The sequence below is a fragment of the Oryctolagus cuniculus genome, chromosome 21, assembly GCF_964237555.1.
Source record: "Oryctolagus cuniculus chromosome 21, mOryCun1.1, whole genome shotgun sequence".
Lineage (NCBI taxonomy): Eukaryota > Metazoa > Chordata > Mammalia > Lagomorpha > Leporidae > Oryctolagus > Oryctolagus cuniculus.
Window position 1 is genome coordinate 7,588,146 of NC_091452.1, and position 56,756 is coordinate 7,644,901.

Consider the following 56,756-nt stretch of genomic DNA (forward strand, 5'->3'; position numbering starts at 1 on the left):
ACATTCATTATCAACAGTGTAATAAACAAAGTGTTCAGATAGTTATTTCTCCAAAACTGGTTCTTGGTACCTCTTTGCCAAATGCATTTTCTGTCTATATATTTTTGAAGGGCGGGAGTTTGGTCTAGCAGTTAAGACTTGAATCCACATCGGAGCATCTGGGTTCAATTCCTCACTCTAGTTCCTGACTCAAGCTTCTTGCTAGGCAGATCCTGGAAGGCAGAAGTGGTAACTCAGTAATTGGTTTCCTACCACCCATGTGGGAGACCAGCAGAGAACTGGATCAGGAGTGGAGCAGGCAGGACTTGAACCAGCAGCCATATGGGACGCCAACACTGCAGCAGGGGCAGCTTTACCCACTATGCCACAGCGCTGGCCACCCTTGTGGTTTTTTTTGGGGGGGGGGACATTCTGGGGCAGCAGTTAAGCCACCCTTGCAGTGCTGGCATCCCATATGAGCTCCAGTTTGAGACCTGGCTGCTTCACTTTTGTTCATTTGTTTGTTTTAAAGATTTATTTATTTGTTTGAAAGTCTGAGTTACACAGAGATAGGAGAGGCAGAGAGAGAGAGAGAGAGAGAGAGAGAGAGAGAGGTCTTCCATCCGATGGTTCACTCCCCAGTTGGCTGCAACGGCCGGAACTGCACTGATCCAGGAGCTTCTTCCACGTCTCCCTTGCGGGTGCAGGGGCCCAAGAACTTGGGCCATCTTCTACTGCTTTCCCAGGCCACAGCAGAGAGCTGGATAGGAAGTGGAGCCCATATGGTATGCCGGCGCTTCAGGCCAGGGCTTTAACCCTTGTGCCACAGCGCCGGCCCCTGCTTCACTTCTGATCCAGCTCCCTGCTAATGTACCTGAGAAAGCAGTGGGAAATGGCCAAGTGCTTCCACCTACATGGGAGATCTCAATGGAGTTTCTCCATCTCTGTCAACAACAACAAAAAATAGTAGACTGCCGGGCTGGGCATCTAGCCTATGGATAAGGTGGTTTTTTTTTTTTTTTTTTTTTTTTTTTTTTTTTTTTTTTTTTTTTTGTGGACAGGCAGAGTGGACAGTGAGAGAGAGAGACAGAGAGAAAGGTCTTCCTTTGCCGTTGGTTCACCCTCCAATGGCCGCCGCGGCTGGCGCGCTGCGGCCGGCGCACCGCACTGATCCGAAGCCAGGAGCCAGGTGCTTCTCCTGGTCTCCCATGGGGTGCAGGGCCCAAGCACTTGGGCCATCCTCCACTGCACTCCCTGGCCACAGCAGAAAGCTGGCCTGGAAGAGGGGCAACTGGGACAGAATCTGGCACCCCGACCGGGACTAGAACCCGGTGTGCCAGCGCCGCTAGGCAGAGGATTAGCCTAGTGAGCCGCGGCGCCGGCCGGATAAGATGCTATGAGCCTGTGATTCAGGGGCTGGCGCTGTGGCGTAGCGGGTAAAACCGCTGTCTGCAGTGTTGACATCCTATATGGACACTGGTTTGAGTCCCAGCTGCTCTGCTTCTGATCTGGCTCTCTGCTATGGCCTGGGAAAGCAGTGGAAGATGGTCCAAGTGCTCGGATGCTCTGCACCTGTGTGGGAGACCTGGAATAAGCTCCTGGCTCCTGGCTCCTGGCTCCTGGCTCTGGATTGGCACAGCTCTGGTCTTTGCAGCCAATTGGAGAGTGAACCAGCGGATGGAAGACCTCTCTCTCTCTCTCTCTCTCTCTCTCTCTCTCTCTCTCTCTGCCTCTCCTTCTCTGTGTGTGTGTAACTCTTTCAAACAAATAAAAATAAATAAATCTTTAAAAAAGAGCCTGTGGTTCATATTAGGGTACTTGGGTTCAGTTGTAGCTCTGCTCCTGACTCTAGCTTCCAGCTAATGCAGATCTGAGAGGCTGCTGTGTTGATTTAAATAACTGAACTTCTGCCAGCCACATGGGAGACCTGGACTGATTTCCCAAGTCCTGACTGTGGATGAGACCTCTCTCTGTTTCTCTCTCTCTCAAATAAACAAATACACAAGCAAATAAATAGACAAACAGGCTACAGAATAGGGTTTTGGAGATTCTTAACCTTTCCCTGGATCCAGACTTTTTACTACATGACTTCTGCCATTCTTCTAGCTAAAAACGCAAAGTCTATTTCCCAATCCATGAACCTAGGCTGGCCTTTTGCTCCAGCAAATGGAATGTGGCAGAAGTATTGATGTGCGCTACCCCTAAGCTTAGGACCAGAGAGTTGGGTGTTTCTCCTTGGTCCCTTGCACCTCCACTTTTACCATGACAGTATTCTCTAGGGAGGCCTGGTAGAGGAAAACAGACACAGAAGGAGCCATCCTTGCCCTTGCGGTTCAGGTGATTCATTGTAGGTTAGCCGACCAGCCCTCAGATTGTGTCCAGCCCCCTCGGCAAGATCAGCAGCACTCCCTAGCCAGCCGCTCTAATGTGTGAGCACACATGCTCATTATTACACCTCTGAGGGTTCCTGGTTGTGACACAGCCTTATCATTGGCAGCGGAGCTCTGTTAGCAACATGCTGTGTTGCTACTGTTTGACCCTAAGCATTTGTCAAATTTCAGAAGTCCAGAAACTCTTTTAAATGGAAATATCTGCAATTTTTAACACACCAAGGAATTAACATCCAGCAAAGAAGGAAAAGCAATAAGCAAATATAATTTTTATTTCTATTACTGAGAGTAGCCATTTGTACTACAGACTGCCAGGAAGCCAATATTGAGAATAAGTCAGGTTGCCTACACAGAAGTAAAAAAGATGATTGCAAAATGCACTGTTATATTTCTGAAAATTACATTCCATATATTATCTCTCACTGATTAGCACTAAGCAAAATGGGAAGTGGGTTCAACCAAGCAAACGATGAAATTTGGCAATAGAAATGTAAACTCAACTCTGATTAATTAATTTGTCTGTTGATCCTTGCAGCTGCAGATGATGATGTCTATATTGGAAGAAATAGGAGCTCCAGAGACATTGAAGAGAGTTCCCTTCCCCAGGGAGCAAGGTCAGCTCAAGTGGTGAGCTTTGAGAGGCTGAAATGTTACCTTGGGTCTGGAAATACTTAGCGATGCTTGTTAGGCTACCGATTAAATTTCCCCAGCAGCTCAGAACTTTTGGTATTGATTGAGCTGTGAGATGCTTCATGACTCTATCAAAGTCAGGGCTCATTTTACTCAACAGAAGATATTTTCTTCCCTCACAGCTGGATTTGCTTGGATTATGACAAGAGGATGCTTAAGCACACACACTGGAGAAAACTGGTCCCCACATACGTTTTCCTTGTTCAGAGGAGTCAGAGCAATTAACCATTTCCTGTAACATGAGGTCTATCCTTTTCACAGGCTCTAGTCCTGATCAGCAGCAGGCGAAGTAGGCATTCGGTGACACTGCTTGGTGTTCCCATCTGCAGCGGGAGCTGCAGAGGACATGTCAGCGTGGAGCTGCTGGAGGGCTACTGCCTAACGAGCATTGGGGAAAATCGGCTTTCCTTGGCTCGGTTCTCCTTGGAGTGGACATTGCTCAGAGATCCATAGAATCAGGAATACACTCATCCATCCACTACTCAGAATAGTTTAAAAATCTTTGGTAAGTACTCAGTTCTTTCATTGCTGAACATGATTCATGATTAAACAGCAATCTGCATTCCTCTTCTGCATTAAAAATGTAGAGCCCACCTCATTCGATGCTAGTGGGAATGTGAAATGGTGTAGCCACTTTGGAAAACAGTCTGACAGTTCACAAAAAAGTTAAACGTACAACTACCATACGGTCCAAAAAGCCCGTTCTTAGGTTTATAACCAAGAGTTGAAAACATGTGTTCACACAAAAATATATGTACCACTGTGCGCAGCAGCACTATTCACAATTGCCAAAAGGTGGAAACAACCTACACGCCCACCAGCAGATAACAGAACAACAACAACAAATATGGTCCACCCATGGATGAGAATGGTGCTGAGGCATGAAAAGAACGGAGCGCTGGTTCATGCTCCAACTTGGATGAACTTCAGAAACATGATGTTACAGGCTGGCACTGTGGCTCACTGGGCTAGTCCTCCACCTGTGGCGCCGGCACACCGGGTTCTAGTCCCGGTTGGGGCGCTGGATTCTGTCCCAGTTGCCCCTCTTCCAGGCCAGCTCTCTGCTGTGGCCTGGGAAGGCAGTGGAGGATGGCCCAAGTGCTTGGGCCCTGCACCTGCATAGGAGACCAGGAGGAAGCACCTGACTCCTGGCTTCGGATCGGCACAGTGTGCCAGCTATAGTGGCCATTTGGGGGGTGAACCAACGGAAGGAAGACCTTTCTCTCTCTGTCTTTCTCTCTCTCTCTGTGTCTAACTCTGCCTGTCAAAAAAAAAAAAAAAAAAAAAAAAAAAAGGCAGCATGATGTTACAGGAAAGGAGCTGGACACCAGAGAGCTTGATTCCATTTACATGAGATGTTCCGAACAGCCAATCCACAGAGATAGAATACAGAATAGTGCCTGCAGGGGCTGGGTGTGGTGTGGTGAGGAGAGAGGGGGGCTGGGGTTTCTTTTGGGGGTGATGAGAATGTTCTGGAATTAGTAGTGATGGTTGCAGGCTTTCTTTCCCTGGTTGGCAGGTTGGACTAATGGGAGACTCGAGGGGGCTTGGAAGGTGGGAGAATGGGTGAAGCTCTGGCACCTGCCCTCTCTGTGTCAGACAACAGCCTCCAGCAGCGTTTGTATCTTACCCGGAAGCCCCAGCTCCTATTGGTGGCTCTGGCAACCAACCACCTCTTTTCTTTGTCCATTCCATCCTAGGAGTGGCGTCAAATTCTTGTGATGGCTGATCCCTAGCCCCTGCTTGGCTTCCTAGATCTTTTGTAACCCGTGAAGTAAATTCTCTGCCCTAATTTTCCTATTTGAAACATCCTGAGTGCCTTCTATTTCCTCTGGATGCTGCTGGATAAACTCTTCTAAGGGCCATTGGCATTCCTTTTGGTAGTGTGCAAAACTGCCAGTTTCCTTGAAACTTTATGAATGTTGTATGTTATCATTGTTGGAGATATCATGTCCCCTACCCCATCTCATGTGTTGGAGTCCTTTCTCTTGTACCTCACAACATGGTTCGTATTTCAAAATAGGGTTTTTGCAGATATATATAGTTAAAAAATAGGTTTATATTGATATAGGTGGGTGCCTCACTCAACATGACTGATGTGCAGTCCTGGCTACTCGGTTTCTTTCTTTCTTTTTAATATTTATTTATGTATTTCAAAGTCAGAGTTACACAGAGGAGAGGGAGAGAGAGAGAGAGGTTTTCCATCCAATGGTTCACTCTCCAATTGGCCACAACAGCTGGAGCTGCACCAATCTGAAGCCAGGAGCTTCTTCCAGGTCTCCCACGTGGGTGCAGGGCCCAAGGCCTTGGGCCATCTTCTACTGCTTTCCCAGGCCATAGCAGAGAGCTGGATTGGAAGTGGAACAGTTGGATCTTGAACCAGCGCCCATATGGGATGCCGGCACTTCAGGTCAGGACGTTAACCTGCTGCGCCACAGCGCCAGCCCCAGTTATTCGGTTTCTGAACCAGCTTCCTGCTAATGCGCTCTCTGGGAGGTAGCAGGTAACAGCTATTCTAGTTTTTGGGCCCCTGCCTCCCAAATAGAAGACCTAGATTGAGTTCCCAGCTCCTGGCCTTGGCCTGGTCCAGCCTTGGCTGTTGCAGGAATTTGGGGAGGGAACAAGTGAACAAATTCGGGAGATTTCTTTTTCTGTGTCTCTCCATCTCTCTCCCTTTAAATAAAATGAAAGTGAATAAATACAAATTTTACAAAGGAATGAAGTACTGATATTTGCTTTAACTTGGATAAAGCTCAGAAACAACATACTACATAAAAGAAGGCACCACAAGGGGCCACATACAAGTCTGTATATGTGAAATATTCCATGTAGGGCAAATCCCTGAAGACAAAGAACTGCTTAGTGGTTGCCGGGGGACGGGAAGGGGAGAACAGGGAGTGACTGCCAGTGTGTATGGGTTAGTGTATACAGATTTTCTTTTTGGGGTGATGAAAATGTCTGGTGCTAGATAATAGTGAACACTGCTCTGAATGTTCCTTTTTTTTTATTCAGGGGAGAGCATGAACACAGTCTTCCACTACCACAAATTATGCAGTCGAGTTTCCCACATTTGGGGAAATTGCAGGGGTCAGCACATCCGGAATGCAATGGATGAGCCTCGCTCTGGGAAAACCACCTTCATGATCATGGTATCTCCCCTGCCAGGTAAGTCTGTGAATGTTCTTTTTAAGATTTATTTATTTTATTTGAAAGGTAGAGCTATAGAGAGAGGAAGACACACACACACACACACACACACACACTCACACACACACAGATCTTCTATCCACTGGTTTAATCTTCAAATGGCTGCAAAGGCTGGGGCTGGGCCAGGCTGAAGCCATGAGCCAGGAGCTTCATCTGGGTCTCCCACATGGGTACAGGGGCCCAAGGACTTGGGCCATCTTCTGCTGTTTTCCCAGGTGCATTAGCAGGGAGCTGGATTGGAAGTGGAGTAGCCAGGACTGAACCAGAACCCCTATGGGATGCTGGCATTGCAGGCAGCAGCTTAACCCCCTATGCCACAATGCAGAGCCCTCTGTGAATGTTCTAAATGGCACTGAGTTGTACATTTTAGACAGTTAAAATGGTCAATTTTGTTATGTGCATGTTACAACAATAAAAATTCTTTAATAAAAATGAAAAGTAACAAGTCACAGAATGTTAGCTCTGCAGAGGTGGGTGTTTGGTACAGTGGTTAAGATACCACTTGGAAACCCACATCCAAACCAGAGAGCCTGGGTTCCAAGTCCTGGCTATTCTGTTTCTGCGCCAGCTTCCTGCTAATGTGCACCCTTGGAGGCAGCAATTAATGGCTCAAGTACTTGGATCCCTGCCATCCATGTGGGAGACCTGGGTTGAGATAACAAAAACTAAGCACTAAGCATAGTGTGTGTTGCCAAAGTTGAATTGGTTTTCCTTTCAAGGGATGTAAAAACAAGAACTGACAAATCATTAATAACAACACTTTATGGGGCCAGCACTGTGGCTTAGTGGGTAAAGCTGCTGCCTGCAGTGCCAGCATCCATGTGGGTGCCAGTTTGAGTCCCGGCTGCTCCTCTTCCGATCCAGCTCTCTGCTGTGGCCTGGGAAAGCAGTAGAAGATGGCCCAAGTCCTTGGGCCCTGCACTGATGTGGGAGACCCGGAAGAAGCTCCTGGCTCCTGGCTTTAGTTCAGCCCAGCTCATGATGTTGCAACCATTTGGGGAGTGAACCAGTGGTAGAAGACCTCTCTCTCTCTGCCTCTACCTCTCGGTAACTCTGCCTTTCAAATAAATAATAAATAAATCTTAAACACACACACACACACACACACACACACACTTTAGAGAATCAAGTGTCTTGGGAGATGTAGAGATGAAAGGAAGGGGAACTGTGAAAAACCAAACTAAAAACAAACAAACAAAAACAGAAAAAAAAAAAAAACCCAGAGACACCATGCTGAAAATATTGGCTGAGAATTGATTTTAGAGGACTTTGAATGACAGACTGTTAGGAAAAGAGTTGCAGATTGGTGCCTCCTTACACAGGGCACCAAAATGTTAGGAAAAGAGTCATAGAATAGAGAGGAGGCAGTGCACGAATTTACAAATTTACAGCCAGACCAAATTTATTCAGAGAAAATAAATCTGCAGAGGTGGGTGACCAACTGCCTGTGTGTACATGATGGAGCATGTGGCACAAGGCGACTCCCAGGGGCCGGGCCTTTTTAAGGAGGGCTAGGGGGTGGGAGGGAAGTCATTGTGGGGGGGGAGCCAATGTAATCCATAAGCTGTACTTTGGAAATCTATATTCATTAAATAAAAGTTAAAAAAAAAAAAAGGAGGGCTAGGACTGGGGATGGGGGTAGGTGGCAATGGGGGAAGGGGGAAGGGGAATTCCAGGAACTGGCGGCGGGGCCAGGGGGGAGCAGGGGGGACTCGGGAACCTGGAAAAGAAGGCAGGGTGGGGTATGAAGGCAATAGGGTGTGAGACCCAATTTAAGTTTCAAGGGCAAGGAATACACAGACCTTGTGATTTATTCTGCAAGAAACTGAGTCACCACAAGGAGCTTATACTTTTTGTCCTCAGTTTCACATTAGCATACACGGCCAGTTGGAACCTGACCTGGCTAGCATGTACATTTGTGAAATGCCAAAGGAAAAAAAAATGTTGATTCTTGTCTTAAAGAGTTAGATGAAGCTTCCAAGATTTTAAGTTTAAATATTTATAAACTGACTATATAATTTAAAGGTGCAAGTTTAATCGCATGGCATGGTTTTTAAGCACAATAATTCTACGATTTTTTTTTCAAATTAAGTGAATAAACGTGCATTCCTTTAGACCCTTTGACTCTGGACTCCAAGCCTGGCTTCTTCCGTTCACCCGGTCAGGGCCACATCGCTCGGGAACCTGCTCTCCTTTGGCCAGAGTTTCCGTAGGGAACCGGTTTTCTAATACACCGTCTTTGCCCCACCCATCATCGCATTCTTGGGCACTACCATTGGCTGTGGCCATCCCATGTGCTCCAAAGGGGTTCTCTGATTGGCCAACGGCATGCTGGGTAGCGCGAGGGTGCCAGTTTCCTGGGCTACATGGTGGTGGACGGAGTCTTAGGGCCGCTTGCAAGATGTTCTGAGTCGGGGGCTGGACGCTGCGCGTGGCGGTTTCCCGAGACGTAGTCTCGGGACCGCCATGGCCAGCGTCCACGAAAGCCTCTACTTCAATCCAATGATGACCAACGGGGTGGTGCACGCGAACGTGTTCGGCATCAAGGACTGGGTGACGCCATATAAGATCGCCGTGCTGGTGCTGTTGAACGAGATGGGGCGCACGGGCGAGGGCGCCGTGAGCCTCATGGAGCGGCGGAGGCTCAACCAGCTGCTCCTGCCGCTGCTGCAGGTGAGGGGCGACCTCCTGCTCGGTTAGCAAACTCGTGCTGGTCAGCGCCCCGGGTCTGGGGACGCGGGGTGCATCCCAAGCTCTTCCCGCCTTGGAGGAGAGTGAGGAAAATAAGCAGTCAATACCGCCAGCTAACGCTTGCCGGGCGCTTCCGATGGGCTGGGCGCTTTACGTGCATTTTTCTTTTTCGCAGGTTCGTGTCTGGCTCCGGTATTTATTAGTTGAGTGACTGGGCTAGCGTTGGAGACGCAGAGTTGGATCATGCGCGCTCCTAGGCTGGAGAGGCTTAATCAGTAGTGATAACGATGCGAAACTAACCTCGAGCCTTGGTGTGTGCTAAGCGCCTTTTTTTTTTTTTTTTTTTTTTTTTACTGCATTTTGCGTCTCAGGTCACAGCTCCATTACTTACCAAATGCCAGTTGCGCAAATTCCTTAATCTTAAATTGAGGTCTCAACTTTCTATGTAAAATGAGACCAGTGACTTTGTGTCGTCAGCACGTGGTCAATAATTAGTGTTAACGAGTTCGTTGATTTCAGTGTATTCTAGTTGGGTCTGTATGAACCGTCACCTGTGTCAGATGTGGTTTTCGTTTCTTTGTGTGTTGATGTGATTGACAGCTTCTCCTCCATGAGACTGTCACTCGCATGAGGAGAGATGTCTTGCCCTGTGTTCGTGCACCTTGCGTCTGCAAAACCCAGGCCAGCACCTGGGTAGGAATGAGATGCGGTCTGGCCTGGTGGAGGTGGGTGCGTGTTCTCAGTGTGAAGTTGGATCTTGAAGGCTGGGCGGTTATCTGTTGAGGAACGCTGGTGGCAGAAACCGAGATCCCCAAACTGTGGGATCTTAACAGGTCAAACAGTTAGTACCAGTGGGAGCGTGGCTTCCACTCAGTCTAGTGTGTAGTGGGTTTTTCAGTTCATCGCCTGTATTTGGGGGAGGGGAAAGAGGGAGCAGGAGGAGTTAAAGGGAAGCGGGGAAGTGACTTACCCAGTTCAGTACAAGGAGGGTGGCTCTGTAGCTTGCAGCTCCCACAGCTCCAGTGTGCCCTGTCCACATTACTACTACTGTAAATGCATTCCCCCGTTTTTCAAATGAAAGGCATAATACTAAAAGTTTGGTAAATCGAAACAAGAAATAGTATTCCTGGTGTCTTTTTTTTTTTTTTTTTTTAAGATTTATTTATTTGAAAGGCAGAGAGAGAGAAAGGTTGTCTTTATCCTCTGGTTCACTCCCCAAAAGGTCCCAACAGCTGGAGCTGAGTGGATCCGAAGCCAGGAGCCTGGAGCTTCTTTTAGGTTTCCCACGTGGGTGCAGGGGCCCAAGGACTTGGGCCGTCCTCCACTGCTTTCCCAGGTGCATTAGCAGGGCGCTGGATCAGAAGTGGACCAGCTGGGACGAACTGGTGCCCATATGGGATGCTGGTGCTGCAGGTAGATGCTTAACCTATTATGCCGCAGTGCTGGCCCCTCATTTTTTTTTAAAGATTTATTTATTTGAAAGAGCAACAGAGAGAGAGAGAGAGAGAGAAGGATAGAGATCTTTCATCTGTGGGTTCACCCCCCTAATGACTGCAGTATCCAAGTCTGGGACAGGCCGAAGCCAGGCAGCCAGCAACTCCATCCTGGCCTCCCAACATGGGTGGGAGAGGCCCAACCAACTGGGACATCTTTCCTTGCTTTCCCAGGCCCATTAGTAGGAAGCTGGATTGGAAACAGCAGATGGGACTTGAGGTGGCCCCCTAATATTGGATGCTGACATTGCAAGCAGTGGCTTTACTTGCTGTACCACAGTGCCAACCCCAATCCTGATGTCTTTATTTATTTGAGAGGTAGAATTGTAGACAGAGCGGGAGAGACAGAACTTATGTCTGCTGGTTCACTCCTCAAATGGCTGCAGAACCTGGAGCTGAGTGGAACTGAAGCCAGGAGCTTCTTCCAGGTCTCCCAGGCAGGTGCAAGGGCCTAAGCACTTGGGCCGTCCTCCACTGCTTTCTAGGTGCATTAACAGGGAGCTGAATTGGAAGTGGAGCAGCCAGGACTCAAACCAGTGCCCGTATGGGATGCCAGAGCTGCAGGCTGGGGCTTTAACCCATTGCACCACAGCGCTGACCTCAAAATTAGTAAATTTTCAACCATTCAGAAACAGTTTCCTTGTAAAAATTTGAAATTATGCAAAAATTGATAAGGTGAAAGGTTATTGTTATGCATGCTCTCCAATCCTGTTCCCTCTCAGAGATGATCATTATCAATATTAATTCATTGAACTATTGAGTACCAATGTTGGAATGATCTTTCTAGGTGCATATGGTTATTTCTCTGTGTATATGTATTCTTTATGTAAATGCTATTGCTACTCTACAGCTTACTCCTCTCACTTAACAAGTCTTTTTTTTTAATCCCCAGAGTCAAAGTATTTTTGCCTTTTCTGCAATTGTTTCCTTAAGAAATCTGAACCTCCAGGCTTTTGTCCTAGATGAGGATACCTTGCCTTTTTTTTTTTTTTTTTTAAGATTTATTTATTTATTTGAAAGTCAGAGTTACACAGAGGTCTTCCATCTGCTGGTTCACACCCCAGTTGTCTGCAACGGCCAGAACTGTGCTGATCTGAGCTCAGGAGCCAGGAGCCCCTTCCAGGTCTCCCACACAGGTGCAGGGGCCCAAGGACTTGGGCCATCTTCTGTTGCTTTCCCAGGCCGTAGCAGAGAGCTGGATCGGAAGCGCCAACAGCTGGGTCTCGAACCAGTGCCCATCTGGCACTGCAGGCAGCGGCCTTACCTGCTTACACTGACGCTATAGGGCTGGCTCCACTTTTTTTTTTTTTTTTTTTGATTTATTTTATTTTATTTGAAAGAGTTACAGAGAGAGAGGTAGAGCTGGGGGGTGGGGAGGGAGGGAGAGGGAGAGGGAGAGAGAGAGAGAGGTGTCTTCCATTCCACTGGTTCACTCCCCAAATGACCACAACAGCTAGAGCTGAGCTGATCAGGAGCCAGGAGCTTCCTCCAGGTCTCCAACATGGGTGTAGGGACCAAGGACTTGGGTCATCCTCCACTGCTTTCCCAGGCCACAGCAGAGAGCTGGATCAGAAGAGGAGCAGCCGGGACTTGAACCGGCGCCCATATGGGATGCTGGCACTGCAGGCTAGGGCTTTAACCTGACTCCAACAAGTCTTGAGATCATTTCATGCCAACATATTTGAATATTTTTTTAACATCTGCATTGTATTCCACAAGAAAGGCAACATAATTTAATTCTTTATTATAAATTACAAGTTATGCCATTATTGGACTTAACAGGTTCTTTTCAGTTTCTCTTCATTTCAAACAAGGAATGCCAAATATAACTTCCCCAAAAGTGGAATTGCTGGGTTATCTGCATCTAGAGTTGGCGTACATGCTGTAACTGGCTTTCCAAAGCAGACTCAGCGGGTGGTTTAAATTGAGTTGGTCTGATTTGTTGGAGAGACAGATAGGTGAGACAGAGTTCCCATCTGCCCCCCAGATGCTCCAGGTCTCCCACGTGGATGGCAAGAACCCAATTGCTGTGGGAGTCTTAACCGTTAGGCCAGATGACCTCCCCGTCAGTGTTCAGTTCTAAACCTCAGTGACATTGACATCTTCCTGATGGCTGAAGTAGTAGACTGTCCCCTAATGATACTTTTTGTAAGCTGCAGTAAATCATATGCCTGCCTACCTTCCAAGGTTTGGGGAAAGATCAACTGAAATTGTATTTGTGAAAAAGAGACACTTGTGTGTGTATAATATTCTCCGGTTTACAGAGCACTTTATATTGTCTTAATCCTTGCCACAGACAAGGGTGTTGTTTATCATTCTCTCTTGATAATACTCTTACTGGTAAAGGAGACCAGGGCTCAGAGAGGTTGAACTTTTGCCATGGTTACAAAACTAAGAAGGAAGGAATGGTGTGCCCTTGGACTGTGAAATGATCCTGTATTATTATAACTTCTAAAAGATTTATTGGGGCCGGTGCTGTGTTGTAGTGGGTAAAGCCGCCACCTGCAGAGCCAGCATCCCATATGGATGCCGGTTTGAGTCCTGGCTGCTCCACTTCCGATCCAGCTCTCTGTTATGGCCTGGGAAAGCAGTAGATGATGGCCCAAGGCCTTGGGCCCCTGCACCCACATGTGAGACATGGAAGAAGCTCCTGGCTCCTGCAGCTCTGGCCATTGTGGCCAACGGGGGAGTGAGCCAGCAAATGGAAGACCTGTCTCTCTCTTTCTCTCTCTCCCTGTGTAACTCTGATTTTCAAATAATTTCAAATAAATTTCAAATTTTAAAGATTTATTTATTTATTTGAAAGTCAGAGTTACAGAGAGGCAGAGAGAGGGAGAGAGGTCATCCATCTGCTGGTTTACTCCCCACATGGCCACAACAGCTGGAGCTGGGCAGATCTGAAGCCAGGAGCCAGGAGCTTCTTCCAGGTCTCCCACTGGGGTGCAGGGGCCCAAGCACTTGGGCTGTCTTCCACTGCTTTCCCAGGCCACTAGTAGAGAGCTGACTGGAAGTGGAGCAGCCGGGACACGAACTGGTGCCCATATGGGACTCCAGCACTGCAGGTGTGGTTTTACCCAATTTGCCACAGAGCCAGCACCAACAATCCTGTATTTTGTTTCTACTTCAGATCATTCTACTTACTAAATGAAAGTGTTATGTAAATGTAAAGTGTTACTTCAGCTTTGTAGTTAGCTAGAAAAATGCTGAGTTGAGGTTTCATGTTTAGGCTGATTATTAAAGCAGAGAGTTGATAAATGTATTTATGTTGACGGTTCATTATCAGTCTCCAACTCTGAAATTTATAAGTTTTCTGTTTGTCCTTTACTCAGGGCCCAGATATCACGCTGTCAAAACTGTACAAGTTGATTGAAGACTCTTGTCCTCAGCTGGCAAATTCAGTACAGATCAGGTAAACGTCATTTTCTGGGCCTGTGAGAAGGTATCAAGGTAGATCAAGGTTGTTTTTTTTTTTGACAGGCAGAGTTAGACAATGAGAGAGAGACAGAGAGAAAGGTCTTCCTTCCGTTGGTTCACCCCCCAGAATGCTTGGTATGGCTGGCGTGCTGTGCTGATCTGAAACCAGGAGAGCCAGGTGGTTCCTCCTGGTCTCTCATTCGGGTCCAGGGCCCAAGTACTTGGGCCATCCTCCACTGCCCGGAAGGGCCACAGCAGAGAGCTGGACTGGAAGAGGAGCAACCGGGACAGAACCCGGCGACCTGACTGGGACTAGAACCTGGTGTGCCGGCGCCGCAGGCGGAGGATTAGCCTAGTAAGCCGCAGCGCCGGCCAAGGTAGATAAAGTTTACGGAACAGTGTGGGTATGTTTAAAAGATATGTTTATTATCCTAGGTTTTTTTTTCCCCAAAGTACTGTTAACTTAAAATTTTTTGAAGTGTGATTAATGTTAAGTATACTGTTTCACAGTTTTCCCCCAAAATTTATTGCTCTATATAGATCTTTTTTAGTTGGTACCAAAAAATTCGTTTTTTTAGTGGCTGATCTGAAACTTTGACAAATTTTATGATCAAGAACACAGCGATGGCCCTTTTCAGAAATAAGAGTTACTAAGTTTGTTTTATGTTACACTATAAATTCCTTTAACATAGATTTTAGATAATCGAGGAATGTGAAACATATGTGGGAAGATTTCCAAAGGTCCTTCCTAAACTGTACGCCTGAATTTTCTCATTCAGAATCAAACTGATGGCTGAAGGCGAATTGAAGGATATGGAGCAATTTTTTGATGACCTTTCAGATTCTTTTTCTGGAACTGAGCCAGAGGTTCACAAAACAAGTGTAGTAGGTATGGAACTCTTCTACGAAGAGCAGAGTGTTTTCCTTAAAGCAAGCAGCTTTCTAAATCACATCTGTCATCACTCTGCTCTGTCGTGAACAAAGTGGGAGTCCTGGATGTGTGGTTTGTATTGATTGCCTTGCCGTTTTGATCCGTATTTACATGGTGGACTTGTAGAAAAGCACCCTCTGTTTTGTCTACAATAGTCAGAGGCAGAGCCTGGTCCCCGGGTTTTTGGGTCTCCCAGGTCTTTCACAGTGCTCTGGATCACTTGCCTGCATTGTGCAGCTGTAAGGGAGGGCCCCAACCAAACTTAAGGAAGCGAGGTAAGTAAAAATATGCTATTGCTTAAGTGTCTAAAGTGAGGGCACCTGTGATGCTTGTTTGACGTTTTTCTGCTAACTTTGTATCCCTGCTCCGTCTGTCTGGCTCTTTTGCATGGTGGTTTTTATGTTGTTCAGTTAGTTGTTTGTGGATCTCCTGGTGCCAGGCTCTGCACTTACAAGATAGACATTTCCTCTAGCCGAGGGCTCAGCGGGTAAAAAGGAAACAAACATGGGAGGTAGTTCTGGAGTCCAACGGCCATGGAGAAAATACAGCGGAGGTCCTGAGAGAGAGAGATGGTGGGTGGAGCACCGAGGCCTGAATCAGAAGGATCCAGATTGGTGAAGGCTGGCGGAGGAACATTCTAGGCGGGGGAATTCGCTGTGTAGCCTGAACGTCAGCTAATGCTTTCACCTGTCTCTGGTCTTCTTTTGTAGGTTTGTTTCTGCGTCACATGATCCTGGCCTACAGTAAGCTTTCTTTCAGCCAAGTGTTTAAACTGTACACTGCCCTTCAACAGTATTTCCAAAGTGGTGAGAAAAAAACCGTGGAGGACGCTGATATGGAACTGACCGGTAGAGAAGATGGAGAAAGAAAAATGGAAAAAGAAGACCTGGACGTCTCTGTGAGGTAACGTGGGTTTTTCTGACGGGAATTCCTCTGCGCAGCCATCCCCTTTGCCCTCAGATCCAGGAGGGCAACACCTCGTGGGGCTGCATCAGTGCGCTCCTTCTGAGTTAGGATTGGCCACTGGGAGGTGGGAAATCCAGACGGCCAAGGAGCTTGGCGTCAGGGTGTGGATTTTTTTTTAATGTTTGTTTTATTTTTAGGCAGAGTGACACATGCACACACACATGTACACACACACACATACACGTATACACACACAGAGATCTTCTGTCGCTGGTTCACTCCTCATATACCCACAATAGCCAGACCTGGGCCAGACTGAAAACAGGAGCCTGGTCTCACATTTAGGTCTTTGATCTATTTTGAGTTAGTTTTTGTATATGGGATTAGATAAGGGTTCAAGTTCATTCTTGTGCATGTATATATTCTACTTTTCCCAGCACCATTTGTTAAAAAGACTGTTCTTTCCCCATTGAATAAATGGTTTTGGTATCTTTGTCCAAAATTATTTGACCATATTATTTATATGTAGTGATTGAGTTCTGGACTCTCTTGGTACATTGCTCTTGACACTGTTTTTTTTTTTTTCTTTTAATTTATTTATACACTTTAAATTCGAATAGGCATAAACCAAAAAAGAAAATATCAGGACAAAGTGTCACTGTCATTTTGTTTGCAGGGAGGGGTCAGCAAATGGGACAGATTACCAGGAAAACATTTTAAGATTATCCCAAAGTAGCTAGGTTGCATAATGTTAAGATTCAAATGCCAAAATTAAAGTATTATTCTAATATACAAATGAAGAAAAAGAGGACTCAAAAGTTTATCCTGGGTATTGTAAGAAATGTATAGCTCTTTTATTTTTCAGAAAGCAACACTAGCAACTTGTAGACGAAAGATGTTTCCATTATTGAAATCATGTTTTAAGTATATCTGTCTATTTGTAGGAAGAAAATTAGTATGATTTTGTAAATGTTGCTGTTTTCACTCTTACGTAATTCTTCACTATTTTTGTTTTTAATTTTTTCCAGAGAAGAGGAAGTATCTTGCAGTGGGCCTCTATCCCAAAAGCAAGCAGAGTTTTTTCTTTCTCAGCAGGTATGTTAATTCTGTGATTTGTCTGGACTGTTTTATCCTGTGACACTCTGTGTCATAGCACAGGCTGGTTACCTCAGTTGGCTGTCTGTGAATCTGCTTTGTCTGTTGCTCTTGGCCCTCTCTTCTTCACTAACAATGCGGTTGTAGCTGTGTCCCTTCCTATTTTGTGCATGATTTTCTTTTTCTTTCTTTCTCTCTCTTTTTTTTTTTTTTTCTTTTTTTTTGACAGGCCCAGTGGACAGTGAGAGAGAGAGACAGAGAGAAAGGTTTTCCTTCCATTGGTTCACCCCACAGTGGCTGCTGCGGCCGGCGCACCGCGCTGATCCAAAGCCAGGAGCCAGGTGCTTCTCCTGGTCTCCCATGTGGGTGCAGGGTCCAAGTACTTGGGCCATCCTCCACTGCACTCCCTGGCCACAGCAGAGAGCTGGCCTGGAAGAGGGGCAACCGGGACAGAATCCAGCACCCCGACCGGGACTAGAACCCAGGGTGCTGGTACTGCAGGTGGAGGATTAGCCTAGTGAGCCATGGCGCCAGCCGGTTTTATTTTTCTATTAAAGTTACTAGTGAGCTTCTTTTAGTTATAGTATGTGACTATCACAACTTACAAATATGATTAGGAGCCTTGCTTCTTCCTTTCTCCCTGTATTTTCCATGGGCCCTTTCAGACATAAAGGAAGGTTGAAGGGGTGGGTGTTTGGGGTAGTGGTTAAGTCTCCACCTGGGGTGCCCACATCCCACGTCAGAATGCATGGTTTGAGTCTGGGTGGGCTTCTGATCCAGCTTCCTGTAATGCACACAAAGAGGGCATCAGGCGATGCTACAAGTACTTGGGTCCCTGCCATCCACGGTGCAGACTTGGAGTTCCTGGCTCCTGGCTTTGACCTGGCCCAGTCCTGGCTATTGTGGACATTTGAAAAGTAAACCAGTGTGGCCGGCGCCGTGGCTCACTAGGCTAATCCTCCGCCTTGCGGCGCCGGCACGCCGGGTTCTAGTCCCGGTCGGGGTGCCGGATTCTGTCCCGGTTGCCCCTCTTCCAGGCCAGCTCTCTGCTGTGGCCCGGGAGTGCAGTGGAGGATGGCCCAAGTACTTGGGCCCTGCACCCCATGGGAGACCAGGATAAGTACCTGGCTCCTGCCATCGGATCAGTGCGGTGCGCCGGCTGCTGCGCGCCAGCCGCGGCGGCCATTGGAGGGTGAACCAACGGCAAACGAAGACCTTTCTCTCTCTCTCTCTCACTGTCCACTCTGCCTGTCAAAAAAAATAAAAATAAAAAAAAAAAATAAAAGATTACTCTTCAATATTTAAAAAAAAAAAAAAAAAAAGAAAAGAAAAGTAAACCAGTGGATCGGACATCAGTTTACTTTGCTTCAGACAGATCTTGTTGCTGCTTGGCCCATATTTTTTCATTTTCTTGACTATATAAAGTGAACATTTTTCTCCTATGTTATTTTCAGCATACAATCTTATTTTTTGTTCTTCTTTTCCAATATTCCTTAATATTCTTGCAAATTTCCTTTTTTGTGTAAAGATGTAATGTTTAAATAAAAGTGATGGAATCACCTCTGCAGGTGAATTTCAGGCAGATTACAAAAACCCACCTATACAGTTGGTTACCTATAGAGGAAAAAGTACAGCGGGGTTCACATGTCACCCTCACACCTCAGCGCATTACAGACAGATGAAAGGGTTACAAGTAAATATTTAAAGCTCTAATTAGACTAAAGGAACTACATATTAACTTTTACATGATCTGTGGGTGGGGAATGACTTTCTAAACATAAAAGCTGTAGAACAAGACACATGGATCATTTGATTTTCAGTGTAAAATCAAAATGTATGTCACATGTCAGAACAAGTTCTAACAAAATTAAAAGGCAGACAACGAAATGGGAAAAAGTAATTGCAATAAATATGACAGTGAAAGGATTAATACTTTTGCTTTAGAAATCATTTTCAAAGACTAGCGATGAGACAAATTTTATCATTTTTATTTATTTGAAAAAGAGAGTTACAGAGGGGGTTAGATACAGAGAGAGAGGTCTTCCATCCACTGGTTTGCTCCCCAAATGGCATGATGGCTGGAACGGAGCCAATCCAGCGCCAGCAGCCAAGAGCTTCTTCCGGGTCTCCTACTCGGGTGCAGGGGCTCTAGCACTTGGGCCATTTTCTACTGCTTTCCCACGTCATCAGGGAGCTGGATCAGAAGTGGAACAGCTGGGTCTTGAACCAGTGCCCATATGGGATGCTGGCGTTGCAAGCCAGGGCTTTAACCCACTGAGCCACAGCAGCAGCCCCTATAATATATTATTAAAAGAATAGCCGGCGCCGCGGCTCACTAGGCTAATCCTCCGCCTAGCTGCGCCGGCACACCGGGTTCTAGTCCCAGTCGGGGCGCCGGATTCTGTCCCGGTTGCCCCTCTTCCAGGCCAGCTCTCTGCTGTGGCCAGGGAGTGCGGTGGAGGATGGTCCAGGTGCTTGGGCCCTGCACCCCATGGGAGACCAGGAAAAGCACCTGGCTCCTGGCTCCTGCCATCGGATCAGCGCGGTGCACCGGCCGCAGTGCACCTGCCGCAGCGGCCATTGGAGGGTGAACCAACGGCAAAAAGGAAGACCTTTCTCTCTGTCTCTCTCTCTCTCACTGTCCACTGTGCCTGTCAAAAAAAAAAAAAAAAAAAAAAAAAGAATAAGAAGTGGAATTATACTTTTTTTTTTTAAGTTTTATTATTTGGACATCAGAGTTACACAGAGAGAGGAAGAGACAGAGAGAGAGACAGATCTTCCATCCGCTGGTTCACTCCCCAAATGGCTGCAAAGGCCGGGCTGGGCCAGGCTGAAGCCAGGAGTCAGGAGCTTCTCCCAGGGTCCCAAACACTCGGGCCGTCTTCTGTTGCTTTCCCACGCACATGAGCAGAGAGATGGGTCAGAAGTGGAGCAGCTGGGACTCGAACTGGCACCCATATCTGGTGCTGGAGTCACAGGTGGTAGCTTTACTAACTATGCCACAGCTCTGGCCCTGAAATTATATATTCTGATTTTGTTCAAGTATGTGTATATTCACACACACCCACACATATACGTGTACACAATTACACACATACAAAAAAAGACTAAAGTAAGATACATTAAAGTACGAATAGTATTATTTCTGGGTATAGGATTACAGAAAATTTTTCTTCTGTGTCTTTTGCTTATCCTAAAATTATCTATATTGATATAATGAATTAAAAATGAAATGAGAAGTTTTTGCTACTGGGGCTGACACTGATGTGGGTAAAGCTGCTGCCTGTAATGCCGGCATCCCACGTGGGCACTGGTTTGATTCCTGACTGCTCCACTTCCAATCCAGCTCCCTGCTAGTGTGCTTGGGAAAGCAGCAGAAGATGGCCCAGGTCTTTGGGCCTCTGTACCCTGTGGCTCCTGGCTTTCGATCTGCCCAGCTCTGGCTTTTGTGGTCATTTAGGGAGTGAGCCAGCAGGTGAAAGATCTCTCTTTCTCTCTGTGTTTCTGTAACTCTGCCTTTCAAGTAAATAGATTAAAATTTTTTTTACTAGTTTTAGAAAAATTAGACCATAAAATTGCAGTAAAGTTGGAGCAGAATGTCCACAACACAGTTAAATGTAAACATTTGAGGGGCCGGCATTGTGGTATACCAGGTTAAGCCACCTCCTGCGATGCCAGTATCCCATATGGGCACTGGTTCAAGTCCTGGCTGCTCCCCTTCTAATGCAGCTCACTGATAATGGGCCTTGGAGGGCACAGGAGCCTAAGCCCTTGGCCCCGGTACCCACGTGGGAGACCTGGATAAAGTTCCTGTCTCCTGGCTCCAGCCTGGCCTTCCCCTGGCCCGTTGTGGAGTAAACCAGTGGATGGAATATCTCTCTCTCTCTGTAACTCTGACTTTGAAATAAAATAAATCTTTTTTTAAAAACTAGGTTTTTTTTTTATGTTTATTTGAAAGGCAGAATTAAAGAGAGGAAAAGACAGAGAGAAATATCTTCCATATTTTGTTTTATTTCCCAGATGCCCCCAACAGCCAGGGCTGGGCTGGGCGGAAGCCAGGAGACAGGAACCCTTTCCAGGTCTCCCATGTGGGTGGCAGGGACCCAAGTAGTTGGGCTGTGATCCGCTTCCTTTCAAGGCACCTAAGCAGGAAGCTGGATTGGAATCTGAGGGCTGGGACTCAAACTGATACTGCGGTGTGGGCAGGCATCCCAAGTGGCAGCTTGATCCACTGCACCACAATACTTAATCCTGAAACTAGTTTCCTACACATTCGATTATTGCTGTTTCTTGAAGATTTACTCGTTTATTAATTTGAAAGGCACAGCAGCAGGGAGGGAGAGACAGATCTTTCTTCCAGTGGCTCACTGCCAGCCAGGACTGGGCCAGACTGAAGCCAGGAGCCAGGAACTCCACCCTGGTCTCCCACGCGGGTGGCAGGGGCCTGAGCACGTGGGCCCTCCTGTGCTACCTTCCCAGGTGCCTTAGCAGGAAGCTGGATCAGAAGCTGAGCAGCCTGGACTCCAACTGGCAGTGTGATACGGAATTCCAGCATTGCCAATTGTGACTTAACCTGCTGTGTCACAACTCCAGCCCCTACATATTTTATATAGTTATTACTGATGTCCATATAATGAAACAAGTGCTTAGGAGTGGGATGGGGCACTTGAGAAAGTTCCTAGAAAATAGCTTTCCTTCTTTTAAAGATTTTATTTACTTATTTGAGAGGTAGAGTTGCAGAGAGAGAGAGAGATAGAAAGGTTTTCCATCCGCTGGTTCACTCCCCAGAGGGCTGCATTAGCAAGATTTGAGCTGATCTGAAGCCAGGAGCTTCTTCCAGGTCTTCCATGTGGGTGCAGAGGCCCAACCACTTGGGCCATCTCCTTTCCCAGGCTGTAGCAGAGAGCTGGATCAGAAGAAGAGCAGCTGGGGCACAACTGGTGCCCATATGGGATTCTGGCACCACAGGTAGAGGCCCAGCCCATTATGCTACAGTGTAGGCCTGGGAAAATTGCCTTTTTTTTTATTTTTTAAAAAATTTTTTTTTATTCTTTTTTTTTTTTTTTTTTTTTTTTTTTGACAGGCAGAGTGGACAGTGAGAGAGAGAGACAGAGAGAGAAAGGTCTTCCTTTTGCCGTTGGTTCACCCTCCAATGGCCGCCGCTGCAGCCGGCGCACCGCGCTGATCCTGGCAGGAGCCAGGAGCCAGGTGCTTTTCCTGGTCTCCCATGGGGTGCAGGGCCCAAGCACCTGGGCCATCCTCCACTGCACTCCCTGGCCATAGCAGAGAGCTGGCCTGGAAGAGGGGCAACCGGGACAGAATCCGGCGCCCCAACCGGGACTAGAACCCGGTGTGCCGGCGCCGCAAGGTGGAGGATTAGCCTATTGAGCCACGGCGCCGGCTATTTTTTAAATTTTTTTGACAGGCAGAGTTAGACAGTGAGAGAGAGAGAAAGAGAAAAAGGTCTTCCTTCTATTGGTTCACCCCCCAAATGGCTGCTATGGCATGTGCGCTGTGCCGATCCGAAGCCAGGAGCCAGGTGCTTCTTCCTGGTCTCCCATGTGGGTGCAGGGCCCAAGCACTTGGGCCATCTTCCACTGCACTCCCGGGCCACAGCAGAGAGCTGGCCTGGAAGAGGGGCAACCGGGACAGAATCCGGCGCCCTGACTGGGACTAGAACCCGGTGTACCGGCACCGCAGGTAAGGATTAGCCTAGTGAGCCACGGCGCCGGCCGGGAAAATCACTTTAAAGATAAATTTATTTTGGTGCAAAAATTTGAAATCTATGCGTTGGTTTTTCATAATATATGTTTTTCATAAACTTTTTGAAGGCCTTTTATATGTGTGGATTTCAGATGTGTTTTTTTTTGCACCAAAATAATCTTACCTTTTTTTTGTTATTCTTTTTTTTAATAAGATTTATTTATTTATTTATTTGAAAGTCAGAGTTACACAGAAGGAGAGGGAGAGGGAGAGAGAGAGGTCTTCCATCTGTTGGTTCACTCCCCAATTGGCTGCAACAGCCAGAGCTGTGTGGATCCAAAGCCAGGAGCCAAGAGCTTCTTCCAGATCTCCCATGTGGGTGCAGGGGTTCAAGGCCTTGGGCCATCATCTGCTGCTTTCCCAGGCCACAGCAGAGAGCTGGATTGGAAGTGGAGCAGCCGGGTCTTGAACCAGAATCCATATGGGATGCTGGCACTGCAGGCAGTGGCTTTACCCGCTGTACCGTAGCGCTGGCCCCAGTCTTACCCTTTTTTTTTTTTTTTTTTGACAGGTAGAGTTGGATAGTGGGAGAGACAGAGAGAAAGGTCTTCCCTTTCTGTTGGTTCACCCCCCAAATGGCCGCTATGGCCGATGCACTGCACTGGTCCGAAGCCAGGAGCCAGGTGCTTCCTCCTGGTCTCCCATGTGGGTGCAGGACCCAAGCACTTGGGCCATCCTCCACTGCCCTCCCAGGCCACAGCAGAGAGCTGGACTGGGAGAGGAGCAAGTGGGACGGAACTGGCACCCTGACCGGGACTAGAACCCAGGGTACTGGCGCCACAGGCAGAGGATTAGCCAAGTGAGCTGCGGCGCCAGCCAGTCTTAGCTTTTAATTGTAGTTTTCCATGAAATTTTTGAAACATCGTGGTATTTCTGTGTGTTTATTGAGCACTTTTTGTGATGGAGTTGTCGTTTTTAAATTTCAGGCTTCTTTATTAAAGAATGATGAAACTAAAGCCCTTACTCCAGCTTCCCTGCAGAAGGAATTGAACAACTTGTTGAAATTTAATCCAGATTTTGCTGAAGCGGTGAGTCTTCCCCAGTGTGTTTGGGTTGGAAAGGAAAGACAAGGCTTCCCCGTATATACTCTGTATATGTTGAATGTCAGTACATGGAACTGGAGTCAGTCCACTGGCCCAGGTTCCTGAAGGAAATCCTGTTGTGGGCGAGTAACTGGGAGCAGATTGTAGGGCGATTTCTTCCCTCTGTTGATGTTTTTATTCATTCTCTCTCTCTTGTGAATTTTGGATAGGAGACAGTAGAGTAGACTGATCAAAATAAAAGTTCTGAGGTTGAAAAAACTCCTTTTTGTCAGTATTTTGTATCAACTGGAATCTGCCCATTAAGATGTAGATTTAATCCAGTGATTCAAAGCAAAGTGAAAATAATTAACTTAGTAAACCCATAGTAGTCTCCCTGTGTGTTTTTTTTTTTTTTTAATTTCAGGCAAAATTTATTTTAATGCAAAGAATAGCATTCTTGGGACAGTGAACAATCTCCCTGTGTTTTAACTTGAGCATTTAAAAAATCAGTTTTTATAATTTGTATATGAATTCAGGCTTGAAGATTTTTATTTCTGAACTTGCCATGTTCCTAAATCCTGAACTCGGTGGGGCCCTTCACCTTGGGAACCACCCAGCATAACCAGCGGCACAGAGGATGCACGTTTAGGATGACACTGACACCAGCACTAATGGCCCTGATTTCATTTTGGACTCCCTTGGCGGGAACCAGCGTGTCTTGAGCCCATCTTATTCTACCGTTAGGGAAAAGCTTAGGCTGAGCCCTGATCGCCCGCTAGAAAGACAGGGCGCCGGGATGCTTGCAGAGCTCTGCGGTAGTCCCCCGCGAGGCAGTGCAGCGTTTCAAGTGCATGGCTTCATCTCTCGCCTTAGCACTACCTCAGCTACTTGAACAACCTCCGCGTCCAGGATGTTTTCAGTTCGACACACAGCCTGCTGCATTATTTTGACCGCCTGATTCTCACTGGAGCCGAGGGCAAAAGCAACGGGGAAGAGGGCTACGGGCGGAGCCTGCGTTACGCCGCCCTGAACCTGGCTGCCCTCCACTGCCGCTTCGGTCACTAGTAAGTTTGTGGGCTTTTGTCGATGCAGAAATCGAAGATGCTAACTCTACATCTTAATTGAGATGCATTTCTTAAAGTAATGTATTAGAAGAGGAAGAAGAAAGAGACCAGCCCCTTCCGCTTGGACTTGTCAGTAACGGCACCAGGAGGAAGCAGTGTTGCACTGGGACAAAAGTTAATGAAAGAAAACCACCTGCCCAAGTAGGCTGCCCCCTGGTGTCACTGCTTAGCATTGCCGTCTTAGTGCACGGCCTCTTTCCTCGATTCTGAGAAAACAGCCCTTCAATGAAAAGGAAATTAGGTCATTAGGCCAGAGATTCCCAAAAGGAAATTTTGGAGGTAGTAATTGGGATGCAAAAGCTATTTTTAGTACTTTAAAGATGAAAGGAAGTTGCGCCTTTACTAGATATATGACTGCACAGGCTTACTAAAAGTCACGTTTGCTTTTGGTGGAATTTATTCTGTCTTTTGGATGCTTCTGTGTTTTTAATTAGTAAAGTAGGAAACGTGAGAAATTATTATTTAATAAATGTAAAAGTTTCCGCAGGCTCTCCTCCCCTCCCCCATGCTTTTTGCAGGGTGAGAGAGATGTAGTCTGTGCTTCAGGCATTGTTGAGTAGAGTAGAGAGTCTGTGAGGGTACTTTTTTTTTTTTTTTTGACAGGCAGAGTGGACAGAGAGAGACAAAGTGAAAGGTCTTCCTTTTGCCGTTGGTTCACTCTCCAATGGCCGCCATGGCTGGCGCACCGTGCTGATCCGAAAGCAGGAGCCAGGTGCTTCTCCTGGTCTCCCATGGGGTGCAGGGCCCAAGCACTTGGGCCATCCTCCACTGCACTCCCGGGCCACAGCAGAGAGCTGGCCTGGAAGAGGGGCAACCGGGACAGAATCCGGCGCCCCGACTGGGACTAGAACCTGGTGTGCTGGCGCTGCAAGGTGGAGGATTAGCCTATTGAGCTGCGGCGTCGGCTTGTGAGGGTACTTTTAAAATTCATGGAAAATGGTATTGGGGTAGGCATTTGGCACAACGCTTAGGGCATCTCCTGGAATGCGTGTATCCCATCTCAGAGTGCCTAGGTTTGTGTTCTAGCTCCACTTCTGGACTCCCATTGCCTGCTAGTGTGCACCCTGAGAGGCAGTCAGTAATGGCAAGTCCTTGGGCCCCTACTGCCCACATGGAAGATCCAGATTGAATTGCAGTCTCTTAACTTTGATCTGGCCCAGCTGCCCCCCATTGCAGGTGATTGTGGAATGAACCAACAGATGGAAAATTTCTCTCTTTTTCTGTCTTCCAAATAAAAATGGAAATAAATAAAAATTGAAAATAGAATTAAAAGGTAAGTTTATTTTAGTGTAGAAAATTTTTTGAAATCTGCAGTTTCTACATAGTATGCATTTTTCGTGAACTGTTTGAAGACCCTTGGTATGCATGGATTTCAAAAATGTTCTGCACCAAAATAAACAGCTATGTGTTTATAATTTTAAATTATCACAGTTTTTTATTTAAGAGAGAGATAGACAGACAGAGCTCCCGTCCACTGGTTCACTCCCCAGACACCTGCGACAGCCGGAACAGGGACACACCAGGGCCGGGAACTCCGTCCGTATCTTGCACACGGGGACTCGTCAGAACTGTCACTGCTGCCTCCCTGAGTCTGCATGTGAAGGAGGCCGCACTCATGAGCCCTGGCACTTGAACCCAGACCCTCGCAGGTGTCTTAACTGGCGTCTCAACTACCATGCCAAATGCCCTCCCCAACTCACCTGTTTTCCAGGAACATTTCGAAGTGTCCTCATACCAGTGAAAGTGCAGCGTTCAAAGTTGACCTGAGGCTTCTCTCTCCGCCTCTGTAGGCCAGGCAGTACCTGGGGAATTCTATTAGTTTCTGGTTGCTGGGTTTTAAAAGGGCAGTAGGTGAGCTGTAGCTTGTACCTGGGGGAGCATCTCAGCATGCGGAAGATGCCGTATAAATGCGGCAGGGAGGTTGAGAGCGTGTTAACCGGACAGTAAATGGTTTCTCCAGGCTTGCAGTCAAGGGCGCGTGAGAAGGGCGCAGACTGCTTCAGAGAGTGGCTGCTAGGGAAGATTGAGAGCTGCTAAGGGCGAGTTAAAGGGCAAAATGTTTTTGTTCACTCTAAGGAGGAAGTCTCCCTGTCTAGAGCACTCGAGAAAGATGCTTGTGTGGTACTCGGCCTGGACCAGGGTGTCCTCAAGGGAATTCAAGCATCGGACTAACAGTTGTACCTGAAAATGCTTAAAGCTACCCCAGTCCTCTATGATTTTGTGAGAGCTCATAGTATTTTGTGGTAACTAACTTCTTTTTGTCTGTCCAGATTTATTAAGTTCTGGATCAGTGTGTTTTAGTGTGTGTGTGTGTGCTCTTAAATAACAGCAATGCTGTGTGTGATGCACACCAATAGCGTGTGTCTGTGTGAAGAATGGCTTCCCCGGTTCAGAAGTTTCAAAAAGTGCAAGTCACTTTTTGATGCCCTTCCTTTCTGTGTTCACGACATTATCTGTGCATAGGCAGCTGACTGCACAGAACACAAATGGGGAAGTCAGTTCATGCTCAAGTTAGTGCTGTTACTCAGGTCCAGGCTTCTCTCTTTCTGGCCCTGGATCTGTGGCTGTGTAAATCTTTCTCTCTCGACTGAAAGGGTTGTGGCAATTTCTTCAAAAATAGTTGTTCACTGAGCATCTCATGTGTACTAGGTATTATAGGTTTTGGGGGTTACAGCTGTGAAAAAAAGAAAAAAAAAAAACCAAAAACCTAATACGGAGGTTGCCCTGGGAGAGAAGGGCAGTAACCAGTGCTGAACCTAGCTGTAAGCCTCGTGTGTCCGCAGGGATGGCTCAGGTTAAGGGCTGAGTGCCGGCAGAGACTACGTTCAGCTTAGGAGCGCCCTTACCCCAGATGCGTGCACGAGTTGTAAATCTGTTTATTAAGGTTGCAGGTCCGCCCTCGCTGGTCTCTGCTACTTTACTGTGCAGGCAGCTGAGGGAGTGACCTGTGGCTGGATCTGAAGAAAATACTCAAGTCAGGGAGCAGCACAGTTGACTTGTGTGTTTGAGCAGCAAGTGCTGTGGCTGCAGTCCTGAAGTCAGGAGGGGCCGAGTGAGGCCAGAGACGCCGCAGGGGTCCCGGCGTTCAGATCTCTGTAGGCAGGTGAGGATTTGGGCTTTCACGTGCCCGGAGGGACATGGCAAGCATTGTCTGGAGGCTGCAGGCCTTTCTGTTCTTTGTCTTTTTCTTTTAAAGATGTATTATTTATCTGAAAGGCAGAGTTACAGAGGGAGAGGGAGAGACAGGGATCTTTATCTTCATCTGCTGGTCCACTCCCCAAATGCCTGCAATGGCCAGGATCGGGCCAAGCTGAAACCAGGAGCCTGGAACTCTCTCTGGGTCGTCTACATGGGTGGCATCTTCTGCTGCTTTCCCGGGCCATTAGCAGGGAGCTGGGTCAGAAGTGGAGCAGCCAGGACACAACTGGGGCCCATACGGGATGCCGGAACGACAGGCCTCAGCTTAACCTGCTGCCTCACAGTGCCTGCCCCTGCTCTGGCGTTTGTAAAGCAGTGGCCATCTAGTGCATTGCAGATGTTATAATCTGTTTGCGTCTTGCTCTTTTACTGAAGACTTCAATCTGCGGATTTTCTGATCAGCAGTGATAGAAACTCAGGAGTTCTGGGGCTGGCGCTGTGGGGTGGTAGGTTAAAAGCCTCCGCCTGTGGCGCCTGCATCCCACATGGGCACTGGTTCATGTCCTGGCTGCTCCTCTTCTAATCCAGTTCTCTGCGATGGCCTGGGAGAGCAATAGAAGATGGCCCAAGTGCCTGGGCCCCTGCACCCACGTGGAAGACCCAGAGGAAGATCCTGGCTCCTGGCTTCGGATCGGCCCAGCTCTGGCCGTATTGCAACCATTTGGGGAGTGAACCAGGGGACAGAAGACCTTCCTCTCTGTCTCTTCCTCTTTCTCTATGTAACTCTACCTCTCAAATAATTAAATAAATACATAAAATCTTTAAAAAAAATGTTAATAGAAAAGCAACTCTGAAGTTCCCTTGGGTACTTGAAGTCTCTGTGTTGGCAATCCACCTTGGCTCCCTACTAGAGAAGTGTAATCTCTGGTCAGTCCTGTTTCAGCTTACTGTGTATACAGTTCTCTCAGAATCTCTCTTTGGCCTTAGTTTGGCATGCTAGGTATAGAGTTCTCTTTTCTAGCAGTAGCGTTATTTGGTTATCAAATGGTCAGTGAGGGTAAATCAAGTGATGCTTGTTAAGGACCTGCATTTGAAGATTGCTTCCTGCCCTAAAGCGGTTACAGTCTAGTGTATTGCTCTACTTTCAACATGAAACAGGTTTAAACGAAATGTAAAATATTTTTTAAAAATGTATCTAGTTTCTTTATTTGGGCAGTTGTTGAGAAAATAATTATTACCCAATTAAAGTTACTCATGTGAGGCTACTGCTTATTTTGGAAGAAGTGATATCCAGGAATTTCTGGTCCTATTTGGAGATTCTCAGTGAAATGGGGTTTGCTTGCTTGCTTTTCCTTTATAAAGATGTTCTCATTTATTTGAAAGGCAGAGTTACAGGGAGAGGGAGAGAAAGAGAGAAAGAAATCTTAAAACCGCTGGTTTATTCCCCAAATGTCCACAATGGCCTGGGCTTGGCCAGACCGAAGCCAGGAACCTAGAACCCTTCTGGTCCTCCCACATGGGTGCGTGGGCCCAAGGATTTGGGCCTCCTCTGCTGTTTTCCCAGCACATTAGCAGGGAGCTGGATTGGAAGTAGAGCAGCGAGACTTGAACCTGTGGCTATATGGGATACTGGCATCGCAGGCTGTGGCTTAACCCACTGTGCCACAATGTCAGCTGTTTGACCTGTGTTTGTAAACTTTTGTTCTGTTTCTTGTCATTAGGCAGCCCAACATTTAGAATATGGCCTGTACCATCCAGAGGATTATAAACGAGTGGATAGAATAAAATTTACACAGATTAAATAAATAGAAAGTTATATCCAGGAGTGTTTAATCGAGCCTTGCAACTTGGGGCTACAGATAGCATTTCGGTGGGTGTTTTCAGAAATGAGAGCTCAGTGAGGCTAAGTTAGAAGTATTCAGATAGAGGGGGAGTTGCGTGAGCTGGGAAAAAAACATTCAGAATGGGAATCCTCAGAATACTTTTTAAAACCAGCTTTGAAAAAGTGATAAAAGAAAAAAAATGTATGTAGAAAAAAAGTAATATATAAGGGATTGCAATGAAAAGTAAAATAGTATGTCTTCCTGCCCTTCTCGACAGCAGACAGCAGTGACAACCAGAGTAAACGTTAGCAGCAGAGATAAAGGCCAGTTCTTCATGCCTCTTAGCAGAGTCACCTCCGAAGGGGCTTGTCTCTGTCTTCACTGTTAGTGTGCCCTGTTGCTGGGGTGGCAGTGCCTCTGAGAAAATGTGCCTATAAGTAGCTGCAGCTTCCAACCTAGAGACCTGTCTTGGGTGAATTGTTCACAGATGACTTCTGCTCCCCTTGCTTGTGCTTGTTTGTGATTGTCGATGGGATGTTAATGTTTAGTCTGTCGTTAGTCAACAGGCAGAGCTCGCCCTGCAGGAGGCAATTAGGATTGCCCAGGAGTCCAACGATCACGTGTGTCTCCAGCACTGTTTGGTGAGGCCGTCCTCTGGTCTGGGAGTTTTGCTCGTGGGTTGAATTGGCCTGCGGAAGGCCCCTTTGGAATTGGGTCCTTTTGCAACTGGAGCGGAGGTCCTTAGCAGTAAAGGGGACGCGGGTTTGGTGGTCATGGGAAACCAGAAAGGACAACCCATGTTTATTGATCTTTTATTGTCACTCATGACAGCTGTTTAGCCTACAGTTGTAATGCGATTTGCCATGAAAAAAGAGTGAGCCTTTTACAAAATATCATATTTGACATTGGCATTAACAAAAAGACGTAAGCTACACCTACTGACTGTGAAACATTGGCCTTTAAAAACAGTCAGCAAGCACAAGTAGTGTAACACAGAAATGAATCACTCGACTGTCACCCGAGAATCTCAGTTCTTAATTAAAGGCCATGTGGGGCCTTCATGTTTTTTCTCTGGAGCACCTGCCATGCATAGCCCTCCCAGGTGAAGCAGATCAATGGCTTGTTTATTTCAGTTTTTTTTTTAGTGTGTTTGGCAGGTTTTATTTAAGTTCATAATTCAATAGAGGGTATTTTAGGGGATTTATTTGTCCCTTTTTAATTCTTTCTTTTGACCACGTTGGTACTTGGCTAGCAAGTTAGCCATTGTCATTGTTATGATATCTTTTGGTGATTGTCTCTTGCCAGAGCTGGCTTTATGTGCTGGGGCAGAAGAGAGCCGATAGCTATGTCCTGCTGGAGCACTCGGTGAAGAAAGCAGTGCATTTTGGGTTACCGGTAAGGCTGATCTTTCTGTGAGATTGTTCAGTAAATGGTGCTGAGCCTTTGTCTCTTCTTCCACCCACCTTTGTCATGAACCAATGGTAGATGTAGAACGGAGATTTCAGTGTGTGCTTTTATTCTTGGCATTTCATTTGACTATAATTATTAAACCACTAAATTCTGTTTGGTAGGTTTCTCTCTGTTCCCTTTATCCTAATAACATCTGTGGATGCTCCATTTATCAGCTGGATAAGAGGTCTTTCTGTAGCTTACCGAGCAACATGAACTCAGCACATACTCACTTTCAGAGATGGTAGGAAAGGCTCGTTTTTAAATCAGGGACGAATAGGGCTCGCTGCCTGCTTTTGTATGGTCTCCAAGCTAAGAATGGGTTTTACATTTTAAATCACTGGGCAGAAGAATCAGCCTACAAAGAACGCGTGTCAGAAAGTAAAGGTGGCCTGCAAAGCCTAACCTGTAAACTGTCTGGCCCTTTAAAGGACACGTTTGCTGATCCTTGTTTTGAACAGTTAGACAAGGAACCAGTACATCCGACAGGCGGATTTGTCCTTTCTCATCTTGAGTGGCAGCGAGGGAGCTGAATTACAGTCCTCAATACTCAGCAGTAGTCGTGACTGCTAGGATTTGTCACAGAAACACTTGGTGGGAACTGGACCACAGAGGCAGTGGGACTGTTTACAGCTTCTGTCCAGAAAGTCTGCAGCAAGCTTCCTTGAGTTTCAGAATGTGAGGAGGTCTTCAAAAGGTTTAGGGAAAATGTATATTATGAAAAAACTATGCATAGATTTTAAAAAACTTGCGCCGAAATACCCTTATGTCTTAATTTCATTTTCCACAGCTTTTTGAAGCACTCTCGTAATTATATGTGATAGTTTCATGCACATGCTTTTAGAATCTGTGAATTGTCCACGTGATTCACCTTTGGGAAAGGAAGCTTACACATACAAAATCAGTCTAGTGACAAAACCGGCTCCTTGAAATAAATGATAGACTTCTTAGGTAGAGTTTTTGTGGTGGATGTAAGCTTTGTTTACCGCTTTCATCCTGAAAGATTGCACCAGGAGTCAATGAGAAGAGAATGTGTTGCTCATGATAGGTGTCCTTTTTTGATCTAACACATAGTGTGCCCAGCACTGTTTGACATATATTATTTCATTGTAATCCTTACAACAATTCTTTATGATAGGTTTGATGCCCATTTTACAGATGAGGAAGCTGAGGCTTAGCTAAGAAGCTAAGTGACTGGCCCTAAGTCACACAGTAAGTAGCAGAGGCAGTGCTAAAGTCTAGGTCCATCTAATGCCAAAGCCCTGGCTCTTTCCTGTGTACCCTCTGCTTCTCTTCCAGCCCCAGATTGCAGGAACACATCTCAGATGGGTCAGGGTTAAGGTCAGGTTGTAGGTACCTTCCTTTTAAGTAGTCACTGTGCATGTGCTGAAATGTGAAATCCACCACATTTCTGAAGAGCAAAACAAATTCTGTCATGTAATCTCTATCTTGGGTCGTGGGTATATCTGTCCCCTTAGTACCTCGCCTCCCTGGGAATACAGTCCCTTGTTCAACAGAGAGCTTTTGCTGGGAAGACGGCCAACAAGCTGATGGACGCCCTCAAGGACTCCGACCTCCTGCACTGGAAGCACAGCCTGTCGGAGCTCATCGACATCAGCATAGCCCAGAAAACGGCCATCTGGAGGCTGTACGGGCGCAGGTCAGTCCGCGAGCCCGCTGCCACCGTGAGCGGGGGCTGAGCAGGTTCTGTGAGAGGCGCATGCATAAGGCTTCCCCTTTGGTGGAAGTTGTTCTCGCAGAGGAGTCATGCAAATGCTTTGTACTCTAAAGACATTTTGTATTTTGCACGGACTTGCGGTTTTTTTCCCATGCACGTTCTGACTTGCTCTGTGAAGTAGCTGGGGGGTGATCTCCATTCTGGTTCACGTATCTGATCTGCCCACAATCACAAATATACTTGAGCAGTGGCAGAGACAGGACACACGGCGGTCCTCTGACTCCCACACCTTGCTCCTCTGCTCTGAGACAAGAACCTCTCTTCCTGTTCGCAGGAGGTGTGGTCCTGTGTCTGCCCAAGTCGAGCATCCCCTGTCCCCCACAGCTGATGTAAAGAAGGCTGCTGTTCTGTTAAATGTTTCCTCTGGAATAGTTCCAGCCTCATGTTTACTTTTCCATTTAGCCATCTTGAGCTTGGAAGTAAACTTCTGAACCAGATTTTAATCCTGGAGCCCGGTCGCTACCTTACGCTTCACCTAGACAACCCACTATTTCTAGGAATTCAGTAATGAAAGGAAGTGCCTATTTTACCAGTCTTGTTTTTGTATTTCAGATAATTTTTTGGCACGGTTGTGCTCTGAAACAGCTGCAGACACTGGCCACTGCTTGCATTGCCAGAGCAGCCGGTGCTAGGATGGCATCGGGTCTGAATTTACCCGTGAAAGCTAACTAACATGCTGTGACCACAGGGGGATCGGGTGGGGTGGGGGGTGGGCGTCTGGGCGCATGGCGCTCCGGTTGTGTTAGAACCACTGCCTGTTTCCTCGGGGGCTGCACATCCAGGATGCTGTTCTGCTCTCCCTGTTGTGAGGTCAGAAGAGCAGCTGCTTCCACAAAGCCAGGACCCGTAGCGGGTGAATGTCTTGCGTTTCCACCTAAGTTAACAGTAGGGTGCGGCTCGGCAGCCTGGCTCTCCGGGCTGAGAGGAAACCTGCCCTCTCCTCACCCAGCACCATGGCGCTGCAGCAAGCCCAGATGTTGCTGAGCATGAACAGCCTGGAGTCGGTGCATTCGGGCGTGCAGCAGAACAACACAGAGTCGTTTGCCGTCGCACTCTGCCACCTTGCAGAGCTACACGCGGAGCAGGTAGGCAGGTGGCCAGGCCGCTGTGTCCCTGGAGCGATGGAGGCTCCGCCGTTTCTTGAGAAAAGCACTGGACGTGGGTCTGGTTGATGCAGGAGGCTGAAGAGTGACATCCCACGAGTGATCCTGGGCTGAGTGTGGAGTCTGCAAAGTGCATTGACCTTGGAATTCCTTTTGGCCTAGTGAGGGGGACAAGTCAGCCAGTTCCATTTAACAACAGAATAAAAAGGAGTCTTTGAAGTTCAAGGTAGTAGGGGTATGTGGGCCTGCAGGAGAGGGGAGGGTATGATGCACGGCACAGTGAGAGTGATAGTAGCATCTCCTTGTTCTCTGCGAGGCCCCGTGCTTGGATTGCTGTGTGTCGCCTTACAGAGTCTTCCAGCAGCCCTGTCAGGTCAGCTGTGTCTGTATCACTGCTCACAGGACAAGAAGCTGAGGTCCCAGGAACTAGTCCTGCACCACCTCTGATAAATGTGAGAGTCAGGTCTCCAGCCTAGGGCTGGTGAACTCCAAGGAAGGGCTGTGGGAACCGAATGTAACCAAGGAGTCTTACCTGAGTCTTTATAGAGGACAGATTAAAGGAATCTTACGCTGTTCCACAGTTTGTCTTCCTTTTACTCAAAAAATGTCTTTCAAGGAACAGAGAGTAGGGAAAACTATTTTTTGAAATCTCACTATTGGCTGGCATTGTGGCACAGTGTGTTAAGTTGTCCGCTTGTGATGCCAGTGTCCTGGCTGCTAGTTCAAGTCCCAGCTGCTCCACTTCCAATCCATCTTGCAGCTAATGCACCTGGGAAGGCAATGGATGATGGCCCAAGTGATTGGGCCTCTGCACCCAGGTGGAAGATCTGGATGGAGTTCCAGCCTCCTGGCTTTGGCCTGGCCCAGCCCCAGCCACTGTGGCCATCTGGGGAGTAAGCCAGCAGATGGAAAATCTCTCTCTGTGCTCTTCTTCTCTCTTTAACCCTGCCTTTTAAATAAATAAATAAGTTCTACTATCTTGTGAAACCAACAAATAAATAAATCCCACTATCTCATGAAACACTGTTCTGTTCTGGCTTTAATTATGTTTTCTTGATCACTGTATTTTTCATTCCCTCTTTGTGGTGTCCATGGTAGATTGCATTGTAACACTCATTGTTCCTCACTGTGCAACCTAAAGATCTTTGGATGATTTCTGCCTTTTTCAAAAGTATAAAAATACTTCCCTTGATTAAACATAGTTTAGCATTTTACAATTTTTTTTAAGATTTATTTATTTATTTTGAAAGAGTTAGAGAGAGAAACAGAGACAGAGGATCTTCCATCTTCTGGTCTGCTCCCCAGATGACTAGGGACTGGCTTGAAGCCAGGAGTTTCCTCCAGGTCTTCCTCATGGGTGGCAGGGGCCCAAGCAGTTGGTCCCATCTTCCACTGCCTTTCCCAGGCTACCAGCAGAGAGCTGGATCAGAAAGTGAATCAGCCAGGACTTCAAATCTGTACCCATGTGGGATGCCAGCCTCTCAGGCAGCAGCTTTACCAGCTGTGCTATAGCACAGGGCCCATTTTACAGCTCTTTTTACTTTTTTAAAAAGATTTATTTATTTAATTGAAAGTCAGAGTTAGAGAGAAGGAGAGGCAGAGAGAGAGAGAGGTCTTCCATCTGCTGGTTCACTCCCCAATTGGCTGCAACGGCAGGAGCTATGCTGATCTGAAGCCAGGAGCCAGGAGCTTCCTCTGGGTGTTCCCACACAAGTGCAGGGACCCAAGGACTTGGGCCATCTTCTATTGCTTTCCCAGGCCATAGCAGAGAGCTGGATTGGAAGTGGAGCAGCCGGGACTTGAACTGGCACCCATATGGGATGCTGGCACTGCAGGCAGCAGCTTTACCCACCACACCACAGCACTGGCCCCGTTACAGCTCTTTAAGTAGCTGTGTAAGCAGAGCAGATGGGAGGGCTTTGGTTGGGGGAATTCCCTGTGCCTCTGTCAGCTGCTTGCTTTCCATGCCTGTGAAGCACCACCCAAGCTTTCAGAGGTGAAGGTGGCAAACCAGTGGTGCTTGCTGCTTGCTGTCCTCCAGGAATTTTGAACATTGTTCTCTTTCTGGTATCTTCCTCTTCTTGGAACTTCCTTCTTCTTCTTTTTTTTTTTTTTTTTTAAGATTTTATTTATTTATTCGAGAGGTAGAGTTACAGACAATGAGAGGGAGAGACAGAGAGGTCTTCCTTCCGCTGGTTCACTCCCCAGATGGCTGCAACGGTCGGAACTGTGTTGATCTGAAGCCAGGAGCCAGGTGATTCTTCCAGTCTCCCACGTGGGTGTAGGGGCCCAAGAACTTGGGCCATCTGCTACGGCTTTCCCAGGCCACAGCAGAGAGCTGGATTGGAAGAGGAGCAGCCGGGACTTGAACTGGTGCCCATGTGGGGTGCCGCCTGCCGCAGGTGGAAGATTAACCTACTGTGCCATGGCGCTGGCCCCGGAACTTCCTTAGCATCACTTTTCCTCTCCTGATGCCGTGGCTGAGTGGAGTGCTTGGTAGTGAGTGGGTCAGTGCACAGTCACTTAAGTGTCTGTGTGATCCTCCTGTGACTGTTTGCCCCAGCAATTTTGCTGAGATTAATTCAGCAGGCCAGACAATTCACCTGTTTATCCCCTTGTGGCTTTTTTTTTTTTTTTTTTTTTGACAGGCAGAGTGGACAGTGAGAGAGAGAGACAGAAAGAAAGGTCTTCCTTTGCCGTTGGTTCACCCTCCAATGGCCGCCGTGGCCAGCGCGCTGCGGCCAGCACACCGCGCTGATCCGATGGCAGGAGCCAGGAGCCAGGTGCTTTTCCTGGTTTCCCCATGGGGTGCAGCCCTTGTGGCTTTTTGAAGTAGGATTCTCTCTCCTGAGCCCAACCTTATCCAGGGAACTTCAAAATGTTTATGGAAAAATGGAATTAAAAATAAGTTTATTCTGTTGCAAATAGTTTTCTGGGGGCCGGCACCACGGCTCACTTGGCTAATCCTCCACCTGTGGCACCGGCATCCCATATGGGCGCCGGGTTCTAGTCCCAGTTGTTCCTCTTCCAGTCCCGCTCTCTGCTGTAGCCCTCCTGGGCAGTGGAAGATGGCCCAAGTGCTTGGGTCCTGCACCCGCATGGGAGACCAGGAGGAAGTACCTGGCTTCTGGCTTCAGATCAGCGCAACACAGACCTTTCTGTCTGTCTCTCTCTCTCACTGTCTAACTCTCCTATCAAAAAAAAAAAAGTTTTCTGGGGCTGGTGCTGTGGTATATGGGGTAAGCCACTACCTGTGACGCTGGCATCCCATATGGGCTCTGGTTCATGTCTTGGCTGCTCCACTTCCAGTCCAACTTCCTGCTAATGGCCTGAGAAAAGCAACTCCTGGCTCCTGGCTTTGGCCTGACCCAGCACTGGCCATTGAGGCCATGTGGGGAGTGAACCAGGGATTGGTGATGCCTTTCTCTCTGCCTCTCCCTCTCTCTAACTCTTTCAAAATAAATAAATAAATCTTTAAAAATCTTTTTTCTAATCCATGCATACTTTTTTCATAATACACATTTTCCATAAACTTTTTGAAGATCAGCATGTGCAGGAATTTAAAAAATTTTTTGTGCCAAAATTAAATTCCATTTTCCATGACCTTTTCTTTCTTTCTTTCTTTCTTTCTTTCTTTCTTTCTTTCTTTCTTTCTTTCTTTCTTTCTTTCTTTCTTTCTTTCTTTTTTTTTTTACAGGCATAGTGGACAGGGAGAGAGAGAGAAAGACGGAGAGGAAGGTCTTCCTTTACCGTTGGTTCACCCTCCAATGGCCGCTGCGGCCGGCGTACCACGCCTATCCGAAGGCAGGAGCCAGGTGCTTCTCCTGGTCTCCCATGGGTTGCAGGGCCCAGGCACTTGGGCCATCCTCCACTGCACTCCCTGGCCACAGCAGAGAGCTGGCCTGGAAGAGGGGCAACCGGGACAGAATCCGGCGCCCCGACCAGGACTAGAATGTGGTGTGCCGGCGCCGCTAGGCGGAGGATTAGCCTAGTGAGCCGCGGCGCCGGCCTACCTTTTCTTTTCTTAAAGATTTATTTATTTACTTGAAAGACAGTTACAGAGAGAAAGGATAAAAAAAAAAAAACCACACACACACACACACACACACAGAAAGGGTAAGACAGAGAGAAATCTTCTGTCTGCTAGTTTATTTCCAAACTGGTCACAATAGCCAGGACTGAGCAGGACAAAACCAGGAACCTAGAACTCCATCCCGGTCTCCTGTATGGGTGGCAGGGGCCCAAATACTTCAAGCCACCATCTATTGCCTTTCCAGGTGCATTAACAGGGAGCTTGATAAGAAGTAGAACAGCCAGGACTGGAACTGGCACTCATATGGGATACCTGTGACTTAGGCGGCGGCTTAACCCTCTGTTCCACAGTGTGGGGGAGAGCCCCCCGCTTTTGAAGTGTCCTTATACCGTGGAGTAGCTTCTCTTCTGGGGCTGGCATTGTGGCCCAGTGGTTTAAGCCACTACCTATGACGTAGGCATCCCGTATGAGAACCATTTTGGGACCTAGCTGCTTCACTTCTGATTCAACTCCCTGCTAATGAACCTGAGAAAGCAACAGAAGAGGAACTAGCTCCTTGGGCCCTTGGCAACCATGTGGGACACTTAGATAGATTTCCTGGTTCCTGGCTTTGGTCTGGTATAGCCCTGGCCATTGTGGCCATTTAGGGAGTGAACCAGCCGATGGAAGATCTCTGTCTCTCCCTCACTCAGCCTTTCAAATAAATCTTTAAAAAGCACTTTGAGTTATATAGGTAGAACTTTTTTTTTCTTTTTGGAATTGAAAACTATTTTATAAAAACCTGATCTTAGCTTAATTCTTTAGGCTTGAAACTTACTCCAAGGCTATGTGTTAGAATCAGGCTTTTTTTTTTTTTTTTTTTTTTTTTTAAGATTTATGTATTTGAAAGGCAGAGTTACAGAGAGAGTGAGACATCTTCCACCTGCTGGTTCACTCCCCAAATGGCCACAACATCTGGGGCTGCGCCAGGCTGAAGCCAGGAGTCTGGAGCTTCTTTCAGGTCTCCTATGTGGATACAAGGGCCCAGGCACTTGGGCCATCTTCCGCTGCTTTCCCAGGTGCACTAGCAGGGAGCTGGATTGGAAGTGGAGCAGCCAGGACTCAAATTGGTGCCCATATGGGATGTGGTGGCTTAACTGGCTATACTACCGCGCTTGCCCACAATCAGGCTCTTTAGGTAAGATCCCGGTCTCTTATGATTCCAGCTTCCTACTAACACGTACCCTTTTCTGGCTCCTGGCTTTGGCCTGGCCCAGCCCTGGCTGTTTCAAGCATTTGCCTGGCCCAGCCCTGGCTGTTTCAAGCATTTGGGAAGTGAACCAGCAGATAGGATCTCTCTGTCTCTGTTTTTCTGTCTTTAAACTAAAATAAATATGGGGCCGGCACCGTGGCACAGAGGGTAAAACCGCCACCTGCAGTGCCTGCATCCCATATGGCTGCCAGTTTGAGTCCCAGCTGCTCCTCTTCCAATCCAGCTCTCTGCTATGGCCTGGGAAAGCAGTGCAAAATGGCCCAAGTCCTTGGGCCCCTGCACCCACGTGGGAGACCCGAAAGAAGCTCTTGGCTCCTGGCTTCAGATCAGCATAGCTCTGGCCGTTGCAGCCGATTGGGGAGTGAACCAGTGCCTTCCTTTCTCTCTCTCTCTCTCTCTCTCTCTGCCTTTCCTTTTCTCTCTGTATAACTCTTTCAAATAAATAAATAAATAAATAAATCTTAAAACTAAAATACATAAATTAAATTACATTTAAAAAAGAATAAGAGGAGATCAGTGTTGTGGCATGTCAGGTTAAGCTGTCACCTGTGACGTGTGCATCCCAGATGAGCACTCGTTTGTGTCCCGGCTGCTCCACTTCCAATCTAGCTCCCTGCTGATGTGCCTGGGAAAGTAGTGAAAGATGGCCCAAGTGCTTGGGTACCTGTTCCCATGTGAGAGACCCAGAAGAAGCTCCTGGCTTTGACCTGCCCCAGACCTGGCCGTTGTGATCATTTGGGGAGTGAACCATTGGATGCATGATCTCTGTCTCTATGTAACTCTGCCTTTCAAATAAATACATAAATCTTAAATATAAAAACATAAGAGGGGCAAATGAGATGCATAAGTTACCCGTGTCCTACAGTGGAGTAATTGGGTTCAGTACCTAGCTCTGGCTCCCAACCAGCTTCCTGCCAATGCAGTCCCTGGGAAGTAGCAATGATGGCTCAAGTGATTGAGTTCCTGGCTTTTGGCTTTGGCTCAGCCCATTGCAAGCATTTGGGAAGTGAACCAGAGGATGGGACCTCCGTCTCTTTCTGTTGGATTAACAACAACAATAAGAAAGAATAAAAAATTAGGGGCCAACATGGTGGCATAGCAGGTTAAGCCTCTGCCTGGGTTGCTAACATCCCCGGTGGGCCCTGGTTCAAGTCCTGGCTGCTCCACTTCTGATCTAGCTCTCTGCTAATTTACCTGGAAAAAAGTAGAAGATGGCCCAAACGCTTGGGCCCCTGCACCCATGTGGGAGACCTAGAAGAAGCTCTGAGCTCTTGGCTTCAGCCTGGCATAGCCTCAGTCATGTGGCCATTTGGGGAGTGAACCAGCAAAAGAGAGAGGAAGAGCCCCCCCCCCCTCTTTCTGTATCTCTCCCTCTTTGCTCTGTAACTCTGCCTTTCAAATAAAGAATAAGAAAATTAATGACCTATTGTAATTCAGTGTCATTTCTACTTCCTTATTCCAAATAAAGATTCACTTGCAATGTAAAACAGTGAGACACTAGTTTTACTAATCAAAGAGGCAAAGATGCTTATGTGTTAGGATTAATAGAAAAGTATAGAGTACTAATTGAAAAGTACTTGAGACATTTCTAGAGCAGAACTTAAAAGGACCTGGCACTTATACTTCTAAGGTTTTTATCCTAAGGTAATAACTGGACACGTGTACAAAGCTGTATGCAATAAGATGTTTATTGTAGAATTTTTTTTTAAAGGTTTACTTATTTATTTGAGAGACAAAGAGAGAGAGAAGTCTTCTGTTCACTTACTCACTGTCCAAATGGCTTCTATAGCTGGGGCTGGGCCATGCTGAAGCTAGGAACCACCCAGGTCCTCCACATGGGTGACAGGGGCCCAGGTATTTAGGCCGTCTGCTGCTGCTTTCCCAGGTGCATTAGCAGGGAGCTGGGTAGGAAGAACAGCTGGGACTCAACGGGTACCCATATAGGATGTTAGTGTCGCAGGCAGTGGCTTTACCTGCTGAGCTACAGCACCAGGTTGAAATATTTAATAATCACCAAATTATCCAAAGCTATATTATTTTGATATTCCATAATTTATTATGGAATAAATATACTGTAATATATAAATATAACATATGAAATACTAGATTTTCTAGATTTATGTTTATTAACACTGGAAGAATTAATTCAACCAGAAGACATTTAGAGACTGGAATTGTGGCACAGCAGGTTAAGCCACTGCTTGTGGCACTGGCATCCCATTTCAGAATTGCACTTGGAGTCCCTGCTGCTCTACTACTGATCCAGCTTCCTTCTGATGTACCTGGGAAGGCAGTGGGTAATGGCTGAAGTATCTGTGCCCCTGCCACTCATGTGGGAATTCTGCTTGGAGTTCTGGGCTCCTGGCTTCGGCCTTGCTGAGGGCCAGCCATTGCAACCATTTGGGGAGTGAACCAGCAGGGGAAGACCTATTTGCACTCCATGTCTGTCTCTGTCTTTCCCTTTCTCTCTGATACTCTCCCTTTCAACTAAATAAATTTTTTTTTTTTTTTTTTTTTTTTGACAGGCAGAGTGGACAGTGAGAGAGAGACAGAGAGAGAAAGGTCTTCCTTTTGCCGCTGGTTCACCCTCCAATGGCCGCCGCTGCAGCCGGCGCACCGCGCTGATCCTGGCAGGAGCCAGGAGCCAGGTGCTTTTCCTGGTCTCCCATGGGGTGCAGGGCCCAAGCACCTGGGCCATCCTCCACTGCACTCCCTGGCCATAGCAGAGAGCTGGCCTGGAAGAGGGGCAACCGGGACAGAATCCGGCGCCCCAACCGGGACTAGAACCCGGTGTGCCGGCGCCGCAAGGTGGAGGATTAGCCTATTGAGCCACGGCGCCGGCTTAACTAAATAAATTTTTAAAAAAGATTTATTTAGTTGAAAGGGAGAGTTTCAGAGAGAGAGAGAGAGACAGAGATGTCTTTCATCCTCTGGTTCATTCCCAAAATGGCTGCAACAGCCAGGGCTGGGCCAGGCAGGAGCCAGGGGCCAGGAGCTTCTTCCAGGTCTCCCGTATGTGTACAGGGGCCCAAGGACTTTGACCATCCTCTGCACTTTTCCAGGTGCATTAGTAGGGAGCTGGATTGGAAGTGGAGCAGTTGGGACTTGAACTAGCACCTATATTGGATGCGAGCATTTCAGGCAGCAGTTTAACCTGTAATTACACAATGCTGGTTCCTAAATAAATCATTTTTAAAAATGTGATGGAATGCCTACTGTGTTGTATACAGTGTCGTATATAATTTATAAAAATAGAGTATGTACTACTTTTGGAATATTTATTTTATATACATGTGCATAAAGAAGCCTTAAAGGAGATATGCAAAAACCACTGTGATTATCTTTGGTAGGTTGAAAGTGATTGTCTTTTCTTGTTCATGGGTCTTTTGTAGATTGTTTCCAGAGTGAGCATATCTTAGATGTATAATTTTTAGAAGTTTTGTAAAGTGAATGAGATTCCTTAGAACCTTAAAAAAATGGCTCTGAAATTCAGCAGTCTCTGCCGCGTGTGTTGCAGCAGCTCCAGCTGTGTTGGCCTCTGGCCTGTGCAGAGCCCATGTGGCCTTGGCAGGGGTTGTGCTCATCGGACCCTCTCTCTGCGTTCTAGGGCTGTTTTGCTGCAGCTGCTGAAGTGTTGAAGCACCTGAAGGAGCGATTTCCGCCCAACAGTCAGCACGCCCAGGTACCTGCCTTCTGCGTGGCCTTGGGTTTCCTCCTAAGAAGAAGGGTTTTCATCGTCGTGTCACGAGGGATATTTTAGTGTCTGCCCTCGATAAGTGTTGTTGAGCTAAAAAGGAAACTGTCAGAGGACACATACAGACCTAGGATACTTATCCAAAGCTTAGGCTTAAACGTGATTGTTTAAAGATAAGTATATATGTTGTGGAAGTATTTTTAAAACATGAATAGGATGAGAAACAGCCCACCAACAGTTTACTCTGGAAAGCGAGAACAGTGTGGAACTCGCAGAGGTCGTCAGCGGTATCTGTTGGTGCCTGAAGCATAGAAAGCAGTGTGTGAGTTGATGAAATTGATGGTTGACACACATGTGTTTGCAGTTTTATTCTCCATGCTTTTTACATACTTGAGATATTTTAAACGTTTTTATAAATCTGAAAAAGAATATGTGAATTGTTGTAAAGTATATTTGCTGCCAAGCCAAAACACTTTTATGCCTGCATCGAATACTGGCATGAATATTTGTCACTTTGTACTTTGTTTTCATACTAGTTATGGATGCTGTGTGATCAGAAAATACAGTTTGACAGAGCGATGAATGATGGCAAATACCATTTGGCTGATTCACTAGTTACAGGAATCACAGCTCTTAACAGCATGGAGGGTGTGTATAGGTAAGAAAACTCCAACCTAATTAGAATGAAATAATTTTTAAATGTCTCTTTTTACTGTATTTGTGTGTGTGTGTGTGTGTATGTTCATTTAGCTTATGAAAAACATCTTTTCTATTAGAATTCCAGACTTTTTCCTTGCACACGTGCATATACATATGTATACACGCACACACACACGCACACTTACAGACACACACGTTATTTTTCCCTTTTGACAAAGATTAAATCAGGTGCGGTTTCTCCCCTTGGAAGGTTTACATCTGATTGAGGAGATGGAGATTCCAACCCCCAAAATGACTACAGTTAAAATATTTGCAAGATGTTCACATAACCATGTTGTGTTTGTTCTGATTCTGTTTCAGAAAAGCAGTTGTACTACAGGCTCAGAACCAGATGTCAGAGGCACACAAGCTTTTACAAAAATTGCTGAGTCATTGTGAGAAACTGAAGAACACAGAAATGGTGATTAGGTAAGAGGTCTCTCGCGCCTCTCACAGCGCTGTTCTGGTGGAGATGCTCATCCCGTGTTTCCTCTTTGTGATCAGCGTCCTGCTGTCGGTGGCAGAGCTGTACTGGCGATCTTCCTGCCCTACCATCGCGATGCCCGTGCTCCTGCACGCTCTGGCCCTCTCCAAGGAGTACCGCTTACAGTACTTGGCCTCGGAAACGGTGCTGAACTTGGCTTTTGCCCAGGTAAGCCCATATCCGTCTTGCTGACACAAGAGTCTGCTGCTACACGGTAGCATTGACGAGGATGATAATGAGCTTTCCCTGTTAACTGAAGTCTGGAAAGGCCGGCTCCAGGTTCACACTCCCGGAAAGGCCGTGGAGTGGCCAGGCTGAGGGCAGGCGGGCACTTCCCGGGGCCTCAGCTTTTCGGAGCTGTGTGTTTCGTAGCGGCACTCGCCTCCGGTGAGGACCCCTGCACTCAGTGATGCTTGATCCACAGCACTGTGGATAAGGAAATGAGGAAGTCAGGTGTTCATTCAAAGTCTGTGGAAATCAAACTTGCTTTCTTGCTCCTCCGAGTAAAGGCTGTGAAGGAGGGGACTCTGTTCCCAGCTCTAGCCTCTGGAACCTGGTAGGACCCGCACTGTGGGCTTTCAGTAAGCATCACTGAAAGGCAGAGAGAGAGAATCTTCCGTCTGCTGGTTCACTCCCCAAATGGCTGCGATGGTGAGGCTGGACCATGCCTAAGCCAGGAGCCAGGGGCTTCTTCTGGGTCTCCCACACGGGTACAGGGGCCCAAGCACTTGGTCCATCTTCCACTGCCTTCCCTGGCACGTTAACAGGGAGCTAGATCAGAAGCGGAGCAGCCAGAACTTGAACCAGCACTCATATGGGATGCTGGTGCTGCTGGCAGTGGCTTTATCCACTTAATGAATTTTTTTACTTACTCATGGAATTAATTAACTAAAGCAGAGGTTCTCTAAGCTGTCTACGCATTATAATTATTGGGAATATTTGAAAAATATCTTTGGGGCCTGTGTTGTGGTACACCTGCAGCTTCACCTGGGGCTTCTGTGTGGGTGGAAGAGACCCACCTCCTGGGCTTTCCCCTGTTGCCTCTGAGGGCGCACGTTGGCAGGAAGGTGGAATTCGAAGCAGAGCTGAGACTTGAACCCAGGCACTCAGATGTGGGATGTAGGCATCCCAAGCCATGTCCCAAATACCTCCCTCTACCATAAGTTTCATAAGTTGTTGTGTTTTTATTCATCTTTTCTGATTTCCCTTGTAATTTCTTGTTTGACACATTGGTTATTTAAGGGTGTGCTGTTTGATTTCCCTATGTTGTGAATTTTCCAATTTCCTTTTGTTACTGATTTTTATTTTCATTCAGTGTGGTCAGAAAAAATACTTTATATGATTTCATTCTTTTCAAGTTTATTGAGTATTATTCTGTGGCTTAATGTTTTCCTCTATCCTGGAAAACGTTCCATGTACACTTGAGAATAATTTATGTTCTGATATTGTGGGGTTGTATGCTTTGTATTCATCTGTTGGGCCTGGTTCATTTGTAGTGTCATTCAATTCTTCTGTTTCCTTGCTGGTCTTCTGTCTAGTTTTTCTATCCATTATTGTAAAGTAGGACATTGAACTCTCCTATTCAGCTATTATTGGTTTTTTATTTATTTATTTATTTATTTTTTTATTTTTTATTTTTGACAGGCAGAGTGGACAGTGAGAGAGAGAAACAGAGAGAAAGGTCTTCCTTTGCCGTTGGTTCACCCTCCAATGGCCGCCGCGGCCGGCGCGCTGCGGCCGGCGCACCGCGCTGATCCGATGGCAGGAGCCAGGAGCCAGGTGCTTTTCCTGGTCTCCCATGGGGTGCAGGGCCCAAGCACCTGGGCCATCCTCCACTGCACTCCCTGGCCACAGCAGAGGGCTGGCCTGGAAGAGGGGCAACCGGGACAGAATCCGGCGCCCCGACCGGGACTAGAACCCGGTGTGCCGGCGCCGCTAGGCGGAGGATTAGCCTAGTGAGCCGCGGCGCCGGCCTATTATTGGTTTTTAAAGATTGATTTTATTTAATTGAAATGCAGAGTTACAGAGAGAGGGAGAGTCAGAGGAAGAGATATCTTCATCTGCTAGTTCACTCCCCAAATGGCTATACCTGCCAGGTCTGGGCCAGACCAAAACAAGGAACCTTGAATTCCATCTAAGTCTCTCACATGGGTGCAGGGGCCCAAGTACTCAGGCCGTCTTCTGCTGCTTTCTCAGGTGCATTAGCAGGGAACTGGATTGGAAGTGGAGCAGCCAGGACTCGAACCAGCGCCCATATGGGATTGCTGGTGTGGCAGACGATAGTTTAACTCACTGTGCCACATTGCTGGCCCTCTCCTGTAAGGTTATTGTTAATAAAGAAGGACTTTTAATTTGCTGTTTGTTTCCTATATTTCCTACCTTTAAATTTTTATTTTTTAATTTAAGAATTCTCCAGTCTGTTGGTTCATTCTCCAAATGCCAGCAATGGCTGGATCTGGGCCAGAACCAAGGCTGAGAACTGAGAACTGAATTCAGGGGTGGCACATGGGTGGCAGGAACCCAGTTACTTGAGTCATCATTGCCACCTCCCAGGGTCTGCATTAGCTGGAAGCTAGTGTCAGGAGCCAGCACCAGGTATCAAACCCAGGCATTCGAATATCATACAGGAGCATTTTTAAGAGGAGTGTTTGTTTATTTATTAGTTAATTCATTTATTTGAAAGGCAGAGTATGAGAGGGAGCAACAGAGACAGATGCTACCTGCTGATTTACTCCCCAGATGCCTGCAATGGCCTGGTCCGGGCTAGGCCAGATTCAGGAGCCAGGGATTGCATCCTGGTCTCCCACATGAATGGCAGGGCCAAGCACTTGGGCCCTCTTCTGCTGCCTTCCCAGGCACATTAGCAGGAAGCTGGATTGAAAGTGGAGTAGCTGGGACTGGAACTGGGCACCCTGAATGTGGGGTGGCAGCGTGGTCCGCAGTGCCCCTACGTCGGCATCATGGTTGGCATCTTCGCCGCTAGGCTGAACGGCTGCCGGTTTTAGCTTTACTGTCCCTTAGCTCTTCCACCCCTGCTGTCTTGCCTGTTGCACAGCTGTTCCTAGTGGACCCCTTGAATCCCCACGTCATTCTTTGGGGCTGTTTTCTTCATGGTTGTTCTTTTCCCAGTGATTTTTTTTTAAGTAATGTGGGTTTTTTATGTTTAGTTTTTTTTTTTTTTTTAACAAAAGATTTATTGATTTATTTGAAAGAGTTACAGAGAGAAGGAGAGAAAGACAGATTGTCCGTCTGCTGGCACATTCGCCAAATGGCTGCAGTGGCCGTAGCTGGGCCAACGGGAAGCCAGGAGCCAGGAACTTCCAGGGCTCAGATACTCTGGCTGTCGTCTTCCGAAGCTTTCCCAGGTGCATTGGCAGGAAGCTGGATCAGAAGTGGAGCAGCCAGGACTCCAACCGGTGGCCCTATGGGATGTTGTCGTCACAGGCGGGAGCTTTACCTGCTATGCCTCAGCACCAGGCAGGGATTCTTACACAGCTAATTCAGCCCCTCAGAATCACGAGCCTAAGGAGATCCGTGCTGAATCTTTTCGTAAAGACAGAAACCTTTCCTTAGTGTGAGTTACCACTCCCTGCTCAGTCTGTCGTGGTCTGAAATCACTTTATCCTGTAGTTTGTTTCCAGGCGTGTGGTGCCTGCTGTAACGTAGTGCATGTCAGGGAGAAGATGAAGTGGAAACAGCCAGAGGGGACCCCTTCCTGGAGTGGGTGTGGATGTGGTGTGCACCGCACGTGTCATGGTTCTCTTTCAGCTCATCCTCGGAATCCCGGAACAGGCCTTAACCCTCCTGCACATGGCCATCGAGCCCGTCCTGGCGGACGGGGCCATCCTGGACAAAGGCCGCGCCATGTTCCTCGTGGCCAAGTGCCAGGTGGCTTCAGCAGCTTCCTGTGATCCCCCGAAGAAAGCCGAAGGTAGGAAGCTGCACGGAGAGTGTTGTTGGCACAGCTCCAGAAAGCTGCAGGTGCAGGGCCCAGAGGAGGAGAGGCATCAGGCTGGGACAGTGTTAAGTTCCGAGTGTTCACACGCATGTGCTATCATCATCATCATCATCATTATGTTAAGGTGTATTTATTTCACAACTGTATGTTGAAGCTGGATTTTCACATCCATGCCTGGCCAGAGTGTTTGAGGGTCAACAAATGGCTATTTTAACCCAGGAAGCAGGTTCTGGGCTACAAATTGGGACTGAAGACCTTTGCAAAAACCTCATTTTAGTGGTTTCTTTTTTCCTCTCTCAAGTAGTGGAGAATTCAGAAGAGTCTGGCACATGTTAAACAAATAAACTGGGTGTCAAGTTTTGAGAACGACGCAAAGTGTTGCTTTACCTGTGTGTGGTTTTCCCCACCTCCCTCAGCTCTGGAGGCTGCCATCGAGAACCTCAATGAAGCCAAGAACTACTTTGCAAAGGTCGACTGCAAAGAGCGCATCCGAGACGTCCTTTACTTCCAGGCCAGGCTCTACCACATGCTGGGGAAGACGCAGGAGAGGAACCGGTGCGCGATGCTCTTCCGGCAGCTGCATCAGGAGCTGCCCTCCCACGGCGTGCCCTTGATCAACCACCTCTAGCGGGCCTCCGTGCAGCGTGAGGTTCCGGACTTGTTGGGGCCCTTGCACGGAGCTGGTTTGTGAGTCCGTCTGCCTTGCCGGTGAAGTGCCTCTGGGCAGTCTGTCTTGTTGCTCGGCAGCACGCAGCTGTCTGTCCCCCTTTGCTTTCCTTTTGGTCGCAGAGGATGCCCGCGTTTTGTTAATAAACAGCTTTTTTGCTAACAAGTTAGTCCAGGTGTCAGATTATGTTCTCTGGGCAGAGCTGCCCGCGACTCTCACTCCGTCAGTACCTGAACGCGCTTAGCACACGTGCTGCCAGGAGCGCTTCCAGGAGCTGATGGGGCCCGTTTTTACAAGATGTGCATTTCCTTCTGAAGCTTCCCCACTTTGAGGGGCTGAGCTAGTCTTGTGTTGTGTGGGAAAAACATAGCGGTCCCTGGCAGGATATTAAAGGAAAGATTTTTATGGTTTTGGGACCATTGGCAAGAAACATTTCACAGGTGGCCATTTGGCTCAGCAGTCACGTCACTGCTTGGGCTTCCTGCAGCCCATGTTGAGGGCCTAGATTCGAATCCAGCTCCTCTGCTCTGCCTGCTGATGCACACACTGTGAGGCAGCAGTGACGGCTGACGTAGTTGGGGCCTTACCCCCGGCTTTTGCCTGGCCGAGCCCTTGCCGTTGAGGGCATGTGGGGAGCGAACCAGCAGCTGGAAGATCTTTGTTTCTCTCTCTTTGTCACTCCCTCTCTGACTCAGACTTTCAAATAAATAAATCTTAAAAAAAAAAAATGCAGAGTCCAAAGCTCGGAGATGTGTAGATGCTCCCACCAAATACGCAGTGTATATAATTTCTGTATTTCAAGCCTGTGATTAGGCTGAAACTAGCTACGCTTTGTTCATTCATGAATTTCTCATCTTCCAGTATTCACAGAATAGCTGTGTTTCACGTCCAGTGTAGCAGCTGTACTGACAGCCCTTAAAAGCAACTAGGAACCGACCCCATTGTCTATCTTTTGTCATGGGCTCTTTCTCTGTTAACTCTGTACCTGCCGGCGGGAAGTAATTCCGCTCCAGAGCTCTCTGAAACAGTGTGGAACAGCGCCCTCCAGTGGCCGGCCAAAGATGGCTGCTCTGGAATCAGGTGACTCCGTGTAGAGACAGTGATGCTAATTGCTTATGTTGACATTAAAAAAATCTTGACATGCCTTTAATAGGTTATACAAGGGTACTTCAAAAAGTCTGTGAAGGGGTGGCTAACCTAGCAGTTAAGACACCCATGTCCCCTTATGAAAGAGTACCTTGATACCCAGCTCTGGTATCCTGCTAATGCAGACCCTGGGAGGCATTGGTGGTGGCCTGTATAATTGGGCTCCTGCAGCCACATTGGAGACCTGAGTTGCAGTCTTTTTCTTTCTTTCTTTCTTTCTTTTTTTTTTTTTTTTTTTTTTTTTAAGATTTATTTATTGGGGGCTGGCAGTATGGCATAGTGGGTAAAGCTGCTGCCTGCAATGCCAGCATCCCCATATGGGCACCAGTTCGAGTCCCAGCTGCTCCACTTCCAATCCAGCTCTCTGCTATGGCCTGGGGAAGCAGTAGAAGATAGTCCGAGTTCTTGGGCCCCTGCACCCATGTGGGAGACCCAGAAGAAATTCCTGGCTCCTGGCTTCTGGTCGGCTCAGCTCCAGCCATTGCAGCCATCTGGGGAGTGAACCAGTGGATGGAAGACCTCTCTCTCTCTCTGCCTCTGCCTCTTTCTGTAATTCTGCCTTTCAAATAAAATAAACCTTTTTTAAAAAGTTTGGCAAGTTGAAAAAAACAGATTTACTTATTCATTTGAAAGGCAGAGTTACAAAGAGAAAGGAAGAGAAAGATCTTCCGCCTGCTGGTTCACTTCCCGAATGACCGTAATAGCTGGGATTAGGCCGGGCTGAAGGCAGGAGTCTGGAATTCCTTCTGGGTCTCCCATATGGGTAGGAGGGGCCCAAGCACTTGGGTCATCTTCCACTGCTCTGCCAGATGCATTAGCAGGGAGCTGGATTGAATGGATGCCCAGGTGGGAGCTGGCCCCTGGGTTGCATTCTTGCCCTTAGCCTTGGCCCAACCCAGTTCTGCCTTTGTGGGGGCATTTAGGGATTGAGTCAGTGGATGGGAATTATTTGTCTCTAAAAAAAAAAAAAAAGTTTGTGGAAAATGGAGTTAAAAGATGTTTATTTTTGTACAAAAACATTCTGAAATGCATGGGTAGTTTTTCTCATAGTATACATTTTCCATAAATCTTTTGAAGAGTCCTATTTGTAAATGGTAAAGTTAAATAACGTAAGGGAGCAGGTGTTCGGTTCAGTGGTTCGGATCCCTGTATCCCACACTGAAGTGCCTGGGTTTGGTTCCTGGTTCCAGCTTCCTACAGATGCATCCCTTGGGAAGTAGAGGTAATGGTTCAAGTATTGGGTTCCTTGGTTTGTTTGTTTATTTATTTGAAAGGAAGGGTGACAGAGAGCAGTCTTCCATCCTCCGGTTCACTCCCCAAATGGCTGCAACAGCCAGGGCTGGGCCAGGTGGAAATCAGCAGCCAGAAGTTCATCCTGGTCTTCTGTGGGGGTGGGAGGGGTGCGAGTTCTTGAGGAGTTTTCTGGCTTCCAGGCACATTAGCAGGAAGCTGGATTGGAAGGGGAGCAGCTGGGCTGGAACTGGCACTGATCCAGGATGGCAGCATCGCAAGTGGTGGCTTAGCCGGCCGCACTGCAATGCCAGCTCCAAACAGTTGGGTTTCTGTCACCCCCAGGGAGACTTGGATTGAATTCCCAGCTCCCAGCTCAGATCCTGGCCCAGCCTTGGCCCCTGCCATTGCAAGCCTTTCTGGAGTGAACCAGTGAATAGGAGCTCGTTATCGCTCAAGGGATTTAAGATTTATTTGAAAAGCAGAGTGACAGAGACTGAGAGACAGAGATCTTTTCCTAACTGGTTGGTTTTGGGGTCAGCGTTGTGGAGGAGCAGGCTAGCTGCTGCTTGTGACGCTGGCACTCCATATGGGGAGCGCTGGTTCGAGTCCTGGCTGCTCCACTTCCAATCCGGCTGCCTGCTGTGTGCCAGGGAAGGCAGCAGGCGATGGCCCGAGTACTTGGGTCCTGGCCACCCATGTGGGAGACCAGATGGAGTTCCAGGCTCCTGGTTTTGTCCTGAGTGAGCCCTGGCTGTTGCTGCCATTTGGGCACTGAAGCAGTGGGTAGAAGAGCTGTCTTTCTCTCCCTCTCTTTCACTTTGCCTTTCAAATAAGTAAATAATTTCTTTAAGATTTATTTATTTGAAAAGCAGAGTTGCAGAGAGGGAGAGGTCGAGGTCTTCCATCCGCTGGTTCACTCCCCAGATGGCCACAAAGGTGGGAGTTGTGATGATCTGAAGCCAGGAGCTGGGAGCTTCCTCCGGGTCTCCCACGTGGGTGCAGGGGCCCCAGGACTTGGGCCATCTTGCACTGCTTTCCCAGGCCATAGCACAGAGCTGGATTGGAAGAGGAGCAGCCAGGACTCGAATTGGCGCCCACATGGGATGCTTGCACTGCAGGCAGCCGCTTTGTTTTTCACAGTTGGCACCTGTGAAGCTGCTTGCCCATCACTGCTCTCAGCAGTTTGTCCCCTTGGCACAGAGGCAGAGCCTGAATCCAGATGGAGGGAGTCCGTGGCACCTGTCATCTGTGACTTGGGTTTGCTGGCTGGGGGCCATGGGAAGTGGAAACATCAGAGGGACCCCAGAACTCAGAACTGTCTGACAGCTAGCTGGCTTTTCCCGGTGGAGGATTTGGTGAGGGAAGGAGGGCCAGTAATTATATGCTGGTATAATTATGGGTGGTGTGAGAACCGGTTAAATGGAGAAAGTTAGGTGAGGAGGGAGTTGAAGCTTATTGGCCAATGGGCATTTGGTCTATGCCAAAGTCTTTGAGGATGATCTCAGAGGAGAAAACCAGGCACACAGTAAGAACTGTTTGTCCTGCAGGTTGTGGGTTAATTGTTCCCGGCCCTGGGGTGCATGCGGGGAACATTTACAGAGAGCCCCGTCAGTTGTGAGTCCTTCACATATATTGTGAACAGGGTGGGTCTTCCCGACAATCCTAAGAGGTCGGCAGTGGCACTTACTCCATTTAATAGATGGAAGAACTGAGGCCCAAGGAGGGTGAGGCCCAAGGTTAGACACATCCAGTGGGTTTTGGAGCTGGGATTCTCACCCACTAAATCTGGAGCCGCCTGCACCCAGAGTTTGGAAGAGTACTTCATGCTTTTGGTTTGTTGAACACGTAACTGATCAGGTTACCTGTCATCTAGCGTCCAGTGGGAGCCAGACCCTCCCCCACAATGCTTGCGAGGTGACTGACACCCCCGTCCAGCCGGTGAGCAAACCAGGCCTGACGGGCCTGATGCGGCGCCTGTGCTGGTGAGGACCAGAGTAGGGCTCAGTCCGAGGCACGGCAGCTCCGCGGTCTCTGCTCTAGTCACCAGGCTGCCTTTGACTCCCCCGTTCCCCGGAGCCTTCCTGCCCTGCTTGTTGGGAGTTTCACATTTTATCCCGACGTTTTGGGGTGATTAAACTGTTTTATTTTTGCTTTTTGGCAGATGTATCCTGAGACAAATGAAGAGCTTCCTCCTCTGTGCCCCACCAACCTCTCCTTTTATGATGTTGTTTATGGTTGGGACTAATGGACCCATTAATCTCCCTGCTGGTTGAAGGGGAAACTTCTCGAGGCCTTTTTTTGGTCAGCATTTTTCTGCTGTCCTGTTGAACAGGAAAGAATCCGGTGAATGAAGGAGACGGATGTGATTAATTCTGCTGTGTGTGTCTGGATAGTCGTGGTCTGGGAGGTGGAATGTGGCAGCAAATGTGGGGTAACGCTGCGCGCGTCAGAAAGGGAGGGAGAAGCCGTACAGGAGACGGTGACGCCGTCTGTTCAGGTTTTCTTTAAATGCAAGACTCAGAGGAGGCCGGCATTGTGGTGCGGCAGGTTAAGCCGCTATTTGGGATGTCGACATCCCATGTCTGAGCCCCGGTTTGAGTCTCCACTGCTCTGCTTCTGATTCAGTTCCCTCCTAGTGTGCTGGGAGGCCCCAGATGGTGCCCAAGTCCTTCAGCCCCTGCTGCCCACGTGGGAGACTGGGATGAAGCTCCCGGCTCCGGCTTCTGCCTGCAGTTCCAGCTCTGGGTGTTGTGGCAATTTGGGGAGTGAACCAGCAGATAGAAGATCTCTCTCTCTGCCACTCTGCCTTTCAAATTAAATAAATAATAATCTTCTAAAAATGCTTTTTTTAAAAAAGATAAGACTCAGAGGATCTGTTTACTTATGTCCTTGGTAAAACAAGATCTACTTGCCTGAAGTTGGGTTTTGTGATGTTCTTGGAGGAGAAAACGCAAACACCAAAGCTAATTCGCATGTTCCTATCTAAGGAAGTGACTTTTTTGAGTGGGCGGACTCCTCTTCTACAAGGGGCCCAGCGTCAGTGACAGGCATGCGTAGTATTCCCTGTTTGTTTTTTTTTTGTTTGTTTGTTTGTTTTTGTTTTTGTTTTTGTTTTTTGACAGGCAGAGTGGACAGTGAGAGAGAGAGAGACAGAGAGAAAGGTCTTCCTTTGCCGTTGGCTCACCCTCCAATGGCCGCCGCGGCCGGCGTGCTGCGGCTGGCGCACCACGCTGATCCGATGGCAGGAGCCAGGGACTTATCCTGGTCTCCCATGGGGTGCAGGACCCAAGCACTTGGGCCATCCTCCACTGCACTCCCTGGCCACAGCAGAGGGCTGGCCTGGAAGAGGGGCAACCGGGACAGAATCCGGCGCCCCGACCGGGACTAGAACCCGGTGTGCCGGCGCCGCAAGGCGGAGGATTAGCCTATGAGCTGCGGCGCTGGCCCTGCTTTGTTGATTCATGTTAAAAGCGCACATAAATTGATGGTGTTATTAGCACTGTGCTAAATATTTTAATATATATTACTAATTATACTATGATTATTAATTACATTAATATACCATATATGACAATATATGATTTATAATTCTATAAATTTATAATTACTAAACTTACATAATTTTATAATATTAATGTATGTCATATATTGTATATATTGTTAACCTTGCTGTGCTAAATCTGAGCTAATATTTTACACACATTATTGTACTTTTACACCTCAGGGGCGGGCGCATGGTGCAGTGTTAACTTGCTGCTTGGGGTGCCCAAATCCCATTTTCAAGTGCCTGGGTCAAGTCCTGGTTACTCTGCTTCCAGCCCAGTTTCCTGCCTCCCTGGGAGGCAGTAGGTGAGGGTCCCTGCCACCATGTGGGAGATCCTGATGGAGTTCTGAGCTTCTGGCTTTGGCCTGGCCCAGCTTCTGCTGTTGCAGAGGCACTTTGGGAGTGAACCAGCAGAGGGAAGATCTCTATCTCTCTGCCTTTCAAAAAAAGAAGATTAAAAGGAAAGTGAGGAGAAAGCAGCCCCCTGCCTCGCGTGGAGCTAGAACTCTTGTCCCTCCCTGACAGCTGGTGAAACCAAAGTGGGAGAGATCAGGTCACCTGCTGTGCCCACAGCTGCTACCTGGTGACACTGGGATCTGAGCCGAGTGTTGGACTCCAAAGTTAGCACTTTGACCCACAGTGATGAGAGTATGCAGGTGCCAGAGCAGACTCCGGGATTGACAGCAGCATTCAGGAAACTTCCAGAAAGAAGTGACTCTCGGGTTACTTAACTGGCATTTAAAGATAGATGCGGTTTTTTGTTTTGTTTTGTTTTGTTTTTGTTTTTAAAGGCAGAGTAACAGGAAGAGAGAGAGAGATTGCGCTTCCATTTGTAGGTTCAATCTTCAAATGCCCATAACAGCCAGGGCTGGGCCGGGCCACAGCCAGCAGGTAGGAACCGAAGCACTTGATCACCAGCTGCTGCCTCCCAGAGGAGCCGGGAGTTGAGCCAGCACTCTGACACGGGATGTGGGCCCACCACGCCTGGCCCTTTAATTGCATATCTTGAGTTGCTGACTGTGTAGCTGCAGTGTTCTGCCATAGGCACTTTAGTAACATGATGTAAACATGCAGAATTATACATTACTACAAATAGGAGAAGGCACCTTAATAAAGCAGGGCTGCCTACGGGCCAAATCTGGCACATCACCTGGTTTTTTTTTCATGGCCTGCTAGCTAATAGTGGCTTTCATGTTTTAAAAAGTTTTTGGTTGAAAAACCAAAAATACTTTGTGACATGTGGAAATTAAATGAAACAACTTTCAGTGTCTGAGAATAAAGTTTTATTGAAACACTGCCATGCCCGTTCACTCATTTATGGCAGTTGGAATGGCAGGGTTGAGGAGTTGCTTTAGAAAGGGGATGGCCTGGGACAGCGCTTGGTTAAGTTGCTGCTTGGGATGCTTGCACCCCGTATCAGAGTGCCTGGGTTCGAGTCCCGGCTCTGCTTCCAGTTCCAGCATCCTGCTGATGTGCACCCTTGCAGGCAGCGGGTGGTGGGCCAAGTACTTGGGAGACCCAGGTTTTTTATGGGCTCTTGGCTTTGGTCTGACTTAGTCTCTGCTGTTGACAGGCATTTTGAGAGTGAAGCAGCTGATCGAAGATCTCTGTCTACCTTTTAAATAAGTAAATCTTAGAAAAAGAAAGAGTATGCTTGCGAAGCCTGTATAATATTTGCTATCTGGCTCTATACAGAAAAAAGTTGCTGACCTCTGCATTAAGATTTACGATAGCCTCAAATGCCCCTGTCGGCCCTAATATGTATTTTTTGGGAGAAGATGTAAAGGAAATACATGAGTATGAGTCTGTAATTTAAAACTGGTTATTGGCCGGCGCCACGGCTCACTAGGCTAATCCTCCGCCTAGCGGCGCCGGCACACCGGGTTCTAGTCCCGGTTGGGGCGCCGGATTCTGTCCCAGTTGCCCCTCTTCCAGGCCAGCTCTCTGCTGTGGCCTGGGAGTGCAGTGGAGGATGGCCCAGGTGCTTGGGCCCTGCACCCCATGGGAGACCAGGAAAAGCACCTGGCTCCTGGCTCCTGCCACCGGATCAGCGCGGTGCGCCGGCCGCGGCGGCCATTGGAGGGTGAACC

The 56,756-nt window shown here is 47.6% G+C and overlaps 1 protein-coding gene and 1 non-coding gene across 5 annotated transcripts; one reads left to right on the forward strand and one right to left on the reverse strand.

Moving 5' to 3' along the window:
* Window positions 1-6,070: 6,070 nt before the first annotated feature.
* LOC127488432 (U1 spliceosomal RNA) lies at window positions 6,071-6,232 on the reverse strand. Its single transcript, XR_007916136.1, has one exon. It is a non-coding gene; the product is annotated as a U1 spliceosomal RNA (small nuclear RNA).
* A 2,298-nt stretch (window positions 6,233-8,530) lies between these two features.
* ANAPC5 (anaphase promoting complex subunit 5) lies at window positions 8,531-55,966 on the forward strand. Of its 4 annotated transcripts, none has more exons than XM_002719740.5 (17): window positions 8,531-8,939; window positions 13,780-13,859; window positions 14,644-14,753; window positions 15,506-15,698; window positions 16,730-16,796; window positions 23,486-23,587; window positions 24,455-24,645; window positions 30,226-30,307; window positions 30,972-31,061; window positions 32,633-32,775; window positions 33,803-33,938; window positions 42,849-42,923; window positions 43,472-43,593; window positions 43,956-44,063; window positions 44,139-44,286; window positions 47,887-48,049; window positions 48,493-48,908. In XM_002719740.5, the coding sequence occupies exons 1-17, from the start codon at window positions 8,733-8,735 to the stop codon at window positions 48,702-48,704; spliced, it is 2,229 nt and encodes a 742-aa protein (XP_002719786.2). In that variant the 5' UTR covers window positions 8,531-8,732; the 3' UTR covers window positions 48,705-48,908. The 4 variants fall into 4 exon arrangements, with proteins under 4 accessions (XP_002719786.2, XP_002719785.1, XP_008270420.1 ...); XM_002719739.5 differs by having other exon boundaries at window positions 8,571-8,939; window positions 32,594-32,775; XM_008272198.4 differs by lacking the exons at window positions 47,887-48,049; window positions 48,493-48,908 and adding an exon at window positions 53,284-55,966 and having other exon boundaries at window positions 8,581-8,939; window positions 32,594-32,775.
* The last annotated feature ends 790 nt before the right edge of the window (window positions 55,967-56,756 follow it).

Bases quoted from the DNA above. Each gene is read 5' to 3' on its own strand.
- ANAPC5 (XM_002719739.5), top strand. From the start codon at position 8,733: ATGGCCAGCGTCCACGAAAGCCTCTACTTCAATCCAATGATGACCAAC. The intron at 32,776-33,802 runs GTCAGTCCGCGA...CTCCTCACCCAG, and splicing joins TGGAGGCTGTACGGGCGCAG to CACCATGGCGCTGCAGCAAG. The intron at 44,287-47,886 runs GTAAGCCCATAT...GTTCTCTTTCAG, and splicing joins TGAACTTGGCTTTTGCCCAG to CTCATCCTCGGAATCCCGGA.